This window comes from Camellia sinensis, chromosome 11, assembly GCF_055761805.1.
Source record: "Camellia sinensis isolate YWXY chromosome 11, ASM5576180v1, whole genome shotgun sequence".
Lineage (NCBI taxonomy): Eukaryota > Viridiplantae > Streptophyta > Magnoliopsida > Ericales > Theaceae > Camellia > Camellia sinensis.
In genome coordinates this window covers 166,310,491-166,382,579 of record NC_138971.1, presented here as the reverse complement: position 1 = coordinate 166,382,579, position 72,089 = coordinate 166,310,491, and the positions used below count along the sequence as shown (strand labels likewise).

General features: G+C 35.5%; 2 protein-coding genes across 6 annotated transcripts; one reads left to right on the top strand and one right to left on the bottom strand.

Moving 5' to 3' along the window:
- Positions 1-38,398: 38,398 nt before the first annotated feature.
- On the top strand, positions 38,399-41,430 carry OZS1 (C4-dicarboxylate transporter/malic acid transport protein). Its single transcript, XM_028210088.2, has 3 exons — positions 38,399-39,037; positions 39,223-40,028; positions 40,776-41,430. The coding sequence occupies exons 1-3, from the start codon at positions 38,492-38,494 to the stop codon at positions 41,143-41,145; spliced, it is 1,722 nt and encodes a 573-aa protein (XP_028065889.2). The 5' UTR covers positions 38,399-38,491; the 3' UTR covers positions 41,146-41,430.
- Positions 41,431-42,950: 1,520 nt separating this feature from the next.
- On the bottom strand, positions 42,951-58,845 carry LOC114268858 (Cell cycle regulated microtubule associated protein). Of its 5 annotated transcripts, none has more exons than XR_014344921.1 (18): positions 58,404-58,845; positions 57,166-57,315; positions 49,288-49,377; positions 48,798-48,951; positions 48,139-48,247; positions 47,316-47,366; positions 46,020-46,117; positions 45,840-45,915; positions 45,683-45,745; positions 45,446-45,532; positions 45,199-45,257; positions 44,421-44,502; positions 44,280-44,345; positions 44,118-44,180; positions 43,852-43,926; positions 43,684-43,751; positions 43,468-43,574; positions 42,951-43,378 (listed from the first exon to the last, which is right to left on the bottom strand). XR_014344921.1 is itself a non-coding variant. In XM_028210089.2 (18 exons), exons 1-18 carry the CDS (start codon positions 58,579-58,581, stop codon positions 43,360-43,362), a joined length of 1,572 nt encoding a protein of 523 aa, XP_028065890.1. In that variant the 5' UTR covers positions 58,582-58,845; the 3' UTR covers positions 42,951-43,359. The 5 variants fall into 5 exon arrangements, 3 of the variants coding, with proteins under 3 accessions (XP_028065890.1, XP_082752161.1, XP_082752162.1); XR_014344922.1 differs by having other exon boundaries at positions 43,707-43,741; XM_028210089.2 differs by having other exon boundaries at positions 43,707-43,751.
- Positions 58,846-72,089: the final 13,244 nt, after the last annotated feature.

Sequence of the window (72,089 nt, the reverse complement as noted above, 5' to 3'; positions counted from 1 at the left end):
CAAGGTAAAATACATGTTACATCTTGATCAAAAGGCTTCTTGAGCCAACATATACAAAATACAGCTAATATAAGCCAAGAAGCATGATTTTCAAGATCTGCCGACGTGCAAAACAGGGCATCGCCGACGTAAATACAAAAGTAAGGCCGACATATACACGAATCCAAAACAAGCATCCAAAACGAACTAGGCGTCGCCGCCGTCCTGCTCATCACCTACATATATATAGAGGGGTGAGTACAAAACTCAGTGAATGGTACTAAAAATAAAGGTTTGCATGAATAAGGCCGGAGTCCTTCAAAACGAAACACATCAAACTTAGCAAGGCAAGGGATGAACCGTATTCATCAATCAAATATTACAAGTATCCAAAGGTGTTTACTGACATAGGCAAAACAAGGGATGAACCGTATTCATCATACAAGTATCATAACATCGGCGAAACAAGGGATGAACCGTATTCATCATTCAATTATCATAACATCGGCGAAGCAAGGGATGAACCGTATTCATCAGTCAAGTATCATAACATCGGCGAAACAAGGGATGAACCGTATTCATCATTCAATTATCATAACATCGGCGAAGCAAGGGATGAACCGTATTCATCAGTCAAGTATCATAACATCGGCGAAACAAGGGATGAACCGTATTCATCATTCAATTATCATAACATCGGCGAAGCAAGGGATGAACCGTATTCATCAGTCAAGTATCATAACATCGGCGAAACAAGGGATGAACCGTATTCATCATTCAATTATCATAACATCGGCGAAACAAGGGATGAACCGTATTCATCATTCAAGTATCAAGGGCTGTACGATCCGTAATCGTTTGGTCAAAAGTATTGCGAAAGTTTAGAGTCCTCCAATACAAGGGACTTGTGCACTTGGTACCGCGAAAGTTTAGAGTCCTCCAGTACAAGGGACTTGTGTTACTTAGGCCCGTAGCCCGATTTAACAAGGACCGTATCCTTTTCAAAGGTGGTATCAACAAGGAGTATACTTGGCACATCAAACAAGAGCTATTTATTCATGCTAACAAAATACTTTTGTCAAAACAAGGCAAGCAAGGTTTATCAAAACAAGTATAACATAGCTTTATCAATAATACCACTCACCTAGTTCTTCAGGTGTAGATTCAAAGCAAATATCAAGGACCTACAATCACATGGCAAGTCACATTCTCAAAGCAAGCTCTATATATATACATGCAAATGATCTCGGCATTCTTGCCAGATCCAAGTCAAAGACAAAACAAAACAAGCTGGGAGCTTAAACACTGCTCCCGTTCCTCGAAAACACACTGGGTACAGTCCAGGGCTAAGCCGAGGTCCCGCTAAACAAGGTCAGGAAAAATCTGGGTTTTCCTTTGAAGAATATGAAGAACATGATCATTGAAAGATGGATGCAAGCTCACAACTTGTTACAAAAATCTGAGTTTTCATGCCAAGAGTTCAAAATATATGGACCTGGGTACCCATCAAAGAAAGGCATGCAAGAACAAACACAAAACATGATTTTCGTTCCAAACTCTTCGATCACAATGAGACTTTGTTCAAAAACACATGAAAAACCATTTTCTCTTTCCGAACCAACTTCAAAACGATGCATGACATGCAAAACAAATCCGATCATGCAATGCAACTAGATGATCAGCAAGAACAATCAAAGGAGATCAAGATTCTAACCTCAAAACTCGGATCCAACGGTTCAAACCACAAAGATCAAGCTTGGAAGACTACTCTCACTCAAGAACTCTTCTTCCTCCCTTTCTAGAGCTTCTCTCTCTAAAACAAAGATTTGAGACAAGAATGATTTGTTTCAAGGTCTGTCGGCTGCCTTAACAAACAGCTCGGACACGTGGCATAATCGGGTTGGCTCAGCTCCAAAAAGGTGATTGATAGACAAGACAGGTCTCTGACAAATCGTATGCAGTAAGCTCGGGTAAGACACATCGGCAAAGAGATGACATCGGCTCAAAACAAGGATCCAGCAACAGGATAGAAAAACATCGGCTAAGGAGGACGACACTTGACTAAGCTGTGCCACACCTTGGCCGAGGTGTGCCACATCTCGGCCTAGGCCATACCTGCCTGCGGACAAGGTTCAAGTGCGAAACATCTCGGCAAAGAATGCCCGAGGTGAAGATGGGGTTGAACAAGACCTCAAGATAGTTCTAAGTACAAAGGGGTCAAAGGCGGACTAAGCTCAAGGTGATCTCGGCTACGCACACGCACTAAGCAAGGAACAAAATCATGCAAGCAACTTAAGCAAATCAAGGCAAGATAAAACCCTCAAATTATCATGACAAGCAAGACCATGCAAGAATGTATGCAAGTATGGCAAGAGTAAGGTGAGGGTTGTTACAATTATATTGACCATTATATATCCAGCTGGTTTTGTAAGCACAAAGTAAGCTTTGGTCTGCGTGGATCAAGTCTCACGTGGGACCGATTAGCTAGATGTTGATGTTGTTTCTGCAGAAGTGATTCACGTGGGTTTTGGTGTCTTCCTGGGCCACGGTTTTGTTTTTTTTTTTAAAAAAAAAAAAACCTTCTGCTCCACTTTCTCAATCCCTTTGTTTCAACCTCAAATAGGTTTCTATCTTCCCACCTATTTGAGTTTGAAGGGGGGTTATACATATATTATAGTGACCATGGTTACACACCATGCGAACCACTCAAGCTGGTGAGCATGGTTATGCACCATGGGAACTACTCAAGCCACCTCATGGCGCACTCCCTAAGTCGCCCCCTTGGTGCACCACCAGCGTTTCTACACGGTCTGATACGACCACACAGTGTCTTCTACATCGGTCCGGCATGACCCCGTAAACTGTCCCTACACCGGTCCGGCATGACCCCATAAACTATCCCGACATTGATTCCGGTCAGCTTCTACACCGGTCCGACATGACCCCGTAAACTGTCCCGACATTGATTCCGGTCAGCTTCTACAACGGTCCGCCATGACCCCGTAAACTGTCCCGACATTGATTCCGGTCAGCTTCTACAATGGTCCGACATGACCCCGTAAACTGTCCCGACATTGATTCTGGTCAGCTTCTACAACGGTCCGCCATGACCCCGTAAACTGTCCCGACATTGATTCCGGTTAGCTTCTACATCGGTCCGGCATGACCTCGTAAACTGTCCAAACCTTATCTGCTACAACGGTCCGACACAACCATACAGTGTCTTCTCCAACGGTGTGACACGACCATACCGTGTCTTCAACAACGATTTGACACGACCATACCATGTCTCCTATCTTATTTTATTTTATTTTTCAGTTTATTTTCACGTTTTGTTACTCTCTTCAAACTCAAGTTGGTTAGTTTCTATCCTCCTTGAGTTTGAGGGGGGCTGTTAATGTATTATATATTATTAGCTGTTAGTGTTATTAGCTGTAAAGTGTCCAAGCTGTAATCATGGTGTCTTTGCTTTCGGTTACTTTTGGATGCATTGTTTGTAAACTTCTCCTTTATAAGGAGGCCCTGAACCATTGTACAAAATATAACATATATCAATATATACATACAATTTATTCTCTCTCTATCAATTTATCTTACAGTTATATTTTGTGATTGTGAATCAACACAAGACTTTTGGCTAAAAACAACCTATTTTCATCTTGTTAACTGAGTTTTCTCCAGTTGGCCGAGCTAACTAAATCATCCAATCTGGTCCATTGTAAGCCTATTTCAACAATCTAAATTGTTCATTCTGTAAATTGAAAATCTAAAAACTTGCAAGATATGAATTTGTGATTATAATTCAATTTTAAAAAATGAATATCAATCATAATTAAACAATCAATAATAAATCGGCACAATGATTTGATGTGAAAGAAATTACAATTGGAGCACCTCTAATTTCGATAAAAAATCATAGGCCAAAATCACAAAACGATCCACTAAGAAAACAAAAGAATTACACACGAGAATCCTCAATTACCTAACGAATCCACGCCCAAATTGAACCAAATCTGATATGTCTCTTCCACCATCGTCTTCACCTGCTTTGCCCAAAGTTAAATCCACAACGATGAGTCACTCCAAAATCTACTAAAACTTCAGGCTCAAGTTTCTTGAAATCCACCGATGAACACCTATTTTTTTTGTGAATGAAAGAATAAAAACAACATTTGATATTTGTCAATATGTAATTTGTTAATCAATTGATCACCTTTTATACATCAAGAAAACTCATATAAACACTCTTCAATGTAGAATGCTTTGTATTTTACTCTTCTCTGAGAATCTAGACAGGTTAAACTTTAAAAATAGCAAACGACACACTTTATACTAAGCAGAGTCATGAAGAGCACTCAAACACACAGTTTACTACTTGAGCGATGTGAGAAAGGTAGTGCTCACATATAGGCCAACCGCTCAAGCGCAACATCTACCGCTTGAGCGATAAAATTTGCTTCCCAGAAGTTCAAAACATAAACAGAGATACTAGATGAACCACTTCACCGCTCAAGCGCATAAATGACCGTTCGAGCGGTTAAACAATTTTGACTTCTTCTTGGCTTCGTACTTAGTTAGCGAAGTGATAAATAAAGAATACTCAAGTCAATATATGAAATGTCAGCACAAACTTTTCTACACGTCACAACTCAAGTTGGATTTGTATCTAAACTCTCATAACTCACAGATACAATAGAGTGAATAAGAATACACTTGAATAGAGTTTTATTCAACGAAATTGTCAATTACAAAAACCTAACAATAGAGTTTACTGAAAAGACCATTCATGTCAAAAATCATGTTAATCAGATACTGAAAGCCTCTTGATCGTAATACATTTGTTTGGAAAATAATTAATGGACAGTATGCTATTAAAAGTAGTCAATCTATTTTTTTGGACAAATATAATTCGATCAAATAATTACTGATATCTGATCAATCTAATTTTTAACAGAGTTAATCTATTTAACAGGTCTTACGAAAAATATACGATCAAATTAAACCAGTGTGGATCCACAGCGAGCGATACAACCCAATTTTAATTTTTAAATAGTTATATCTTTGAGTTGTCTAGTAGTTGGAATGGTCAATATTAAATTAATTAGTAACATGGAAGGTCCACTTTAGCATTATGTGACGATTTAGAATTGGGATTTTTTTTTAAAAAAAAAAATCTAGCCAGGTGAATATTGGCGAAGTCAATCAATACCTAGGGATTATCTAGTGTTGGAAAAATTCAACTTAAATAAAACAAAATTAAAAAAATAACATATAAAACAAGAAGAAGAAGCAAAACAGAACAAAACAAAGAAAAGATCCTTTGAGATTAACTAGTCCATGTTAATGACTTATTCACTATTTTTTAAGGCACTCAAATTATTTTGGGAACTATTTATATTAATTATTATTTTAATTTTTTATGAAAAAATGTATAGAAAAGATTTTTCAAAAAATAATTTTTTAATAGTAACCATTTAACTTTTTGACTAAAATAACTTATTGTCAAAACTTACCTCAATGAGTTTTCTTCCTAGATTATCACAACTTATTCAGTTTTTTTGAGTTATCTATACATGCCCATCTTGGCCTATATAACAGAGTTCATTATTTTTACGATGATATTTTAGAAACAAAATATGTCAATAGTATGACATATTACTCCAGAAATATCTAATAAATTTTTCTAATTTATTGTTGGGTAACACAGGTTAAGGCTTTAGTTGGATATATGTTAATGTAACTTAAGTCTTGTATCTTCGAAGTCACAAGAATTTGGAAATCAGAACACAAAATTGTTCCTTGAATAGTTTGCTTTTGCCATATTAATATGAGAGTTTTTTTTTTTTTTTTTTTTTTTTAAGGGGGTGTCAGAAATGAGATTATTATTATTATTATTATTTTTTGAGTAGTTTTCTAGGTCAACTTTTGCATACTAGATTAACTCCTTACAATCTGAACAAATCTTTCAAAATAGGTTTCACAACAATCCGTGACTTAAAGGATTTTATGTTAGTTGGGGGAATCGAATCTTAGATCTAGAGGGGCATCGAACCTTAGACGTAAGGAAAAGATGAGATGTTAGTTGTTTAGAATGTTAAATTATTATTATTATTATTATTATTAATGGCCGTTTGATATTTTTTCATAAACTCTAATCCTAAACTTCGTTCTTAGAAATGAGAAGGTACAGCCACTTTAGTTAAGGTCAAACTCTTTTTCCATTATGATAATTGTTTCATTAGATTTTTTTTTTTTATATATATATACTATTTTTATTACAATGATGCCAAAAACGCAACCAGAGAGTTACACAAAGACTAGCTCAGAAACAAATCTTTCCATGGAAATCAACGTAAATGAAAACCTAAAATCAATTTTAAAAAAATAAAACTTTTTTTTTTGAGGAAAAAAATAAAAAATAAAATTTACAATCGGAAAGACTAGGTCAGTTTTGCAAGGCTCAAACAACACAACAGTCCCTCCCGAAATCTTGTTTACTTTTTAACCACCTCTAGGCTAGTTTTTTTTTTAAATAATAAATAATAAGAGCATCTCCAATCTTGAATCAAAGTTTTCATCAAATCTGAGTAAGAAAATAATTTTTTCCTCAATCTGATACCGAGTACTCCGACGGTTGATTTTCATCAAATTTTCATAAAATCTGTGCCGGGATAACCGGTTGGTCAACCGGCCGGTCCACCGGTTAAGCCAAAAATTTTTTTTTTTTTTTGATATGTTTTTTTGAACTTTTTGAACCTTTTAGTGGTTGACCGGTTGGTCGACCGGCTGGTCGACCGATAAGGCAAAAAATTTTTTTTTTTTTTTTCAACTGTTTAACTTTTTTTTGGAACTGTTTGAACCTTTTGGTGGTCAACCGGCTGGTCTCCCCCAACAGTCATGCACAGTGTTTTGATGAAATGCGGAGTCTGTCCTCATTTTGGTGAAACGTTTGGTGAAATCTCGATTTGATATCAATTTGGTGAAACCGTTAGAACATGAAAAAGTATTTTTTCACCAAATTTTAAATTTGATGCCAAATTTAATTCAGAATTAGAGATGGTCTAAATAAATAAAATTACTATAACATTTCTGTCAGTTAAGGGAAGGTCACATTATTACAGATCACATTTCATGTTGCGGACTTTCCAAAATAATTAATGTCTAAGTTTTTTAATAATTTTTTTTTTTTTTTCAATTTTCAAAACCTTCCTCGTTTTACTATCTAAAAAAGAACCTTTGAAAATTTTGAAACAAAGAGTTTGTTCCACGTTAAGTTAGCACCAGATGGAAAGTTGGCCTAGTTTGGTAACAAGTTTTTTTTTTAGTAATTTTTTGATTTTTTAACTAAAATGTGATGTAAAAGAATTAATATATTTGGAATGATTTTTTAACTTTTTATAAAAAGATGTACAAAAAGTAGAGAGATTATTAAATCTTTGACTTTTTAATATAGGTTGTTGACTTTTTGATTTTTTTAATAACTTTTTAACTTTTTAGCTAAAAAAATTACTTGCCAAACGAGTGGCCCTGTTTGGTAGAGCTGTGGAAAAGTGATTATAACTTATAATCTAACAACTTATAACTTATAGCTGTGAACATAAGCTAATTTTTGACTTATAAATTAAGCTTCTCCTCCCCCACTCAAAAAAATAAGTTGATTTTTGACTTATAAAAAGTTATAAGCTGTATTGTTAAGGTGAACCAAACACATCAAAATAATTTAAATTAAACTAAAAATTAAAATAAACTAAAAATAAGTACTACTAAATAGGGCCAAAGTATTACATAAAAAAATTTGCTATAAAATATAAAATATAAAATTGTGGAAAAAGATACTAATGTATATGCACACTGTAAAAATAGTACATTGCCATCCAGATATATACGTGACATGAGTTAGGTAGAGTGCTTTACATAGCGATAATGTGGCAAGACATCTGAGCAGGATCCCCTCCTTAACTGTCTTACTTGATTTTTTATTTGATGGATTATTGGATCAATTTTTAGGCTTAATTTTGATGATATGAGTTGTTCATATTTTAAAATTTGTCATGTATATCATACTTGTAAAAAATTAAATTGATTAAATATTAGAAGAACTAAAAATCGTTTATTAAGAAAAATTTAATAAGTAATTTTATTATTTAATAAAACTTTTAGATCATATAATTTTTTATATCCGATCAATTTAATTTTTTATAAGTGTAATATACATAATAAATTTTAAAATGTGAACGATTTGAATTATCGAAATGAAATTTAAAAGTCAGCTCAATAGCCAATTAGGTAAGAAATTAAATAAGAAAGTCAACGGGAGGATTCTTGCTCAAGACACGTGGCTGTGATATGAGTATGTCAGGGATGACGCTACGAAGAGGGTGATGGGTCCCATCCACCCAACCTTGATTATATTTTTAAAGAAATTACAAATACGTCTTTTGAAATTTGTTTAAAATACGAATTGTCTCTTATAAATTGAAAAATTATAAATATCACTCTATTAGAATTTTTATTTATCAGGATTAATTGAAAAAGTGAAATTTCTAACTGTTCACCTATACAGTAACAAAATTATCCAAATTATTAATTAAAATAAAATTTTAACATTATTAAAAACTGTTAATTAATTTGATGATTAATAAAATGACCTATTTGTTATCAAATTATAAACCTAAAAGGCATAATGTAATTTATAGAACCACAAAGAATAATTTGTAATTTACGTAAACCTCAGGGGCGTGTTTGTAATTTATCCTATTTTTTATGATAAAATTTTTATTTGATAATTAATTCATTTTGTTAAAAAAAATAAGGGACTTATTAGAAACCAAAACCCATTTAAGAAATTAATCACTATGTTTGTTTTCAATTTTTTAAAAATATTTTTCAAAAAAATTTACTTTCTTATTTTTCGTATTATTTTGTTTTTACAAAAAAAATTAAATATTTTAAGTAATTTTTTTAATTTTTAGACACATCTAACATAAATACACTTAAAAAATATAATTTTCGTGAAAAAAATCTTTAACAAATTCACTAAACATCAAAAATAAAAAAAAATACAAAAAATCAGTATATTTTTTTAATTTCATATATTTATTAATTTTTTAAAATATTTTTTCATAAATATTTTACTTTTTAGATACATAAAGTGCATCTAAAAAAGGAACAAATGCTTAAAATCTTAAAAATATTCACTACAAATGAAAAAATACGAAAAACAAAAAACTTATTTTTCAAAAAACTAAAACCAAATACACTGAATATTTTTTTATTATTTTATTCTTCTCACCACTCAAAGCAAATGAAAGATTAATGGTTGAATGATTGTTTGATCACATAAAATAAAAAAAAATAAAAAAAAGATATGTTTAATAATATTGACAAATGAGATAATCATGTAATAATTCAAAAAAATTTATCCATATTTTTTGTTTTGTTAAAATGATAATATTTTATTAGAAGTTTATTTTATTTGAAGGTAGAGAATTTCAAATGATTATTAGCCTAAAAACATTTTAACAAAATTTGTAGAATTTAAAATTTTGAGTGACTCAATCTGGAAAATCTTATGGAGTCGCCACTGTCTCTCTATCGGCCCTGTTTGGTAGGGTTTATTTCCAACTTATTTTAATTTTTAACTTAATTTAAGTTATTTTAATGTGTTTGGTTTAGCTTAACAATATACCTTATACCTTTTTGTAAGTCAAAAATCAACTTATTCTTTGAGTGAGGAAGGAGAAGTTTAATTTATAAGTCAAAAAGCAGCTTATGTTCACAATTATAAGTTATAAGTTGTTAAACTATAAGGTATAATCACTTTCCCATAGGTTTACCAAACGGGGTCATCATCATTAAGGATGTCGCCAAACAACAAAGATTACAAACTTTAACAAATTTAGGAACCCAGATGCCACACATAAACTAAATTAAATTTCATATATGCTTTTATTGCAAATCTTAAAAGGGAGGTTGGACTACGAGTGTAATTTTATTTTTATTTTTTTTTTCATAGAAACATGTTTTTGCTTTTCATATCCAAAAAAAAAAAATTTATTTAGCAAAGGATCAAGTAAAAGTTTTTTTTGGGCGAATAGATCAAGTAAAAGTTCAATTCTTCTAAATGCATAAAATCCAATCGCCGAACAGGTCTCATTTTGTGGTTTGAATTTAATCTGTGTGTGTTGTTTTCTGACCATACTGCCAAACAGGTACTCAGCTGGAGAACACCGGCAGAATAGATTGCGCCCGAACAACCTATCACAAAAAGATAAGATTCCAACGGTGGTTCGTCCACCCGGAGGCATTCCGACGATCAAGTCAATTATCTCTCAAAGATAGTAAAAGTGCTTAACTCATTATTCAGAATACAAAAAGCGTACCTTAAACCCATAAGGGTGCCTTACTTTTATAGCCAACACTGACCTGATCTCCCTAGAAGCCTTGCTTCCCTTGGATTTTGGCCCAATGCAAATCCTAAACTCCCAGTTAGATTGGGATAAACTCCCTAAGAATCTTATCTTTATCCAAACTGAAGTCCTCTCTCATTCTAGGACTCTTGTCCCTTATCCACTTATTCCGGATTCCGGTATCTCCGCAGATAACCTTGTCCTAGCCGAGATTATCTCGGCACCATGACCAGCATACGTGGCACCTCGACTGGCACTTCGGTGTCACCTTGGCCATGTGTTGTTTATCCAAAAAATATGTCCCCACAACTGCCCCCTAGGTTCTATTATCTCGGCATCCTGAGGTGATGGAACCTATACCATTTAACCATATAGCACGTCAGCTAAACTTGCTCTATCCTTAATTACCGAGGTCATTATTCGTCGGCTCCATATGACTAAGACCTGTAATCTGTTTTCACCAATGCTTTAGAACCAATAACCAAGTTTGTTTAAGTTATTTAGCCGAGATTGTCCTCCTAGCCGAGGTCTTTGCTTTATTAAATCAAGAACTCCAAGAGTTTCAAAACGCATATGAGCTGTCACGTACAGTAATTCAACCGTTTTTGCCACGCGTCTCTTCTCCATTGAACCGTACCTGACACGCGTCATTAATTCGCAACGCACTTGCATGCGCCGTCTGACAAGCACGTCGTCCTAGGCACACTAATTGCGATTTGACGCCTCTTCGTGTATTGACAAAATCACTTCCCTCTCTCTTCGTCTTTTCACTTCACATTTTCTGATTTCTCTCCGTGCTTCAAGCTTTCTCTCTCTCTAAACCACCATTGTCACTTTTTCAAAGCTTTCTGCAACCACCTCCGTTCACCTCCACCGGCAAAGTATCCACCGTTCTGCCACTCGTACCACCAGGGTTCAACTCCGACATACCTCACACCGACATCACTTCCTTCTGGTAAGTCACCGCTTCCCCTCTTATCAACCTGTAAACTCCACTACATTATTTGCTACCATTGCCAACCCGTTCATATTCCTGATTATAAATTTGTGCGTTGAATTCAATCATGTATTTGGGCATGTTTGTCTCATGATTTTGCTTTTTCTCAATCTCTTCCTGAGTATACACACACTACTCAAATACTTGTTTATTTTGCCACTGATCTTGACCTCACACCCTTGTACACACTTTTTCACAATGTTCTTGATAGTTCATCACTATTTATGTTCTTGTTTCTGTTTTCTTGTTGTGTTCTCTAGATTTCTGCCTTCAATTCTTGTTTGTATAGACTTAGGTTTTGGGATTTGTTGTAGAACTCACAAATTTTAGGAAAAATTGAAACAAACTCCTCTTAGATCCTGAAATCCCTTGCCCCAGTTTCTGTTTTGAGTTCAAGCCAAGGTCCGTAAAACCCTAACAAACCACTCCTTTATGAAATCCAACACCTTCCCCCCCTAAGCCAACGTCATGGGTATGTGGAGGTAGAGGGTAAACACCCCCATTATGCTAGAATATTTCAAGCAGGAGTTGGTCATCCCTACTAACGTTCATCTCAGGTTGGCTGAGGAGAAGGACTCCATCATCCCCAAAGACGACTCCATGCCATTTCCAGTCGTAGCCTTCATAGAGTGTGGACTTAGGCTCCCTCTTGACATCCTCTTCCGAGAAGTCCTTCACTATTATAAACTCAACTCAATGCAATTAGCCGTTAACTCTTACAGAGTCATCAACGGTATCATTGTCTTAGCTAGCCAAGAAAATGCTAGCATAACTTTAGCCGACATCCAGTACTGCTACACCATGCGTGGCCTTAAGTTAGAAAAAAGCTACATTTACTACCTTAAGCCAAGGTCGACGGAATACAAACTCATCACCGACCTCCCTAATTCCAACAAGGGCGCTGGGGATGATTATTTCATCGTCTCGGGTAACTGGGAGTTCCTTCCAGATGATGACCTTCACCTCTATCCTTTAAGTCGTACATTGTTCAGAGAGGGAGATGGTAAGAACCAAGTGTTACTTTTACTTGCTTCTCAAGTCTTTAATACTTTGTTCCTTCTAAATGTTCTAATGACTGTTTTTTACTTACAGTTCTTCCTCAACCTCTAAAGGACTTTCGTAAAAACTTCTATCCCAGCAAGGATTTTAAGAAGCTGTTGGGTCTGCCAGTTGACTAGCGAAAAGCCCCTTTGCTGCTCAATTACATCCCGACTTACAAATCTGTACTTCCCGACATCCCAAGAAAAAGCAAGTCTCCTTCTTCAGCAACAACTCCTCAAGCTGAATCATCAAGGCTTGACCAAGGATCAACATCTGATCCAGCAGAGCAGCCATTAACTTCTGCTTCACAATTGATTCCACCTTCTCAACGCCAACGCCGACGCCGAGCTCCACTATTTGCACCAGTAGGCAGAACTCGAAACCGAAGACGCCGAAGTGCTGAGGCGTCCTCATACGATCCAGCCAACCCCCAATTGCACTTCCAATGATCCATTTCGGCACTAAGGTCACCGTTGCCATAGCCGCTGACGAGATGGGTCGTAAAAAGGCTGTAGCAGACGACCTTCTAACCGACATCCCCAACATTGTCACCATATAATCTTCACCATCGTAACCTCAGCCAAAGCCAAAGCAAAAAAGGCTGAAGAAAGCCCAAGCAAAGGCAACGGTAACTCAGATCGATTCTAAGGATACCTTGCCGATCTCAAAGACGGCCGAGGCGGAAAAAAGTACCTCTGCCGCCGAAAAGAGGCCCGCAGAGGCTGCTCCCTCTAAATCGACCCAGTCAAAGAAGCTGAGGTCAGAGTCTGCGACAACCTCGGGGTCCATGAAATCTGATGCCCCCTGGGCCCCTCCAATCACCATTGAGGACAAGCCAGTCAGAGTCAGCGACAGCGCGACTGACCTTAAAATCGGCGTTGCCCTCTCTACTGCCTTACACCTTTCAAAAGACCTTGAATGAAACGCCGAGGTCAGGAAATATGAAAACTTCGCTCTGATGTTGCAGCACTCCGTACAAGTAAGCCCCTAATACTTGGTACTTTTCATCCTCTATTTTTTCATACTTAGAGTTTTATTAACTTTGGTTCTGTCCATTTCTTCTAGGCGATCCAGTACGCCAACTCCTTCGCGATGCAGGCTTTCGACATTAAGAAGGAGTTGGTCAACAAGACCAAAGAGGTTGCTGGCTTGCTGAAGACCGTTAATAAGGCTGAGGCCAAGATGAAGACTTTGATAGATCAGGCCAATGCTGCCAGGAAAGCTCAAGATGAGGCCGAGAAGAGGGTAGGAGTTGCTGAGGCCGTTGCTAAGGTCCTTAAAGCCGAGAAGAAAGAGGCCGAAGCAAAGACCGCCGAAGCCCAAGCCGAGGTCATTGCTGCCTTGGTCATAAAAGACGCCGAGATCAAAGCGGCAAACGAGAAAGCATACGCCGAGAGGGCAGCCGACGTCCACGAGGACTACAAAAAGCAAGTGAAACAGGCATGGAACAAGGGTTTCACCCTTGGTTGGATGGCTGCCTTAAAGGAGTTGGTCATCCCCGAGGACTCAACTCTCCGAGATAACAGTCTCCTCGTCCTGTCATTCCCCCTCACTCCAAGCCAATCCGAGGATGAGGCTAAGTCCGAGGAGGATGCCGAGACCGACAAGTCTGAGAAGGCCAAAGATGTTGGGGCCAAGTCCCCAACTCTAAATGAGCAAGTCCTTGACTTGACTCAGGATGAGGAGGATGAGGTCCAAAAGACCACCTCTGAGGCTGAGGTTGAGGCTACCAACAAAAGCCTTGATGATACACTTCGCCAGATTGATGCTGAGGTAGAGGCTAACAAAAGTGCAACACCTCCAGCCAACGAAGCTAATCCCAATACTTAAGATATATCTGCTTTTCTTGTATTTTTTTCTGTTTCATTCTTAGCTGTAATACTTTGTCTCTAATCAACGTTAGCTTTGCATTTGGCCGACGTGCACTTTTGTAATTTGAACAAGTAACCCCTCTTGTAGGCCGTAGTGCTCTTTTACTTCTTTCGAATGCAAGTACAACTCCTCTTAAAATGTTTGTATGTTTGTCTTCTTTACTGTCTTGTATGATTCCATATTTGCATGTCTTCAAAGTACACCTTAACTGTGCAATTTCTACTTTGGATATACCTGTAGAATGTTTATCTCGGTCTTGTCTGCTACTTCTCTTTCAGTTATCAAAACTTCTGTCTTCCATTATTTTCCAAGTCTTGGCAACACGGTGATCTCGGCAAGTACACAGATACTTCTTTCAAAACAACTTTTGCTTAACTTCAACTTATAAATTTTTCTTAAAAATTTCAACTAGTGTTAAACCAACCTTTGTTTGTAAATTCCAACTCCCAAGTATTATTCTCCAGCTCTCTGCCCCCTAATGTGAACTTAAGTTTCACTTATGTTCACATTAAGCATCTGACTTATGACCTCGTCGCCAAAGTTTAAACAAAGACTAGCCGAGGTTCTCAACTTTGATTCCTCTATTAATCTTACCCAAATGCATTTAGTTTCAATCTGTGTTTGACTCTGCTGATATGGCAAGTCTAGGTTAATTTCAACTTAGTTCAACTCCATTATATGCAAGTATAATTCAACTCTGCCATATGATGAGTCTAAGTTATTCATCATGTTTCAATCGGAAACATCGCCAACTTAGTTCAACTCCATTATATGCAAGTATAATTCAACTCTACCATATAATAAGTGTAAGTTATTCATCATGTTTCAATCAGAAACATCGCCAACTTAGTTCAACTCTATTATATGCAAGTATAATTCAACTCTGCCATATAATAAGTCTAAGTTATTCGTCATGTTTCAACCAGAAACATCGTCAACTTAGTTCAGCTCTATTATATGCAAGTATAATTCAACTCTGCCATATAATAAGTCTAAGTCATTTATCATGTTTTAATCAGAAACATCGCCAAATGACTGGTCAATTATTTTTCACAAGTTTTGAAAAAAAAATCGAACAAAATTTTATTATTACTTCGGCTAATAACAAAAAACCTAAAAAAAACAAAAAAAAAAAATCTAATGATAGAAAAACTTCAGGTTGCAAGTATTGCAGGGTCTTGGCAACTCTTTGTTTTCACTGTCTTCAAGCCGATATGCTCAATTGCCTAAGACCGAGGTGATTCTATAAGGTCCCTCCCAGTTTGGGCCAAGCTTGCCCTCTCTGGGGTCTTTCTTGTTGCCGACGACCTTTCTCAGGACAAGGTCCCCAACTTGAAACTCTCGTGGGTTGACCTTCTTGTTGTAAGCCCTAGCAAGCTGCTGCTGGTATTCCCCCAGCTGAATTGCTGCTTTTTCCCTTCTTTCTTCTAACAGATCCAGATCTCGGGCCAGGAATGCCTCATCGGTCCTATTCTCAACTCCCTGGGTCCTGATCCCTGGGATGCCGACCTCCAGTGGGATAACTACTTCTGTACCATAAGCCATGGCGAATGGGGACTCCCTAGTTGATCTTCTCGGCGTCGTCCAATATGCCCAGAGTACACTGGGCAACTCATCTACCCACTTTCCCTTTGCTGCTTCCAGCCTCTTCTTGATCCCATCCAAGATAACCTTATTGGATGTTTCTGCTTGACCATTACTCTGAGGGAAGCTTGGAGTAGAATAATAGTTCTTAATTTTGTACTTTGCACAGAAGCTTTTGATCAGCTTGCTGTCAAATTGTGTTCCATTGTCAATTATTATTGCCCTTGGGATCCCAAACATGGTGATGATGTTCTTCCATATGAAGCTCTTCACATCAACATCTTGAATCTTTGCAAGGGGTTCAGCTTCCACCCACTTAGTGAAGTAATCAGTTGCCACTAGCAGAAACTTCCTTTGTCTAATCGCTTGAGATAGTTGTCCAACAAGATCTATGCCACATTCGGCAAATGGCCAAGGGCTGGACACTGGGTTCAGATCTGCTGCTGGTTGGTGTATCAAAGGTGCAAACCTCTGACACTTCTCACACTTTCTGACATAAGCTTCAGCATCTTTCTGCATGTAGTGCCACCAGTACCCCTGAGTAATGGCCCTATGAGCAAGTGACATGCCCCCAGTGTGGCTTCCACATACTCCTTCATGTATCTCATACAAGAAGTCTTCAACTTGTGAAAGATGCACACATCTTAGAAGGGGACCAGTAAAAGATCTTCTGTAGAAATGCCCTTTTGTTGTTAGACTGAATCTTGCCGACTTCAGTCTAATCTTGTGTGCCTCTTTATGATCATCTGGCAATTTTCCATCTCTAAGGAATATTATTATTGTATCCATCCAGCTTGGTCCCATCTCCGCACACATTGTTTCACGCTCTGTGTTCAGCGGTTCCACACTTGGACCTGATAGGTAGTCATCCATTATTGTCCTTGCCACTCCTGGTTTCATTGCACTAGCCAGGTTGGCCAAGGCATTAGCATGGTTGTTGTCATCTCGGCTAACTTGTTGCAGTCGGCAATTTTGGAACAATACTATCAGTCTACCTACCTCATTTACATAGGCCATCATCTTCTCATCTCGGGCTGCGTATTTGACTGTTATTTGGTTGACAATAAGTTAGGACTCACTGAAAACCATTACCTTGTCGGCTTCCATTGCTGCTGCTAACTTTAATCCTGCAATCAGTGCTTCATACTCTGCTTCATTGTTTGAGGCCTTAAACCCCAAATGAATGGGTTGTTCCAGCATCTTCCCATTCGGTGATACTAGCACTACTCCTGCCCCCGTTCCTTGTCAGTTTGAACGTCCATCAACAAACAAGCGGAAGGAGCCGCCGACGTAAATACTATAGGGCCTGAGTTTCTCTTCTTTCCTCTGTTCAACTATCCCCAACTGGGTTTCTCCTTGTTCACCTGGACATCGTATACTTCGGCTCAACGGAACCCGATGTACGATGGCGCCTGGTGTGAACTCAGCCACAAAGTCAGCCAAGACTTGGCCTTTGATTGCCGTTCTAAGTCTGAATTCCAAGTCATATTGGCCTAACACCACTGCCCATCTAACTATCCTGTCTGTCAGATCTCCTTGTTGCAATAGGGACTTCAAAGGATGCTCAGTTAACACCACAATCTTATGGGCTTGAAAGTAATGATTTAGCTTCTTGGAGGCCATTACTAGAGCTAGTGTCAACTTTTCCAAGGGCAGGTATCTGGCCTTTGCATCTGCTAGGGTTTTACTCATGTAGTAAACTGCCCTCTGTTCTCCCTTTTCTTCTCTGATTACTATTGCACTTACTGTATGTTCTGAAACCGCCAAGTATAAGAACAGCTCCTCTCCAGGTACTGGATTTGAGAAAACTGGAGCGGTGGTCAAGTATTTATTCAAGTTGGCCAAGGCGACTTCACACTCTTCTGTCCACAAGAAGTCCGTAGCTTTCTTTACTAAACTAAAGAAAGGCTTGCATTTGTCAGAACTTCTACTTATGAATCTATTTAGGGCTGCAGCCCTTCCAGTCAACATCTACACCTGTTTTGCTGACGTTGGCCTCTTTAACTCTAGGATGGCCTTGATTTGATCCGGGCTTGCCTTAATGCCATTTCTGGTGACCAAGTATCTAGGAACTTTCCTGACCCAACTCCAAATGCGCACGTCAATGCATTGAGTCGAAGCCGAAATGTCCTTAAGATATCAAAGACTGTCTTTAGGTCGGCCAGATGATCCTCAGGTTCCTTGGTCTTCACGACCATGTCATCAATGTATACCTCCACTGTTTTTCTTATTAGATGCCTGAACATCTTAGTCACCAATCTCTAGGAAGTTGCTCCTGTATTTTTCAGCCCAAAAGGCATCACTCTGTAGCAATACAGCCCTTTTGGGGTGATAAATGCAGTCTTCTCCTCATCTGAGGGGTACATGACTATCTGATGGTACCCTCTATAAGCGTCCAGGAAGTTCATCCTCCCATGCCCTAAAGTGGCATTCACCAATTGATCAATCTTGGGCAGTGGAAAACTGTCTTTGGGACAAACCTTGTTTAGGCTAGTAAAGTCCACGCAGACCCTCAACTTCCCATTCTTTTTCTTCACTACAATTGTGTTTAATAACCATGTCAGGTAGTTTACCTCTCGAATGGCTCTGGCCTCCAAAATTTTACCCACTTCCTCTTCTACTGCCTTAATATGCATCAATGTTGGCCTCCTTGCTCACTGGATGACAAGTTTGGCCGACCTGTCCATATTTAGTTTATGGCAAGTGACTTCGGGATCAATGCCAGGCATCTCGTATGGTATCCAGGCAAACACTTCAAGATTTGCTCTCAAGAATGCCTCCAATTCCTTTTCCTCCTCCTCGGCCAAACCTGAGCCGAGAAGAAAGAAGCGCTCTTCATCCCCTTGCTGGACCAAGATCTTCTTCAGGGCTTCCTCACTTTTCTCAGTTGGTTCTTTGCCGACGTCCTCAAGGACCTCCATGTCCTCATCTTCAACCTCTGCTACTTCTGTTTCTCATATGTTGTAGGTGGATTTCATTGCTGCCATGGAGCAATTCTTTGCCTGTACCTGATCTCCTCTGACCTCCTCAATTCCATGTTCTGTTGGGAACCGCAATAGCTGGTGCAATGTTGTGGGAACAACCCCCATTGCATGCAGTCATGGCTTTCCCAGGATAGCATTGTAAGAGGAGGGGGTGTCAATTATTGTGAACTGAGTTTTGACCTTCTTGGTGCCAGCCTGCACCTCAAAACTTACTGCTTCCAGGGTCCACATCAGCGTTCCATTAAACCCGACCATTAGACCATTGGATTGTTCCAAATCATCTTAGTGAAGTCCAAGCTCCTTGTAACACCTGACATACATGATATCACAAGAGCTGCCTGGTCGATCAGTATTCGCTTTACTTGGCACTCTCCAATCTGGAGGGGTATTACCAAGGCATCGTTGTGTGAATGTTGTACCATCTCTAGGTCATCTTCAGTAAATGACACTACTGGTCCCTAGCACCCGTCTGTCCTAGGTCTCTTCTATTGGACCTGATACACATGTTGCAAGTGTTTTACCTCCTGAGTTTCCCCACGTATCTCGTTCTCATTCACCTTCGAGTGAATTACATTGATCACTCGAGGTTCGCCTACTTGCGGTTGTGGTGTTGGAGGAGGTGGTGCTGCCGGTGCTTAAGGCAGTCTCATTTGCTCTTCCCTTGTCTTGGTCTCATCTACCAGGTTCCTTAGATGACCTTGTCTTACCAGGTCTTCCAGATGTGCCTTTACGGCTCTGCACCCCTGAGTTAGATGTCCATCCTCATTGTGGTAGGCACAGTGTTTCCCCAGACTTCTTCCCATAAATTCACCAGGAATCTTCTCTGGTGCTCTATAATAGGGCTAATTCTGTATTCTTTCCAAGACTTTGTAAACCAGAATTCGGAATATAGTGGTGACTGCTTGTGCAGCCCTCAGTCCTATCTCTTGCTTATTGTATCCGCCATTACCTCGGCCTCGCTTTAGCAGTCGTTTCTCTTCTCTTGTTTTGTTGCTTTTGTCCCCGGCGTATCTTCTTCGGCCTTGGCATACTTTTCTATCCTGGCCATCAGTTCCTCCATACTTTTTCGTAGTGTTTTTGCCAGTGATTTTTGAAGCAGACAATCATCTTTCAGGCCGTTCTTAAAAAATACGACCGCCACCTTCTGGTTGCACCTTGGTATTCAGTTGAACACCTCGTAATATCTTTTAGCATAGGCCCTAAGGCTTTCATCCTCGCCAATTCTTAGAGCCATCAGGGAGTCCACTCTCAATGGTTGTAGTTTGTTTGTCACAAACCTGGTCACAAACATCTAGGCCAGGCCTTTCCAGCTTTTCACAGTTTCTTTCAGCAACTTGTGAAATCAGTCTGATGCGATTTCCCCAAATGATGAGGGAAATACTTTGCAGAACAACGGCTCGTTCCCATTGTACAGTGCCAATGAGTTCAGGTACAAGCCGACGTGAAAGTTAGGGTCCGACTTACTGTCGTATATCTGGAATCTCGACGTGTGAAACCTCTTTGGGGATTCGAATTTATCCAATTCTACCGAGAACGACGTTCTCGGCTTGACCAGAGAGGTTACCTTAGCATCTTGTCGCTTCCTCTGGAAGTTATCCTTCAGACCCTCCTTGGTCCGTCCAAGAGCTCAGCTATCAACGGATTTTAGCCTCTTTGGTGCGCTACTTCCAGTGTCATTATGAGTCCTTTTGGACCTCCCCTCATTGGTCATGTCGAAACATAGCTCCTTCCCTTGAACATGCCGGTGTCCTTTGGTGTAGGTTTCTTTGGTTCGACGTATCTTCTGGGACTCTCCTCTCATCAATTCTCCATACCCGACCTCCCGTGAAAACTGGTGAGAATGCTCATTGGCCCTATCGTGCTGAGGGACTGCAGGAATCAGCGTATCTTGTAACGGAAACGGTAGCTGCATGACGTTGTTCTGCATCATAAAATTGACGACCGATTGTAGGTCCACCTATTTGTTCGTCATTCCCTTCATCTCGTCATCTCTCCGCAGGCATCTGTCTTTCCATACCTGGAGGTCATCCTCGTTATAATACCCGCCTCGGTCTGACTTTTTTGGTACGTTGCCCTCTTGGCCGACGTTTTTCTCTCTGGGATTCTGATCCCGAGTTTCCTCGTTACAATTATCCTCCTCCACGTTAGGGTCAATGTGTTTACCACTACCAGCAGGGATTTCGTCCCCAACCTTTTCTTTCTGTCCATCGTTGGCCATATATTCTCCTTTCTTTCCCACAAACGGCGTCAAATTATGTGTGCTATTTTCTGACCACATTGCCAAACAGGTACTCAGCTGGAAAACACCGGCAGAATAGATTGTGTCCGAACGACCTGTCACAAAAAGATAAGATTCCGGTGGTGGTTCATCCACCCAGGGGCACTCCGACGATCAAGTCAATTATCTTTCAAAGATAGCAAAAGTGCTTAACTCACCATTCATAATACAATAAGCGTACCTTTGACCCATGAGGGTGCCTTACTTTTATAGCCAACACTGACCTGATCCCCCTTGAAGCTTTGCTTTCCTTGGACTCTGGCCCAATGCAAATCATGGACTCCCAGTTAGATTGGGATAAACTGCCTAAGAGTCTTATCTTTATTCAAACTGAAGTTCTCTCTCATTCTAAGATTCTTGTCCCTTATCTACTTATCCTAGATTCCGGTATCTCCGCAGATAACCTCAGTCTAGCTGAGATTATCTCGGCACCATAACCAGCACACGTGGCACCTCGGCTAGCACTTCAGTGCCACCTTGACTATGTGTTGTTTATCCAAAAAATATGTCCCCACAAAATCTATACATAAACTCCATAATACACCATTTAAATCTTAGCATTCATTTGCATTCTTGATCATTTTCGTGTTACAATTATCCGGCTAGTTAGACTTTTCGATACTTTATTATTAGACCAACGGAAAATAAATGATAAAATCACATTGTAAAGGAAAAAGGTCTTAAACTCACAATTTAAATTCTTAAATTCACTCACAATTATGGAAGACCCTATTTGGTTGAGTACTATTTGGATGAGTATGTAATAAATAAATAAAAATTAACACTTATCATGTCACATCATGTGGGTTAAAAAAATAAAAATATAATAATAATAATAATAATAATAATTAAATCTCAAATATTTTTCTTTAAAAAGGGTTATAAAATATTTATAGCAAAGTAACGGGCTTCCCGAACTTGTCTAGCAAGGTTTATTTTGAAAAGTGGCTTTTTTTTTTTAAGTTTCATTTGAAAATATATTATTTTAGTAATTTTTAATTTTTTATGAAAAAATATACAGAAAAGTAGAGTAATGTGATAACTTATAATGATTTTTTAACTTTTTAGTTAAAATATAATGTTGCCAAACGAGGCCTAACATTGTTTGAAAAAATATGTTAAAAAATAGAAAGATAATGTGATTCAAAATAAATCAACGACAATGCTACGTAACTCAAATTTTGTGGCTCAAAAGTGGCTCAAATGGCCAAAACGGTCATTTTGACCATTTTTGAGCCACAAAATTTGAGTTACGAGACACTTCCATAAATCAATAAATTGATTTTTTTTACCTTTCCAAAAGAGGCCCAAGTTTCAAACTGTAATGGAGTTTGGTTTATTTATTTCTTCGGCAAATATTGAACAGCCCACTAATCAAAACCGATCACCTAGAGCTTACTAGCTTAAACTCTATACTGATTTCTGTTTCGGTTATTTGTTTTCATTTTTCTGAAAAACACGTAAAATTCATTTGGTGAATTTTTTTTTTTAATCTAATTTTCAAAAAAAATTCACAACCCACTTTCTAAGGACTGTCAAAAAAAAATTTTGTTTTCGAAATTTATTTTGGCAAAAAAATGAAAACATTTTTCAAACTTTTTAATTTTTATTTCTAAAAATCCAAAAACAAAAACGAAGGAAACAAAATTGCAAATCAATCGACCATTTAATCTCACGAGCCAATCTTGATCACCTCTAACCAAGGCATGCTCGAATAATTTGGTAATGGCAGAGCTAAAATTTTAGTCTATTAAAACACATTATTGCACCAAGTCAATTTGGAATTTAAAATTTATTTTGGTAAAAAAAAATCAATTATTAATATTTCAAAACAACTCCAATATCATATATATCACTACAATAAAATCATCTTAACACTCAAATTTATAAAAACTTTTAAGTAATTTGAATTGAAAAAAAAAAATGTCAATTAAATACCGAGTTTTGCTACATCCTCTTATTTCATCCTCCTCAATTACACCTCTAATGAGATGGCAAACAATCTTAAAAGGAGGGAGAAGAGTTTGAAAAAAATTGATTGGTTGATATTGTTTGCCAACTCATTAGAGCTGTAATAGGGAGTGATGAAATGAAGGAATGGGGCATTTCTCTTAAATATCCAAAAGAGTTAATTATTTAAAAGTTCCATTTACAAATATTATGGTAGCTCAAGTTTTATCTAAGATTTTTTGAACCTATAAGTCCTATTTAGTATAACAGAGAATATTATCAGATTTTTTCAATTTTTAAAACTAAGAACTTTATCAATTTTGCATAATAATGTTCTAGATATTTATTTCATTAACGGATGAAAAGAATAGAATATGGGATTAAACGTTTTTGCCCTTCCACTTATTAGTTTGATTTAACTATCCAATAAAACCGATAATAATATTAGTTTTTTTCAATTTTAAAATTAAGAACATTATCAATTTTTTTATTTTTAAAGTTTTTTTTTTTTTCAATTTTGCATATTAATATTCCATCATCATACTCCTTTATAGGCAAAATTTTCAGTTTTGTACAAAAAAAATAATTTAGTTTTTTTAATTTTTTTTTTAAAAATATTCAGTGTGTTTGGTTTCAGTTTTTTGAAAATTGAGTTTTTTTATTTTTTGTATTTTTTTATTTTTAGTGAATATTTTTAAATTTAAGCATTTTTTTTTTACTTTTTTAGATGTACCTTACTTAAATGTATCTAAATAGTAAATTATTTTGTGAAAAATATTTTTAAAAAATTAATGAATACACAAGGATACGAAAAATGTTTTGAATACACAAAGATACACAAAGATTTTTTTTCACAAATATTATAATTTCTAAGTGTATTTATGTTAGGTGTGTCTAAAAATTAAAAAAAAATGCTTAAAATATTTTAAAAATTTAGTGAAAACACAAAAATACGGAAAACGAAAAAGTAAAATTTTCTAAAATGTGAATTTCGAAAACTGGAAACAAACATAGTGTAGTATTTTTTTATTTTATTTTTACACATAATTTTGTTTTTAGTTTTTTTTTTTTTGAAAGTTTATATTTTAAAGCTTTGAAAATCAAAATAAATGTCAAATCATCATATTTATTTATAGATAATCATAAATGATGAACAATCATTGTTTGAAAGCAATTCCGACTATTAAAAATTTATTGGAATTTGAAAGTGTAAAAAATTTTAATTAAGACTTAATGAAGTATAAATTTATAAATTACGATTTATATATAAATGCCCATAAAAAAAATATTTTCTTAAATTTATTTGTGAATTAAATAAGGAGTTAATTTATCTCCATATTCTAATTAATGGCCTGTTGAGTTTGTTGGATCAAGAATGACAAAATGTAAAATGTGATAAATATAATCGTAGAGGGAAAAAAAATTTAAAATGTTTTCTGTGTGGGTGATTTTTTGATCACACTGCCCGCCTAGTATTCAGTTGGAAAAACACTGGCAGAATAGATGGCCTCTAGCTAACCTGCAATAGAAAGAGAAGTCTCCGGCAGTGGTTCAACCACCCGGGGGTACTCCGACGATCAAGTCAGTATATCTCTCAAAGATAAATTAAGTGCTAAACACACAACCTTGAGTATCAAAAGCATACCTTAGACCCATGGGAGTGCCTCTCTTTTATAGCCAACATAAACCTAGTCCTAATAGAAGCCTAACTTCTATGGACTCAGGATTACTACTAATCTTGGACTCCCAGTAAGATTAGGATAATCTCTCTAAGAGTCTTATCTTAATACAAACTGAAGTCTTCTCTTATTCTAGGACTCTTGTCCCTTATCCAGGTTAAGTTCCCTTTTCATTCTAAGACTCTTGTCCCTTATCCACTTATTTTGGAATTCGATATCTTCGGAGATAACCCCGGCCTTGCCGAGATCACCTCGGCGTCACGACCAACACACATGGCACCTCGGCTGATATGTCGGCATCACCTTGCCACGTGTTGGTACTTCAGAAAATATATCCCCACAACTGCCCCCTAGGTTCTATTACCTCGGCATTCTGAGGTGATGGAACCTACACTGTTCGTTCATCTGTGCCCCTCTGTCTGAGATCAAACTCGCTGACCTCAAAGTTCCCTGGACTTTACTGTCCACTTCTATCAAGTATCAAGCTTCATGCTTCATGCTTTCCAGGCTACTTGAGATCACACCTAATAGCCGAGGTTCTTGTTCCATTAATTCGTAAACTCCAAGAGCTTTGCAACTGCTCCACTTACACTCTATGGTGAGCTCTCGATTTCCAGTCATCTATTTGACTCCGGCGATTTTCATATCGGCGTTCATTTCACTTGGTAGGTTCATAAACTCTTTTATTAAGCTCAATCTTTCATAACTTTTTTGATTTACTTTGAATCTGTTTATTTGCCATCCGTGGCCTTCTGTTCTCGTCTGTCTTCAAGTTTTTGATTTCTTATTGCTAAAATCCCTGGAACTGTTCTTGTCATATCATGTCTGGTTCATTACTTCCTTGTTCTTCATATACTTACTTAGTGCCTGTGTTCGTGGCTTTATTCTTTCAACTTTGTCATCTTCTTGACTCTGTTTTTTCTCTTCTTGTTTTTTTTTTTTTTTTGTTGTATTTCCGGATTCTTGTTTCTGTTTTCTGCATAGTCTTAGAACTACGTCCCTTCTTGAAATTGTTGCCGAGATAATGGTAGAGAAGCTCTCCCAGCTGACTGCCAATGCTGAACCACCGTCAACTGTTGTAGTAGATTAGTCCGACGTTCTTACCCTAGTCCCTAGTTCTTAGGGTCTTCATCTTTGTACTTTTGTTTTCTTTGCATATGTAACCTTTTTTGCTTCTGAAAAATGTCTGTTGTTGGCTGATGTTAACATTCCTTGCTCCTTGATTATCATTCCTTCTTCCACTGTATTTGATAGCCATGTCGGGTAATTGACTTCTCGGATGGCCCTGGGCTCCAGAAGTCTGTCTACTTCTTCCTCTACTGCTTCAACGTGCATCAACGTCGGTCCTCTTGCTCATTGGATTACAGGTTTGGCTGACCTGTCGACGTTCAGTTGGTGGCAAGTGACCTCGGGGTCAATGCCAGGTATTTCGTAAGGTGTCCAAGCAAATACCTCAATGTTTGCTATAAAAAAAAGCTTTCAATTCTCTTTCTTCTTCTTCAGCTAAGCCTGAGCCGAGAAGAAAGAAGCATTCTTCAGCCCCCTCCTGGACGAGGATTTTCAGTGCCTCTTCTCTCCTCTCGGCTAGCTCCTTGCCGACATCATCTAGGACCTCTATGTCCTCGTTTTCAATCTCTGCCTTCTCTAATTCTCGAATGCTGTAGGTGGATTTCATTGCTGCCATGGAGCAATTCTCCGCCTGCAGTTGATCCCCTCTGACTTCTTCAACCCCATGTTCTGTTGGGAACCTCAGTAGTTGATGCAATGTTGAGGGAATTGCCCCCATTGCATGCAACCATGATCTTCCCAAGATTTGTAAGGAGATGGAGTGTCGATGATGGTGAATTCTGTTGTGATCTTTCTGGTGCCAGCCTGTATCTCCAAGCTTACTGCTCTTAGTGCCCACGTCGACGTTCCTTTGAACCCAACCATTGGGCCATTGAGTTGCTCCATATCGTTTGGATGAAGGTCGAGCTCCTTGTAACATCGGACATACATGATGTCACAAGAGCTTCCTTGGTCAATCATGATGTGTTTCACTTGGCACTCCTCAACCTGGAGAGATACTACCAAAGCATCATTATGCGGGTGCTGGACCATCTCGAGGTTGGCTTCGGTAAAAGACATTACTGGTCCCAAGCACTCATCTGCCCGATGTCTCTTGTCCCCGATTTGGTAGACATGTTGCAGGTGCTTTACCTTCTGAGTCTCCCCCTTAATTTCATTTTCGTTGACCCTCGAGTGAATTACATTAATTACCCAAGGTCTTTCTACCTGAGGTTGTTGTGCTGGGGGAGGCGGAGCTACAGGCACCTGAGGCAGTTTTGCCTGTTCTTCCCTTGTTCTGGTCTCATCGACGAGGTCCCTTCAGATCGCCTTTCCTCATCAGATCTTCTAAGTGTGCTCTTAGTGTTTCAGCAGACCTGAGTCATATGTCCGCCTTCAATATGCACCTTTAACTGTGCAATCTCCTCGCGGTGTAACACCTTGGTTGTACCCATTAATCAGTTTATCTCGATTTTTGACCTAATACTTGAAAAATATTTATCATAACATTTCCCCAAGTGTTATTTATAACTTGATACTTCACTTTTAGCAAGACTTCTGTCTTCAAACTTCTTCCAAGTCTTGGCAATATGGTAATCTTGGCAAGTATGTAGATACTTCTTTCAACATAACCTTGATTTAACTTGTAAATTTTTGCTCGTAAAATTTCAACAAGTATTTAACCATAGTTTTCAATCTTGTAAACTCTTCTCAAGTTTCAACAAGTGTTTTGAGCATCTTCTCGTTTTAACCTAACTTGTAAACTTTTCTCAAGTTTCAACATCATCTCGGTTTAACTTTGGTTAAGCATTATCTCAGTTTAACTTCGGTTAAACATTATCTCGGCTTAACTTTGGTTAAGCATCATCTCAGTTTAACTTCAATTAAACATTCATCTCGGCTTAACTTCGGTTAAGTATCATCTCCGGCTTAACTTCGGTTAAGCATCATCTCGGCTTAACTTCGGTTAAGCATCATCTCGGTTTAACCAACTTGTAAATTGTTGCAAATTTCAACAAGCAGTAAAACATCATATCGGTTTAACCAACTTGTAAATTGTCTACAAATTTCAACAAGTGTTAAACAATGATCTCGGCTTAACTTAACTTGTAAATTGTCCACAAATTTCAACAAGTGTTAAACAATGATCTCGGCTTAACTTAACTTGTAAATTGTCCACAAATTTCAACAAGTGTTAAGCAATACTTTTCGGTTTAACTTGTAAATTGTTACAAATTTCAACAAGTGTTAAACAATGATCTCGGCTTAACTTAACTTGTAAATTGTCCACAAATTTCAACAAGTGTTAAGCAATACTTTTCGGTTTAACCAACTTGTAAATTGTCCACAAATTTCAACAAGTGTTAAATAATGATCTCGGCTTAACTTAACTTGTAAATTGTCCACAAATTTCAACAAGTGTTAAGCAATGATCTCGGCTTAACTTAACTTGTAAATTGTCCACAAATTTCAACAAGTGTTAAGCAATACTTTTCGGTTTAACCAACTTGTAAATTGTCCACAAATTTCAACAAGTGTTAAATAATGATCTCGGCTTAACTTAACTTGTAAATGTCCACAAATTTCAACAAGTGTTAAATAATGATCTCGGCTTAACTTAACTTGTAAATTGTCCACAAATTTCAACAAGTGTTAAGCAATACTTTTCGGTTTAACCAACTTGTAAATTGTCCACAAATTTTAACAAGTGTTAAACAATGATCTCGACTTAACTTAACTTGTAAATTGTCCACAAATTTCAACAAATGTTAAGCAATACTTTTCGGTTTAACCAACTTGTAAATTGCTACAAATTTCAATAAGCGGTAAACATCATATCGGTTTAACCAACTTGTAAATTGCTACAAATTTCAACAAGTGGTAAACACATTCTTCTTCTCTACGCCCCCAGTGTGAACTTAAAATCTACTTGGGTTCTCATCATACATGTAGCTTCGACCTTGTCGCCGAGGTTGAATTCAAGCCGAGGTTGTCGGCCTTGGTTTCTCTATTTGGCTCCAACCTGAGTTTGATTTTCGGCCTCGCATCGGCGAGCCGTTTCTCTTTTCTTGTTCCGACGCCTTTGTTCCCGGCATGTCCTCCTCGGCCCTAGCATACTTCTCAATTCTGGCCAACTTTAGTCTGATCTTGTGTGTTTCCTTTTTATCTTCTGGGATCTGAGATCTGCTCATTGTGCTCTTCTCTTCTCGGACTCAGGTGCCGAGATCTTATCTTCTGGAATCTTGGATCTGCTCACTCAGGTTGAGCGCTTCTTTTCTTGGACCTACTCATCTAGGCCGAGATCATGTCTTCTAGGAACTGGGATCCGAGTTTTGCTCACTCAAGTTGAGCTCTTCTATACTTGAATGTTATCTCCTTGAGAGTGCTCATGCCCCCTGTCTTTGCATCCCTTCTGGAAGGGTCTTCGTTCCTCCGCAGGTATCTATCCTTCCATACCTGGAGGTCATTTTCGTTGTAGTATCCGCTTCGATTTGTTGTCTTTGGTACGTCACTTTCCTAGCCGGCGTCTTTTACTCCGTGACTCTGGTCACGAGTTTCTGTGTTGCGGTCGTCTCCTTCAACGTCGAGATCGATAGGTTTTCCACTCCCAACAGGAGCGTTGTCTCTAATCTGATCCTGTTCTCCGTCATTGGCCATCTATTCTTCTTTCTTTCCCACAGATGGCGCCAAATTGTGTGTGTGATTTTCTGATCACACTGCCCGCCTAGTAATCAGCTGGAAAAGCACTGGCAGAATAGATGGCCTCTAGCTAACCTGCAATAGAAAGATAAGTCTCCGGCGGTGGTTCAACCACCCGGGGGCACTCCGACTATCAAGTCAGTATATCTCTCAAAGATAAATTAAGTGCTAAACTCACAAGCTTGAGTATCAAAAGCATACCTTAGACCCATGGGAATGCATCTCTTTTATAGCCAACATAAACCTAGTCCTAATAGAAGCCTAACTTCTATGGACTCAGGATTATTACTAATCTTGGACTCCCAGTAAAATTAGGATAATCTCTCTAAGAGTCTTATCTTAATACAAACTGAAGCCTTCTCTTATTCTAGGACTCTTGTCCCTTATCCAGGTTAAGTTCCCTTTTTATTCTAAGACTCTTGTCCCTTATCCACTTATCTCAGAATCCGATAACTTCGGAGATAACCTCGGCCTTGCCGAGATCACCTCGGCGTCACGACCAGCACACGTGGCACCTCGGCTGACACGTCGGTGTCACCTTGCCACGTGTTGGTACTTCAGAAAATATATCCCCACATTTTCAAAATCATAATTTCAAAAAATATATCTGAATAAAGCTATATGAACAAATTGTGTGGTATAATTTTAGAGATTTTAGGTTTTTATAATTTATATAATGGGTGGGTTCACAATTTTAAAATGGTAATGTCATAATATATATTAACTAGTGCATACATGTACCTAATGACACAGTGTAAATAATATTGATACACATATTCTACAAAAACCAATTAACATAAATTACTAATATTAGTATCACATCCTTTACAAAAAAATCAATTCAAAATGATAATAATTTCACTACTACAAAAATCAATTATAATAAATCAATTCAAGAAGACAATAATTTCACTGTAATATAAAACTCCACACATAAGACTTCCGCCACCATCTACGGCAACACCACCGTCGGCCTTGACTTCAGCAGATATCGTACGATAGCTGTTCGTTTAAGTTAAAATATAATTTATCAAATTCATTGCTAAAAGTTTAAGTTAAAATATTAATTCGTATTTGAAATTTTTATTGAACTTTTTATAGAATTTCACCGTATAAAAAAAAATATAGAATTTAAAATAGTGACTAATATAGTATTGAACAAATGTGTGTTAACCCATTTTTAGAATTTTAAAATATGGTTGAATTGAGTCATATATAAACTTAGTGTATTTATCAAAATATAAATTTTTTTTTGATTAAAACAAAATTAAAATAAATTTTTTTTGAGTCATATGTATTTAAATATTTTTTTTTGATTAAAAGACAAAATAAGTTAAAATAATATCAAATTCATAATTATTTTACATTTTTTTCTCATATATATCATATCTAATTATAAAAAAATTCAACAATTTTGCTAAACATAATTATTTTAACCTACTAAACTAACCAAAAATTAAAATAACTTACTAAATTAACCAACCTCCAATGCACCTTTTATAATTCTGCGTGGCTTTATTATTTTTTTTAGAGACCACACTCCTATTGCTAATTACACTAATATTTTCCAATTATTTATTGTGTCTCAGATTGGTCTCTTTTCCTGGCTCACTCTCTCTTTTTAATTAGAGACTACGCATATTTTTAATATAAATAAAAAAAATATATGTTAAAAAAACTCTATAATTATTTATTTAAATTAAAAAAAAACTCTTTTTTTTTAATTTAGATTAAACATAATTATTCAATCTCTCTCCCACTAACATAATTATTTAGTGCTTGTTTGGGTTAACCTAAAAAAATGTAATTTTTTTGCATGCATACACTTATTTGAATCATATCTATCAACATCTCATTTTTACTTTTTTAAACACTTTATCTACTTTTCTACACATTTTTTTTAATAAAAAATCAAAAATTACACTTATTTAAAACATCACAAAACATCCCTTAATCTATCTCTCACCTCTTGTCTCCCACTCATTCTCTCTCCATCTTCCCCTACTCATTCTCTTTCTACGTGTTATCTCTTCCCCACTTGCAGACTCTCTATCTCTACATCTTCCCTACTCACTCTCTCTCTCTCTCTCTCTCTCTATAACGTCTCTCTTTCTCATTTCCTCCTCTCATCCTCTCTCATCTCTTAACAAACACTATGTCTCCTCTCAGAGCTCAAATAACAAACTTTTTATTTCTTTTGTTCGATCTTCCTCTTCAATGGTAGTGCACAGTCACAGAGCAGAGGCGACAATTAATCCCTTGCTTTGTTCATGCTTTCTCTATTTTTTTTTCACTCTATTTTATCCTAAATTTGTGATTTGATTTTGTTAAATCATAAGAAATCAACACCCATTTCAAAAGCTTTTTCAAAACCATAAAAAATCAACACTCATTTTCCATTTAGGAATTAAATCATTTCATAAATTAAACTGAAAATAAAAACAGATTTCTAAAATTAAAACTCATTTTATGAAGATCAAGTATTATTTCAGACCTAAAACTTTTTAAAAGATTAAATCCAAATCCATAAGCTACATAAAAAATAAAAAATCTATATAAATAAAGAACAAATAGAACACACACACACACACACACACAAAAACACCCAAAAACATCAATTTAAGGATTAGAAACACAGAACTCACATGTTGTCCATCAATTCCCCACTTATTCTCTCTCCTCCATCTTCCACCACTCATTCTCTTTCATCTATGAGATACATCTGCTCTACGAATTTGACAACGTCTGTAACCATAAAGAGAAGACGTTCGTTTCCGTCGCCGGCAGTCAACATTGCTGCGAAGAGAGCTCCGATTTCAATTCCAGCAACAATGCGGGAATAAGAATCGCTAGTTTTAGCTCAGATCTGATCCTCTAAGTGTATCAAGGTGGCTCTAGCGAGAATAATAGTTGTTACGCCTCCATCGATGCTAAGAATCCACGTCCCTCGCAGTGAAAGAACCACTTCTGCTCAAGCTTTGAAAAGATCTCCAGCCTCACTTAACTAAGTTCCATCAAAGAGAAGAAATCGATCGCTTAATGTATCGTTTGATTAAGTGAATTTTGAAAGAGGACTCTCTGTGAAAAAGTAGCACGTCACGCTTTCTTGCTGAGAAGCATTAATGGAGTACGAACGCTTGAATCTCAGTCTCTCTCTCTCTCTCTCTCTCTCTCTAAAACAGTCACACATCACAGTGGATATGATTTCTCTCTCTCCAAGTCAGCGTGATAATGTGTAGGGAAAGAAGGGAAAGTTAAAAAGGCAGGAAGGAGAGTGGGGAGCTCTCTAGAAACGTTGGCAGTAGCCTGATGTCTATCCATCCATGGTGAAGGTGATGATGAGCGGTGGCAGTGGTGATAAGCAGCAGCGGTGGAGATGATTGGAGAAAATGGAGTTGTGCGGTGGCGATGATTGGAGGAGGTGATGAGTAGCACCACGGCTGGGTCGCAAGAGAGTCGTCGGAAAGAGATGTATCAGTGTCGAAAAAAGATGTACCAGTGTTAAGGTGGGAAGTAAGGTAGAGAGAGAGTGAGGAAGAGTGGGTGTTTTGAAATTTGAAAATTGGGAATGAAACTGAAAGAGACAAAGAGATGAGAGTTTATAGAGAGTTTGATGAGCATGGGAGTGAAGCTCAAAGAAAAAGAAAAGAGAGTTTATAGGGAGAGTTCGATAAGCGTGGGTCTCTTTTCTGTAAGGAGTGGATGTGTGTGTTTTGAAATTTGAAATTTGGAAAAGTGAGGTGCGACAGATGATGATGGGTAGTTTCAAAGTTTGTGGCTCTTGGGCGAGAAGTTCAGGTAGAGTGAGAGAGAAGGTTTTCATCTCTACCGTCCATCTTTCAAGCAGAAATGAATCATGACAGTTAAAATGTCCTAGTAGGACAATTGTCTCTAGGATAAATTCAAAAGTCCTAGTTTGGCATGTCCAAAAAAAGATAAAAAGTCAAAAAGTTACTCAAAAAGTTAAAAAGTTATCACTATTTATCAAAAAAATATTAAAAAATTAATTTTACATACAAAATTACAAGACAGATCTGACCGGTTCAGATTTGTGCCTGCATTTTTTAAGAAAAATAGGACAGTTAGGGTGCAATTTTAACACACTGCTGTTCGGCTTGTGGAGGCCCATCACGGGTTCCATTTTGATAATCTGAACCGTTCAATGTGTAAAACTCGTCGAGTACTGTATATTTATAAAAAATAACATTGGTCGGATATCGCTAACTACATGATCAAATCAGTTTTGTATAAAAAAATAGATGGTGTTATAGTTAACGATTACAAAAAACTAATCTGATAAGATAGCTATCAATATCCGATCAACGTAATTTTTTACAAGTATATAGTACTCGACGAGTTCTACACATTAAACGGTTCAGATTATCAAAACGGGACTCGTGATAGCCCCCACGAGCCGAGCAAAACACCATCCATTGTAATACCCAAAAAGTAGCCAATCATTTCTTAGCATCAATTCATGCACAGGTAGTACGGCTGTACACCTCACACTCCTAATCTTCTTCTACACACTAATTTATACAATTTTTTAATACATATTTTTTCAAAAAAAGTTAACCCAAACAACCATTTTTTTTCTCAACTTTTTAGTCCAAAAAGTCAAAAATAAGTATACTTTTTGACTTTTTGGACTAAAAAGTTAAGGAAAAAAAGATAATTGTTTAGGTTACTTTTTTAACTTTTTATGAAAAAATGTGTATTAAAAAATTGTATAAATTAGTGTGTAGGAAAAGATTAGGAGTGTGAGTTGTACAGCCATACTATCTGCGTAGCGGAAGTGATGCTAAGAAATGATTGGCTACTTTTCAAGCATTGCACTAGACGGTGCTGTTCGGTCCGTGGGGGCCATCATGGCTCCCGTTTTGATAATCTGAACCATTCAATGTGTAGAACTCGTCGAGTACTATATACCTGTAAAAAATCACGTTGATTGGATATCGATAGCTATCTGATCAGATTAGTTTTTTTTCAACCGTTAATTACAACACCATCTATTTTTTTATACAAAACTGATTTGATCATATAGTTAGCGATATCTGATCAATGTGATTTTTTACAGACATATAATACTCGACGAGTTCTACACATTGAACGGTTTACATTATCAAAACGGGACCCGTGATGGGCCCTTATGGGCCAAACAGCAGTGTGTTAAAATTACACCCAACTGTGCAATTTTTCTTAAAAAACGCAGCCACAGATCTGAACCAGTCAGATCTGTCTTGTAATTTTGTATGTAAAATTAATTTTTTAATATTTTTTTTTTTTGAATGGTAATAATTTTTTAAATTTTTGAGTAACTTTTTGACTTTTTAATTTTTTTTTGACATGCCAAACTAGCACCACTAAATATATATAGGTACTGTTTGGTGCAACTTATTATAAGCTAAAAGTCGATAATCAGAAAGCAGAAACCAAAAACACCTCTTCCCAACTTCTAAATAATCAGCTTTTCTCAGCTTATTTAAACTATTTCTATTTAAAAAACTATAAGTAGAAGTTCTACCAAACAATCTGACACAAATTTTTTAAATTAAAATAATTTATAAACACCCCTTATAATCCACACCAAACACCCCATAATTTCATAAAAGTTAAGGTTTCATAAAAGTTAAGGAAGGATACGTAACATTTATTGCTTAAAAAAGTCTTGAAATGACCTTAATACACACCAAGTGACTCATCAATTTTCTCTCAATTACCTAATAAAAATAACTTATAATATATATCACTAAAAAAAAAAATTTATTACATCATATGTTTAAAGGTAAAGTACCAATAAATTTTAAAATATAATTTTGTAAACGGTTTAATTCTTTCTATTTTCTTATGAATGCAAAGTTCTCATTAAAATAAAAATTACACAAAAAGGTAATTACTTACACCTTTAGATTTAATTTTTAAGGGATAAAAGTAATTTCTCCAAATGTAAAATTACATATTTTGACAATCCACACTATAGAAGTTTTGGATTTTTTCTCTTTCTAAAATAAATCGTATATCATGAATAAGAACGTAACACTCCAATAATGTAATACACTAAAAAACTCATTAGTTTACTTTTTCCAAACGTAACATTCCAATCAATATAATCTCAAACATAACACTCTAATGTAACACACATAAAAACATTAAAAAATTACTTAGTGTACCTTTTCTAAACATAACACTCACAGTTTGAAATTATATATTTATCCAAAGCTTACTAAAAAAAATTTGCACTCCTTTTGGAATGATTTGAAAAATCCCATACCCTTTTGAAATTGTTTGAAGAATCTTACATCTTTTTTATGGTGTTACATTAGAATATTACGTTTGAAAAAAGTACACTAAGAAATTTTTGTGTGTGTTACATTGGAGTGTTACACTAATGAGTTTTTTTGGAGTGTTACGTTTGGAAAAAGTATAATAAATAATTTTTTTTGAGTGTTACAAGTACTGCATTTGAGTGTTACATTAGAGTGTTACAGATTAAAATTATACATTTGCTCAAACCTTATTAAGAAGTTTTTGTACTCTTTTTAAAATATATAAAGAATCTCATATCCTTTTAGAATGTTTAAAAAATCTCACATCTTTTTAAAGGCCTTGTTTGTCATAATTTAAAAAAGTCAAAAAGTCACTATCTTATTTAAGTCACATCATCTTAGTTAAGTCACATCACTTCAAATCCAACTCATATTTCATAAAAAATCAAAAAGTGCACTTATTTAGATCATCCCAAACTAAATATTTAAAGAATCTCATATTTCAAGTTATTTTTGTACTCTTTTTGAAATGTTTAAAAACTCTTACATTTTAAGTCATTCCAAATAAAAAAGATTTACATAGAAAAATTCACTCCAAATTTAATTATCATAGATAGTGTATCTTACCTTTCTAAAACAAAAGAAAAAATAAGAAAATATAATAAAAATAAAGAACATAATCGTAAATTTAATTTTTAAATAATAAATTAAATCTATGTTTTTCAAATCAATAAGATTAATTGGTTTATAAAAAAAAAAAAAAAAAAAACTCTTGAAACTAATTGAATCACTATTTTTCAAAATGAAATTTATAGGTGAATTTTTCTATTTTAAATATTATATAAATAATATAACATAATACTCATGAAATTATTAAATAATTAGCTCCTTTTACTTTGTTGCTTTCGTACCATTCACTTTTTACCACTTTCCAAGCCTTTGAAATGCTGAAAGCTAACATCGCATGGCCACAATCTGCTTTCTCCCACCAAGTTGGAATTTTTTTTATTTTTCATTTTTTATAATTCACGATATTTCCCTCCCAAGCTCAACTGAACCTGAGTTATCTCGAAATTAGATAACTGCAAACTAATTTTTGGAGAAGTTAACAAGCTAACAAATCTTCAATAACTATTTAAAAAACTCAAACTGGAGACCTTAGGCGCCGTTGGATAGAGTTTTAAAATTATGATTTGAAAATAGAGTTATATTTTGAGTTTGTGAGTTTTGAAATTATGATTTAAAAAGAAAAAATTTATTTAGTTATGAATTTTAAAAAGAATTTTGAATTGAGATTTGAATTTTTTATGTGACATATGAAATAAGAAAAATTGTTTGGTTATGAGTTTTAAAAAGAGTTTTCAAAATTACATACCAAATACAAAATTCAAAACTCATAATTAAACTCTTTTTAAAGTTCAATTCAAAAAAATAATTTGTTATTTTATTCTAAAAAATAATTTTTACATTTAAAAGATATCGAAAACAAATATATATATATTTTTTTCAAATAACAGGTAGCGATCGGCAATTGCAAAAAAAAAAAATAGTACTATTTTGGTCAACCGGCTGGATGTCCGAGCGGACAACCGGATAGACTAAAAATTCAGAAATTGTCTACTTTACCAAACATGTACAAAAGAGAGGGTATGTACGAAAATTTGAGAGCTTTGGCTTGGAAAGAGCTCTGTCAAACGTGAAAGAGATGTGTATTTTGAAATGTGTGGTGGAATTAATTTTTAAACACACCATCCAAACAGAAATTTCACATAAAGAGATGAAATTATGATTAGAGCGCTGCATCAAAAATGACCTTTAAGTTTTATTCTAATTTTTACCGCCTGACTAACCACTTTAACTCCTGAACCAATTAAGATTCATCAATGACCACAAATTGTTTGATTTTCTATCTCACGAGAAGCCCCTCTAAACCCCAACTTTACTGAAGATAAAGCATTGGTTCTCATTTCATCTACCAAACAAACAAACAACCACCATCCACCAAAAGCCAACTCTTCTTCTTCTTCTTCTTTTTTCATCTTCTCGTGATCCTCCAATTTTATGTCTCTCACACACACACGCACACTACGCATAAAAAAAAATATGAAAATATGTCATTTATATATTTTTTTATCACCGATTTATATCGTGCACATTTTTAATTGTGGATGTCATTTTGATCAACTTTAATTATATATATATATATATATATTCTATAAATCATGATTTAATTTTTAATATTTTAGGACTTAGATTGTTGTATTATTATTATATGTGGTTTGTAGTATTAAAGATTTGATTTGTAAATGTTTTTTTTTAATATTAATTTTAATTTATTTAGTAGAAATAATAAATAATATCACCCTAAATAATTCTAACTTTGATGTGTGCATACCCACAAAGGCGAGAGTGGGAAAATTTCACTCGAAGCAGGGTGGGGCAGGGGACGGGACGGGACCTTAAAAAAAAAACTCGTCTCGTCCCATCCCTACTCCTAATTAATTCCTTAAATTGACAATCACAATTAAAAAAATAATAGTAGTGAATAATATCCCATTATGTATTTAAAAAAAAAAAAAAACTGATGATATATATATAGAAGTACTAAAATAAAATATCATGCAAACCATATGAAAGACCTAAAGACAAACAATAGAACAAAGGATTCACTTGGGTTACTTGGATCAATTAAGCAGAAACAAAAACATGGACAGTAAAAGAGCAACTTCTCATTCAAGTCCTCTCGACAATCATTTTGTGGACATCCATGAAGTCTTCCCCGAAGAAGAAGAAGAAGAAGAACGAGAACAAGGAGTGAAAAAAATGGCTGACAAACCTGAGAAGCGCTCGAGCAGGCCCGTCAAGACTCGAGAATCAAAGAAACAACAACAACACAGAAGCTTTAGCCGCCAAGTCTCACTAGAGACCGGCTTTTCAGTGCTCAACAGAGAGTCCAAAGCAGCTAAAGATGAAAGAAGATTGCTTTCAAGAAGTGGAAATAGTTTTGGAGGGTTTGGTTCCGTGAATAGGGTTAGTGGTGAGGCAATTAGGAGGACAGATTTCAGCATATTTAGGACGAAATCGACTCTCGGGAAGCAGCACTCGCTGTTGCCTACAAGGAAGGAGAGTGAAATGGAGAATCAGAGAAACGAGGGGTATGGATCTGGAGGGGTTGATGAATCTGTAAATAAGAGTGTCCCTGCTGGAAGGTACTTTGCTGCTCTTAGAGGACCTGAACTTGATCAAGTCAAGGTAATCTAACTTACAATCTGAATTCTTATGCACACACAAGAATTCAAGATTTAAATAGTTAATCCCAAAATTAAAGTTTACATCCACAATTGTTGCGCTTTCACTGTGATCATAAAAAATTACGCCCCCACTACTCCAGACCTCTATCATATGCCACATCTAATGTGCCCCTAATTTGTGTGCAGGACTTTGAGGACATCCTCCTCCCCAAAGATGAGAAATGGCCCTTCCTCCTCCGATTCCCCATCGGCTGCTTCGGTATCTGCCTCGGCCTCAGTAGCCAAGCCATCCTCTGGGGAGCCCTGGCGACCAGCCCGGTAACCATATCTCTCCACATCACCCCCTGCATCAACCTCGCTCTCTGGCTACTCGCCCTCTTAGTCCTCACCTTCGTCTCCACCACCTACATCCTAAAATGCATCTTCTACTTCGAAGCCGTCAAGAGAGAGTACTTTCACCCTGTCCGAGTCAACTTCTTCTTCGCCCCGTGGATCGTCCTCATGTTCTTAGCCCTTTCCACTCCCCCTTTAATCTCCTCCTCCCCTCTCCACCCTGCCATTTGGTGCACCTTCATGGCTCCTCTTTTCTTTCTCAAGCTCAAAATCTACGGCCAGTGGCTCTCCGGGGGGAAGAGGCGACTATGCAAGGTGGCGAACCCCTCTTCTCATCTCTCTGTGGTAGGGAACTTTGTGGGCGCGATTTTGGCAGCCAAGGTGGGGTGGAAAGAGCCTGCTAAGTTCTTGTGGGCAGTCGGGTTTGCGCATTACCTTGTGTTGTTTGTGACATTGTATCAGAGGTTGCCGACGAGTGAAGCGTTGCCTAAAGAGTTGCACCCTGTGTATTCTATGTTCATTGCAGCTCCGTCTGCGGCGAGCATTGCTTGGGAGACTATCTATGGAGAGTTTGATGGGTTGTCAAGGACTTGCTACTTCATTGCATTGTTCCTCTATGTTTCTCTGGTTGTGAGAATCAACTTCTTCAGGGGTTTCAGGTATGCTCTATCTCTGGCTGTGTAGTTTATCTGATTTTGAGCTTTCAATTAGTTTTTAGAGCTTTTGAGGCAATCTTGAAAGAGAGGCAATCGAATTGGTTGGTGGGTGTGTTAGTTTTTTTATTATATTTTATCTCTTCGACTATCAAAATTGTTTCAGTTTCTTCCTTCCAAAAGAGGCTTTCATACGATTTTTAGTAATTGAGTGGCCTAAATATATAATTTTAAAGTTAAAAAGAGTAAGATGTTATTCAGTGGTAATTGAAAAAAATAAAAGGATAATTAATTCAAAAAATAATTCTACATACACATTAAATTATAGAAAAGTACTAAAAAAATAGACATCTCAGCCCGATAGCATCCACCTCTATTGAAAATAATAAAGATATCAACAAATGAGTTTAGCTCTAGTAGGCCTCATAATACTTGCACATACATTCTTGATACTTTAATGTATTTTAATTCTGTATTTGTAAGCTTACTCCTGTAAGTACACAAGCAATACCATGCAAAAAAACTCAAAAATTACTCCGAAAATAAATGTGTGGACTATGTTTTGGGTTTTTTTTTTTTTTTCATTTTTTTTCTTTTTTTTATTTTATTTTATACTGTTTGATGAGCTCATTGGCCAACACCCCGCTCTCACAAACCAACAGGCCAAGCTGAGCTTCAAGTCCTTAGCCCCACCCCAAGCCTAGCTGAAGCCTCGTTTAGGCCCTGGTTAATCAACAGTACTATTTTGTGCAGGTTTTCAGTTGCATGGTGGTCTTACACCTTCCCCATGACCACTGCATCACTGGCGACCATCAAGTACGCAGAGCATGTACCTTCAAACATAACCAAAGGCCTCGCTCTCACCCTCTCATTCATGTCCACAACAATGGTGTCCGTCTTGCTTGTTTCTACCCTCCTCCATGCCTTCGTTTGGCACACGCTATTCCCGAATGACCTCGCCATTGCCATAACCAAGAAAAGACATGTGAAGGAGAAGAAGCCAACCAAAAGAGCCTATGATATACGGCGCTGGACAAAGTCTCCTCTCTCCCTTGTTTCATCCATAACCAAACATAATTCAAAGAACAAGGACTCTGATGGACAGAAAGAAGTTGAGGATTGAATCATCTGTTAGGCAAAACCTTGCAGCCAAAATAGAAGCACTCTAAATTGTACCATAATTCTCAGCACCTTCAAAAAAAAAAAAAAGGCAAAAAGTGTCGGACAAATAAAATTTCACCATGTATCTCAATCCCCCTCGTGGCTTTGTAATTAGTTACTATCTGACACTTTCCAGATAAGTTAGGAAAGGATCTTCCTACAAATTGTAAAATAAAAATCCAATTTCCATTCTCTTCATTATAAAGAAGTTATGTGGTAGGTCCAACCTATCATGTAGTTGTGTCCTCATCTTATAACAAGATGACAAATCATTTTATCTAAAATAATTGAAAAGGTGCACCACATATGATATAAGCGTCTTTGTATGGTGCCATTTCTAAACCTAAAGAAAATAATCCAACTTGTCTAAAGTTCATTTTCATCCTCCTGCTTCACTTCCCTAGCAAGATATCACGGATGCCAAAAATTGACCAATCATAACCAAATTACATCCCCTGAATAAATTTTATAACCAAAACTAAAGGACAAATTATATTAACAGTCCCCATAGTTTGAGACTTGTGTCACTTTAGTCCCCGATTTTTTAATTGTGACGCATTTGATCATAAATTTGATATATTGTTCCAAATAAGGACAATTGGAGATACCATTGCTCAATTTCAAGGGTAGAATCGTCATTTTGATAAAATATAAACTAATTTGATAAAAATAAATACCAAAAAAATATTTTTGAATTTTTAAAAATTATTTCTATCCATAAAAAATAAAATTATGTAAAATTGATAAATCTTTTAAACATTTATTTATTTATTTTTACTAAATTAATTTTTACTATGTGTTGGGATAATAATCATGTAATAAGTGATGGTTAGGCTTGTGTAATCGATATATTTAATATATGAAATATTTTTAATTTTTAATTTTTTGATTTAATGAATTAGTTTAATAATAATATCAAAGTTTGTCGTCATATTTGACTTTTAAAAAGATAAAAACTAATAGAATGAAAATAAAAACAATCACCCATTACATGATCATCATCCAAACATAAAATAAAAATTAATTTGGTAAAAAAAAATGTCTAAAAAATTTATCAATTTTACATAATTTTATCGTTAGTGAGTAGAAATAATTTTTATAAATTCAAAAATATTTTTTTGATATTTATTTTTGTCAAATTAATTTATATTTTATCAAATTGACGACTTTGTCCTTAAAATTGAGCAATAATATCTTCAATTATCCTTATTTGAAACAAAATTTAAAATCAAACGTATCACAATTAAAAAATGAGGGATCAAAATGACACAACCCAACATATGATATAGGCGTCCTTGCATGGTACCATTCCAAGACCTAAAGAAAATAATCCAACTTATCTAAACTTTGTTTTCATCCTCGTGCTTCATTTCCCTACCAAGATATCACGGATGCCAGAAATTAACCAATCATAACCCAATTACATTTCTGACCGCCGTAAGAAAGATATAAATTTTGTAACCAAATATTTACATATAGGAACTGTTTTGTAATGTAAATGTAGGAACTGTTTCCATGTTTGATTGAGTTGATGTATTTAAGGTCACCCATTTTATAATGTAAATACATAAAATGCTTGCTCATACCCTAATATTTATATCCACTAGTTAAACAAAATAAAAGTGTCAAAAGTTGTTTTTAGTACCAATGCGACTTTGAAGGATGCACACGAATATTCCTCAAATGAGAAACAGTTATATGTCATCATGTTACCCAACAAACAAACAGAGAGAGAGAGTAGAAGAAAATGGCTTGAAGAGAAAGCAATTGTAAGGGCTGTACAACACTAGCCTTCACATTTTATTGACTGAGAGGCCTACAGTATAGAAACATATCAGACGTTTGTGTGTGAGATCCATGTATCGAAAAAGATGATTTTTAAGCTAAGGTGTGGACTTTGGGCTCTCGTATACAGGCAAAGGACCTTACATTTAAAAAATAAAAAAACTTCTATGTACTTACTACCCATGGCGAGGAAATTGTTCTCAGTTGCCTCAACGGTCAACCCAAATGCTCTCAGCAAAGTAAAGAGATTGTTGTTAAGCGGATGAAACCTCCCCCAAATTCCAACTCAACATTCAACATTCTGTCAATCTTGCACCAAACGGCATATCCTTGAAGCCCGATGCCCACAGCTAGTGCTAATACCATTTAATAAAATTTAACCCTCTTCTACTCAACGAATACCCAAACTCCTGTAGCAATATCAACATTAACATTTACAACATCAATAAGACAGAAACAAATTAAAGAAAACATCAATTTGTTCATCCATGATATGAACCTGCTTATGCCAGACACAGGGCCAACCTCAGTGATCCCTCCATCACTCCCACACTGGATCTGAGTTCCTCCAAACCTGGGTGGTTTTTCTTTCACTAAATGGTTTATCTGCATAAGGAATTTATGAATGGTGAGATTAAAGGCTGATTCATCAAAAACAGAAAGATATTAATAAAAATTTTAAAACAAAAAATAAAAAATAAAAACCAAGTAATACTTCGTGGAAGATTAAATACTGACATCATGCTCTTGTTGGAAGGAGCCCAATCTATTCTCTTTTGAACCCTTGTACCAAAATACAAATAAATATGAGAGACTAGATTATTCGAGATTTAAATCTGAGGATACATCATACTTTTCAAGAATAACAAGGAACAAGCAGAACCTTTGAAGGAACACAACTAGGCCGAGGCAATTTTAGGTGAGATCCAGCACTCGGTTGGAGTTCAGTCAGAGAAAGCTAGCATTAACCAAGGGAGATGAGTCATCAAAACATTTATTATTACAAAACTAATAATTGCAATTATAAAAGTAGCAGTAGTCATTCACAAAAACAGTTCGCAACTTAGAACTGTTGCTCACCGTTGTTAACAAAAATGAAAAAAAGGAGGCAACACTAGAACTCAAACATATATATACTTCTAAATTTACCTTGTTAAAAAGATCAACTGGTGGATTATGCTGACCCCTCTTTTCTGTATGGAAATTAAATTCCTGTAAAAAAATCAAAAGATGACATAATGAAATAATTATATTTTAAATTATCAATCTCAAAATATTGATCAGAAATCATAGAATCATCTATAGAACTACCATTGGTACAGTAGTTTCCTTCTTGCTATTTCGGAAAACTCCAATATCTCCTTTACTTGAAAATATCTGCATTTAAACACAAAACAGATTGAATTTTGGAAAATGCATTGACACATTTCACAAATATCTTGAATATAATACCTTCTTGTTAAGGGGGCGAGCTTTAAAATTATGAATAAATTCACATCCCTCCTCCTGCGTTGGAGCATTGGCAAAATTTGGCCTGACAAAGAGAGAAGCACATAACGAACAAGTAAAGTACTGTCATCTCATTTGAAACACAATGACGAATGGTAATTGAGCAATTTTCCCTAAGAATTGGATTAATGAGTCATCTCTTATTTAATTAGCTGTTCTCTGAGCTAATTTTCCCTGAGCTACTACAAGTGATCACCATAGCAAAATAACCATTTGAATAATTGTGATCAAAACATACGCACCAAAGTTTCAACTTAAAAAGGAACAAAACAAACACAAATAGATACTACGACTAAAGCTCATTTAAATGCATTAATAATGACACATCTTCCAATGTTTGAAAGGGAGAAACAGTTTGCAAACCAAAACAAAAAGAAGGGATCACACACAAAAATCACAAAGTAGAAAGAAGATTCTATAGAACAGAGAACAAAAGATGGAATGCCAACAACAGCCACCCACATTAACACTATCTTTTAGCTACCCCCATCCCATCCATGTGAGTAGTTAAACCCATAGTACAAAAATAATTTATCACATGTACGGAAGGCAAAAGACTACCACCAACAAACTGGAGAATTAAATTATCCATCCTCTTTCATAGAAAGGAGCACTGAAATAAATCAAATAAATTAAAGTCTGATGAGATAAACAGAACTACAGGACAAGATAGCCATTTACATGATAAAGTTTGAAGTAGTAATAAAGATAATAGTATTACCTTCGGGATTCTCCATTTGCATTTTCTGCAATTGCATTAGTACTAGGTTTGTGCAACACCTGGAACCAACAGAACACAATTGCAGAACAGTTACACAAGGAATTCTTTGGAAATGGGATGCATCCTTCTTAGGCACAAGAGTCACAGTCAAGGACACAATATATTAATTGTGTCAGAGTATACTTAAGTATCCATTAAATTTAATCACAATTTTTTTTTTTTTTTTTGGGTAAATTCAATCACAAGCCTTATCAGTATCACTGCAAGAAACCGAGGATGACGAAACTGCAGATGTATGTTGCATGGCCCTCTCCAGCGTCTTCAGGTGAAATTCCTGAGAAGGAACATGATGAAGGAATATTTTAGCCACACAAAGTGGCAAGAGATTTTATTTGCACAAGATATGGTCCAAACTTAGACTCAAAACAATGATATTTGTACATGCACAGATGCACAAGCAGTACACATGAGTTTGAGCACGCACTTGAAACTCTGGCAATCGAGGAGTGCTTCTTTTGGGGAGTAACGATGACGGAGCCTCAAAAATCTGTAAGTTTTATAAGCATAACATCTAAGTGAAATACAAACAGCATAGTGAACCCTTGATAAATATGCAATTTTCATTAACCATAGCAACGAACCTTTCTGTTCAGTGGAAGTGCTTTGAATTTACGAATGGTTGATGCTGCACGTTCAGGTTCAGTAGTAGATTTTGGCCTGAAATTAACATCAAATGTGCATCCATCAGCCTGTTGGATGAAACTATGTCCACTACAACAAGGCATGATTAGAACAGCAACAGTAATTTGCATAAACCTAACCTCATCCTTTGTGCCCTGTGTGCTGTTTCAAGGTCAGGCTGTCTAGGTATAGTAAGCCTCAGCTTAGCATGGGCCAAGTTTCCATCAGTAGGTCCATCCTGAAAATCCATCCAAAGAATTATTTCCAAAACTCCAACAAATCTAAAATGACTTCTTCAATAAACTGCCATACTGTGAAGCCCCCAGTTCTGCCCTTTCCCTGTCAAATTCCCCAATAGTAAAAAAGGACAGGGACCTCAACAATTTTAGTATCTAATCATTGACCAATTTTGCCTTTTCACCATGCTAACCACATATAAATTGAACATACATCATAAGATAAGTCGATGGAACCCACATGGGGAACTTATTGCCAACCCAATTATCTTTTGCATTGACCTATCTGCAGGGATCATAAAAAAAATATCATGAAGATGATCATGAAATATTCTCCACCTTTAGATTACACATGCAATAAAACGCCACACATTAATCAAAGGATGAAAAATTTTCATGATACATTTCATGTTTTTTTTTCATGACCCCTAATAAATAACTAGGTCGACAAGTTTTGTTAAACTTATACGAACAGAAAATGGAGACCTAGAAAATTCAAGTTCAAATCAGACAACCATGCCATTCTAATAAATCTTACAGCTACAAACAAAAAACATACAGCCACCACAAGGTAGAAATTAATGAACTCCATTGAGGAATCCATTACCAACTAAAAATATTTTCCATATAAATTTCAATAATCTTAAAGGAAGCTTTTGCTTACTTGAGTTAGTTCAATAGAGGGTTATGAATTCCAATAATCTTAAAGGAATCATTTGCTCACTTGAGTTGGTTTAATAGAGGGTATTGCACCCAGACCCAGAGCAAGAACTACCCAAACCCAGATTGACTTGAAAATGGAAAGGATAAAAAACAAATCTATGCTCATTAATAAAGTTGTCTTTTAGTATTGGAGCATTTGAAAACCTTTTATGTTTCATCAAACAACATTGGCAAGGACATTTTGTTTCAAAAGCTACTAGTTCAGAATGGTAAATTATAAAAGTAAAACCTCCTGCGCTTTAGAGACAAGTTTGACAATTAAGGGTTGACCTATACATATCCAAAAAAAGAAAAGGGTTTGTCACATTCAACTTGGATATTCTAGTAATTACAATATAAAGGAGAAAAAACAGCAACTGAAAATAAGGCAAGAACTATAAACGTTATGCATATATGGTGTTTAGTTGGTAAACATGTAGGACAAAAATGAAATATGAACTGAAAGGCCAGTCATGCTTCCAACAGGGGGTAACATACCCTTTTAGGCGCCTTGTGAACCAAATTACTCTGATGCTTTGTCTCAGCATCCTGTTATGCAGAACAACTGATATTCTTCAGGATAGAAGAAAAGAATTCTACAACAAAAAATTCTTTTGATGATTTTACCAACCTAGTCACTAAATTAAACAGGAATACTGGTGGGGAAGGGAGGGGATGTGTGCATGTGTGTAAAATGACAATACACAACCCAAAATTTAATAGAAAACATCTATTAAAACAAGATACATGCCCCACATACTGCATAATCACAATTAAATAAGACCTCAAAGAATTGCTAGAAATAACTAGATGTATTCGCATCCAAGTAATGAAGCATTGATTCGCATAATTATCCCTCTATTCACATTACTAGATGTATTCAAAATCATCTAAAAAGGAAATATTGAGTGACAAACATTTTGGGACATCACTAAATAGAGAGAGGACTTAAAATTTGGGACCAAGGGAGTAAAAAACTACAATTGTAATAATCCTATGAATACAAGATACATTTACAAAAATGAAATTTAGCTCATGAATCAAAAACAGACAAGTCTGGATGATAATTATCCACGTCATATGTCATGGAACAAACACAAAACGTATGGACATTTTCAGCAATAGTGTCCAGTTTGTAATAAATGTTTAGTGACTGAAATTGCAAGCACATATTTGAAATCACAAGAATTATGCTTTTAAAGAAGAATAACAACCAAAGAATTTAATATAGTTAGCAGATGTAATTTCCATGACCTGGTTGCTAAATAACTTATCTACGCAAGTAAAAAATAAAAACAAAAAAACAATAACCAATTTGGACCTTCCGCAAGTGGCCTCCCTCAAGCTTTTGTCTCTTAGCAGCCTGACACTCGATCCCTAAAGGATTATTTGAGCTTCTCTCATTGTTTTCAACCAAAAGCTTCAGAACCCTAACACTCAAAAGTAATCATATCATTAGAACAAGAAAATGCTAGAAAGAAATGCAGGTGATTATGTTGCCACATATTCAAGAAACTATTTTGAATACAGTAAAATGCAGATTTAGAGGGAAATGCTGTATTTTCACCGGAAAAGGTCCCAATACATAAAATTTGTCAGTGTTCAAGCTTTTTGCTGTGATGAAACTAACCAGAGGAAAGAAAACAAAAACATTTCAAAGTGGAAAAGATTAACAATATTTAAAATTAAAAATTAAAAAAAGAAGACACTCGCTAGACAAGAAAATACAATTAAAGCAAAAAACATTTCAAAAAATAATTCAAAGAAAAAAAAAAACAATATTGGGAAGGAGGAAAAAAAGAAGGCTACCAGCTGGTATAGAAAATACAATAAAGAGAATAAAAAATAAAAAATAAATAAAAAAAGAACTGCAAAGCTTTAATTGTTGGACAAAAAGGTTGAACCAATATCCTGAAACCACAAAAAGAAATTGTATAATGGTGTTGCTGAAGAAAAGCATGTTTCTTTTTTGATAATCACCTTGAACCACCAACTTGGCGTGGTTGATTTTGCTTGGCCAGCTGACTTGCTGTGGGTTTCATCAGAGTTGAGGTCCTCGGAAAAGATGGCTTGACAACAGACTTAGTTTCAGCTCTTGAATTATCTTTTGTCATGTGGTTATAAAATATTAATTCTACAAAGAAACACATGAGGACACATGATTAGAGAAAAGTGGAACCAAATTAAAGATATTTGATCACAAAGTGGCACTAGCACATGCAACTGTTAATCCCATCTGAAAAGTTAAGTAAAAAGTGGAGCAAGGAAAAAAGGAAACCCAAAAAGCATAAATTGAGTTTAGGAACTGAAATTTTAAACAATCCAAAAGAAATAGCCTCAATATTAAATTATAAAAAATAAAAATTAGGGTTTAAGTCTAAACAATAGGGTTTTGGAGAAACCCAGCGCCACATCCAGAACAAGCACCAGTAGTGCTACTAAATAGAATCAAGGAAGAAACTCAAAACACCTGTGGGTAATTGTTGGGGTTGATTCTGAAATTTGTGCAGACTGTCACTCTGTAACGTTGTCAAAATTCCACCATTCATTCCTTCAGAGTCTTATCAGATAAAAAACAGATAACATCAGTATAATATTACTGCTAGACATTTATCATGTATCTAGACAAATAGACTAAGAAGTTCATTAAATAATACTGCAATAGTAATATGTTAAAGGAGCAAATATTACAATGCCACCTTAGGAATGCATAAACGCACTGATGAAAGCTGCAAAGCCAAATGAGATGAAATAAGGAGGGAAAAGAAGAAAAGGAATAAAAGCAAAGAATGAGGTCTATGAAAGTAAAAAATATATAAGTAAATACAAAAACAGGCATTTTTGTAGCCCAACAGTTTGGAAGCAAAAATAAGCAAAATGGAAGGGGGATGAGTACAGATATCTGACCAATTAGGCAACTTTTTGCTCCCAAATTCGTGCAGGAGGCTTTGGCTTAGGAGGTTTGATATTTTGAATTAGGAATGGCAACAGGGCGGGGCGGGGCCGGGGATCACCCTCCTCGTCCCCGATCCCCGATGGTGAAAATTACCACGTCCCTGGCCCCGATCCCCAACGGGTAGGGGTGTTCGCGGATCGGTTTTGTACGGTTTGCGGTTCGGTTTTGACCCGCCCGCATCTATGCGGTTTGGGAAAAAGTCAACCCGCAACCGCCCGCAGTGCGGTTTGCAGTTTGTGCGGATAGGGTTTGCAAATGTGCGGGCGGTTGCGGGCGGTTTGCGGTTTACACTTTTCTCTTTAAAAATTAATTTTCAAGTTTTTTTTTTCCCAGCGAATTTAGGCATCAGATTCATTTTATATATTTGTGATAATAATTTTTTGAAAAGTTTACAAATAAAAATTGAATATCAATGCATTAAATGAAAGTATCCAAAACAAAGAGACTCTACACTAGCATTTTTGCCATGAAAAAAATGTATATCAATGCATTAAAGGTTGTACTCAATTAGAATTGCCAGTTCAGTAATCAATAATCAAACTATAAGTTCCATCGACTATTAGAAGGAAAATTTTATTTGGAAAAAGTGGATGAATCACCAATGAAAATCATATAAGAAACCAAGTTTAGGACTTGATAATTCTACGGCATTAAGAAAGTTGAGAAATACTTAAAAATAAGGATCCTAGTGTCATAGAGAATATAATGGTGCTCCTGTAAAAGTTACAAAGTTGGTATATAAAAAATAATAATAATAATAATAATTAAAGTGGGGGCGGTTTTTGCGGGTTGCGGGTTTAAACCGCGACCCGCCCGCAATACGTAAATTTGTCATATTTCAAACCGCATCCGCCCGCATTATGTTTGCGAAACCGCCCATTTATATGCGGGTTGGGCGGATTGGGCGGTTTGAGCGGTTCGGATAAACCGTTGCCCACCCCTACCAACGGGGGACCTATCATCGTCCCCGCCCCCGTCCCCTAACGGGTTTCCAGGCCAAAAAAAAAAATGGAAAAAAAAAGAAAAACAAAATAGCAGCAACAATGAATATATGTTAGATCTGAGATGAACAACAATAATAATCTAGCAATGATCCTCTGTTTCTTCTTCGTCAACAACAACAACATCAACAACAACCATATCAACAATCAACAACAATAATGAGATGATATATATACCTATATACATACAAGTTAATCTATATTTATATATGTTAAAATCCACCTACTCTCCACCTACTTCACCCACTTAAACCTACTCCACTAAACCTAACCCACTACACCACTACCACCTCACCTACTCCACTAAACCTAACCCACTACACCACTACCACCTCCACTTCACCTACTCCTTACCTACTACACACTCACCCTCTTCTATATATAGGAATCATGAATCATTGTAATAGATATCAATATAAATCAATCAATAATACAATTCTCTATTTCTCTTTATACATTAAATTTCTACATGGTATCAGAGCAAGGTTAAGCACTTAGTATTTTTCGTTTCACCGGCGGGCGGCAACCTCGCCTTGGCCGCCCGCCGGACCTCAACCTATTCCGCTTATTTTCTACACATACCTTCCCATCACTGCCTAAATCCTCTCTCTTGAGGCCAATGTGAATTCCTCTTCTTCATAATCTGCACTAACTGTGGCATCTTTTCCTGGGGCAAACTCTGCAACCCAACACTCAATCTATGCTTCTCCTCCATGCTCATTTGCCTCTTGTTAGGATCCTTCGCCTTCGGCTTTGGTTTGGGCTTCGCCACAGCCTTGAGCTTCACTGCAGCTTTCAGCTTCACGACAGCCTTCGGTTTCACAGCAGCTTTTGGCTTCGCAGCTGGCTTGGCCTTTGCCGCTGGCTTGGGCTTCACAGCGGCTTTAGCTTTTGGCGCAGCAGCTTTTGTCTTAGCCGGAGCCTTCTTTTCCTTTTTCGCTTTTACAGCCTTCGGCTTTGCAGCAGCCTTCGGCTTTGCTTCCCTCTGGTGGCTCCCCAGGTTCCACCTGAGCTGCATGATTCATTTATAGCTGCAATTGATAAGGGAAGTATTAGAACAATGCCCAATAGAAGTATGCCAGCTGCTCCTTACCCTACTCCTGGAGCACTATTAATAGGTGATGCTTTCAACATGCGTCATCCTTTAACTGGTGGAGGAATGACTGGAGCCCTGTATAAGGTGTTTTGTGCATCTCCTGATCAAGCAAGGAAGGAAATGCGTGAAGCATGTTTTGATTATTTGAGCCTTGGAGGTGTGTGTTCAACAGGACCAGTGGCTTTACTCTCTGGTCTAAATCCTAGCCCATTGAGCTTGATACTCCATTTCTTTGCTATAGCCATATATGGTGTTGGCCGTCTCTTGCTACCATTTCCTTCCCCTAAGCGCCTGTGGATAGCAGCTAGATTATTTTTGGGTGCATCGGCTATCATTTTTCCCCTCTTTCTCTCACATGGGCTTGTCCCCTCTCTCTCCTCCGTTTGATTTCAAAATCCATTATTTTTATTTATTTTCTCCAAACCACTTTCCTTATTTCCCCCATCTTTCATTTTGATTTCAAATATATTTTTATTATTTCTTTCTTTATTTTTCTTTCACATTATTTTTTAATCTTTTTCAAATTCCATTCATACCATATAGCTTTGCACACCAAACCATCTTTTATTCATCTCAGGGATCAACCCCGATCACAATTTTAACAAAAAAAAAAAAAAAAAAAAAAAAACAACCACAACAACACAAATCACAACACCACAAGATTTGTTTTCTTTTCTGCAGACGGCCACCCACCGACCTCACTTTTTCGCCTATTCCGCAGGTTTTTTCTTCTTGCCTCCGTCCTGGGCGGCCCTTGACGGTGTTGCCTCCGTGTTTCCCACTCCACTGGGCACGATCACTCCACCCTGCTCCTCCACTACAGCATATGGCGGACCTCCAAATCGGAACATAACGGTGGCCTTCCGCTTCAGCTCCTTCTTTTCCGCCTTTAGCACACTTATCTCTGCTCGCGCATCCTTATACATGCGTTGGAGCAGAGCCAGTTGGGCGTTTAACTGCTGCACCTCATTTGTCCTACTCTGCAGCCGGTGCGACAAGTTTGTGACCGCAGTCATAGTTTCAACACAGGACTTCAATGTATACTGATTAGCTTCAATATCCGTTTGCACTGCCATTTTTTGCTCCACCGACCGCATCGGAAAGTTCAACGGAGCAAAACCAGAGGTGTTTGGTTGAGGTTCACAGGCCACCGCACCAGTTATCTCTCTTGTTGACTCGTTGAGGTCGGGAAAGAGAGTGAGCAGACCACGAGAAGAAGAGGCTATGTTCTGGGTAGCTGAACGGGAAGAAGAAGCCATGTTTTTTGGGTTGCTAAGTGTTTCAGAGAAGGGTTGGTTACAGAATGTTACAGAGAACGAAGAGGTTTCAACTGGTTTGTTATGCTTCCAAGCCTCAGACTTCGCTTTGGTTTATAAAGACAGAGACGACGAGGCCGACACGCGCTCTGTCAATCACGTGCCTCGCCGCGTCTCCGGCTCACCTTTTGATGCCTCGACGCTTTCTGTCGGGCACGACTTTTGATGAAGTGGGCGCGCCTTTTGAGGGCGCAACTTTTGATGGCACGCTTTTTTATGGATTGGGCACGCATTTTGATGGCACGTCTTTTTATGGATTGGGCACGCCTTTTGATGGCACGCCTTTTGAAAGATTGGGCACACCTTTTGAGGGTGCTACTTTTTAGGGGTCCGACAAGACTCTGTAAACTGTCCCGACATTGATTCCGGTTAGCTCCTTCAAGGATCCGACAAGACTCTGTAAACTGTCCCGACATTGATTCCGGTTAGCTCCTTCAAGGGTCCGACAAGACTCTGTAAACTGTCCCGACATTGATTCCGGTTAGCTCCTTCATGGGTCCGACAAGACTCTGTAAACTGTCCCGACATTGATTCCGGTTAGTTTTTACAAGGGTCCAGCAAGACTCCGTAAACTGTCACAACAACTGTCACAACATTGTCTGCTACAACGGTCCGACATGACCCCATAAACTGTCTTCTACATCGGTCCGACACGAGCCAGTGTCTTCTACATCGGTCTGCCATAACCATACAGTCTTCTACAACGGTCTGACACGACCATACAGTGTCTCCTATCCATTTTTTATTTTTCAGATTATTTTCTTGTTTTGTTACTCTCTCCAAACTCAAGTTGGTTAGTTCCTATCCCCCTTGAGTTTGCGGGGGGCTGTTAAAATCCACCTACTCTCCACCTACTTCACCCACTTAAATCTACTCCACTAAACCTAACCCACTACACCACTACCACCTCACCTACTCCACTAAACCTAACCCACTACACCACTACCACCTCCACTTCACCTACTCCTTACCTACTACACACTCACCCTCTTCTATATATAGGAATCATGAATCATTGTAATAGATATCAATATAAATCAATCAATAATACAATTCTCTATTTCTCTTTATACATTAAATTTCTACAATATATATTGAAAAATCAATGAGATGATACATATATATATATATATATATATATAAATAAAATTGAAGATCTGAAACACAGAGGTGGTCATGGATTGAAGACCAGAGGGTTGAAAAAAAGATCTGCAAAAAAAAATTAAAATAAAATAAAAGAAATAATTCATCAAAGGAGAGTAGGTGACCAAAATACATTCTGCATATATATATATATATCATACACACTGCAGCAACCAAACAATCTCTCTCTCTCTCTCTCTCTCTCTCCCCATCTCCAAACCCTAACTCGGTCGATGCTCTTCCAACACTCTCCTTCGTCGCTGCTCCTCCGTTGCTCTCCTCCGTCGTTGCTTCGTTGTCCTCTGTCGCATGATCCAGATCCATAGCTCATTGAACAAAGCTCAGATCTCAGCTTAGATCGTTGCAGATCTCGAGTCGGCGATGATGATCGTTGCAGATCGACGGTGATGGGAGGAGGGAGAGGACAGCGGCGGAGGGAAGGAGTCGGCGATGACAAAAGGAGGAAGAAGACAGCGAAGGGAGGAAGGGAGGGAGTCGGCGGTGGTGGGAGGGTTTCAGAGAGAGAGAGAGACCGTGTGAGAGAAGATTGAGAGGCATGTGTGTGTGAGAGAGTGTAAGAGGTTTGGTTTATATATATATATAGAGGGTAAAATGGTAATTTTATTTCAGGGATAAACCGGGGCGGGGGGCGGGCCGGGTACGGGGCTTGGACACTTATTCCCGTCTCCGGCCCGAAATTGATCGGGGATTGATTTTTCAATACCATCCCCGTCCCGTCGAGGGTATTTTTCGGGAAAAAACCGCACAAATTGGGGTCGGGGAGTCGGGTCCCCGTCGGTCCGAGTTTAAATTGTCATCCCTATTTTGAATCAATGTAAGTGGTTGTGGGTGTTTGCTTGTGAAAGAGAACTTAGGCAGTTACTTCGAAGTGTGGTAGTGATAGGAAAACTGCTCTGCTAGTGAGGTCACCATGTCCTATGGCATCGATTTGTTGAGAGGGATTAGGAAGGGAAAGGGTGGATTCTCAAAGCATGTCCAATTTTGTAGTATTGGGAATGTGAGAAGTTAAGGCTCTAGGATGATGTGTGGCGTGGGAGCTCCATACTACGGGTTCCCTTCCTTATTTTAGGTCATGTTTGGTTTGGTTACCGGATAGGATAAGTGGGAGATAGGTCTATCCTTGGGACAAGGGGAGAGATTAGGGTGTGTTTGGTTTGTGTTTGTAGAGTAGTTTTTGAGATAAAAAAGTACAAAAACTTGTTTGGTTTGCCTTTTTCTAAATATTCTCTCTAAAATAACTTTGATTTTTTTTTGTAGAGTAATTTTTAAGATAAAAAGTATAAAAACTTGTTTGGTTTGTCTTTTTTCAAATATTCTCTCTAAAATAACTTTGGTTTTTTTTGTAGAGTAGTTTTTGAAATAAAAAAGTACAAAAACTTGTTTTTTTTTTTTCGGTCTCCCACGATATCCCCAGGTTTTTTGGACCCAGGACTAATCCGCCGAGAAAGCTACCAGGCGCAAATGCGGGATCCTTTCCCAAGGGGTTTGCTGCATCCACAAAGGCTCGAACTCGAGACCTTTGGCTAAGCAACCCAAGTCCCTTTCCACTTGGACCATTCCCCATTGGTCCAAGTATAAAAACTTGTTTGGTTTGCCTTTTTGTAGAGTAGTTTTTGAGATAAAAAGTACAAAAACTTATTTGGTTTGCCTTTTTGTAAAGTAATTTTTGAGATAAAAGTACAAAAAAAAGTCTAGTTTGCCTTTTTTGCAAACATGTTTCAAAAGTAATCCTGGAAATTGAATAACCAAACACATTTTGAGAGTTTTTTTGGGAAAATCTGTTTGGTTTGATTACTCTTAAAAAAGTGTTTGTAGAGTATATTTCAAAAAAATTTCTCCCAAAATCAAACCAAACAATGTTTAGGTCTCCCATGGGATAACGAGGATTTTGGAGGAAAATGTATACTATCCCATTCCATGTTTGAGAGGCACCAAATTGGGGTGGCATTATTATATGCTTAATAATTTCATCCATAAAATTTTATCCTTATTTGTGTATGCAGACACTGTCCGGTCATCAAATTCTGCGACCAATATGGGACAAATGGGTCCCATTCCCATAGAGATGACTAATCCAATCCCCCTTCACTAGTCCGGCAACCAAATGTGAAAATTTTGGGGATTTTTCAGAGCATGGTCTCTCAAAGGTGGTTGAGATAGAGATCTTTTGCGAAAGAAGGGTTGAGGCAAGATGGACAAAATTGCAAGGAGCACTAACATGTCTGGGAACTTCCATGCTAATTTTTCCGTAAGGAGCTAATTAGTTTAAGAGGGGTAAATGTTTCACCTTGTTACCATTACAAGTTTGCTAAGGAAATGTAGACATTTCTACAAAAGATGTTCAATGTTTAGTGGATTCTCCCACAAGCAGTGGCAGGCATATTTCTTAGTTGCACAGGGTGCAATATGAGAAAATTAGGAGGAAGCTTTGGCCAACAACCCTTTTTTTGCTAGATGTGTGGTATCTGCGGAGAAAAGAACCATTGCTTGTTTGGCAACACAGAAAGAATGCTTTTATCAGTTGTCATAGAGTTGAATGATGGAAGGGTTAACCAACCCTCCCTTAAATAGATTTTTGGATTTTTAGATGCTACAGAATTCATCGATATCTATTAAAATAAATTTGTTTTTACTTGTCACAAAAATAGAAAACAAAAACAAATAATACATATTTCAATTTTTCTTTTTTCTTTTTTTTTGGGGGGGGGGGGATCAATTCCAAGAATACTATATACTTGGGGATACAATACTGCTAAAATATTAAGGCTCAAGAAGAGAATATAATGTGAAGTTATTAGTAGACGCTAAACCATACCTCTGTCTTTCAAACCCACTACAGAAAAGTCTTGGCCCAACCCAACATCACTGTAGGGCAAAGTTGCGTTCACCACATCTTTAGACTTTGGGGAGATATTAACAGTTTTCTGCAGGATGTCCTCTCTCAATAATAACTTTGTTACAAAAGCTGAAATTAAAAAATCTGATAAGAACTTAAGTATGAAAAAGGAGAATTTGAACTTCACGGTAACAAAATTGAAAGACAAAACATAGAAAAACAACAGCAAAACAATTGAAAAAAACTACAAAAAAGGAAATTAGATATCCCATTTTAGCAGTATAAAAGGAAATGCAAAACCAATGTAAGTCCTCTTAACAGAAAAATTTCATGGTTTAAAAAAACAAATAAATAAGGCTCATCATCTATAGATGGAGAACGCTAATAGAAGCTCAGATAACTTAATACATCCTCCCCTCGGGAGCAGCACACCTCAAGACTTTATCCTTTCAACACCCCCTCAAGACTTCACTTTGCGGGCTCCACATAGCCAATGAAAGTGTTCCAAAAGCATTCATCTCGTAGGCCCCGCAGAGAAGAACATATATGCAAAAAATTAGCCTATTGAACATCAATAAGCATACTAATTTTGTTTTATAAAATAGATGATTTTAATTTAAAATCCTATTTACCATCCATTTCATAAAACAAAACACACGATTAGTTAATATGTCTAGCGATATCCAATCAAATTAAATTTTTTCATATATATTCTTCTCCTACGAGATCAATGCTTCGGATCACCGTCATGAGCCCAAAGAACCCACAAAATAAAGTCTTGAGAGGGTATACAGAGAATGTAGTCTTTAGGGGAGCTTCTCCCCCTTCCCTTTGTGGTTTGGTAAGAGAATCTATTTACAGCTTTATTTCCCCACTGTTATAGTAAAAAAAAAAAAAAACAGAGCCTTGGGTTGCTCTTTTGGCAGAAACCACTAGTAATTTCCAATTATGGTGTAATTTTTATAACATATGAAGCTCTTCAAACCTCAAATTAATCAACAATAACGCAAAAGCACGAAAAAAATAAATAAATTCAAAGATTTAGAAATAATACATAGAGTCAGCATCAGCAGATAATAAGATCATAAGAAAAACGAAAGACCAGTATTCATTGAATTTACAAGATTTGCAACAACAAATAATGCTCCAATCAATCGGCAAACAAACAAGAAACAAGTATGGCTGAGTGTAGAGAGAGAAAGAAAGAGAAAACTCACGAGAAGGTGGATAGGTTCCTGCAGATTCGAACCAGAGCTCGGCCTCACGAGCCTCAGCGCTCGACTCTTCACGCGTGAAATCGAAGCATCGAGCGGCGTCGAACTCGTAGTCTAGGTCTATTTCCACCGCTGTGAATGTCAGCTCCATCGAATCCTCCATTTCTTCATCCATCTCCATCTCTCTCCTCTCTCTCTCTCTCTCTCTCTCTCTCTCTCTCTCTTCTGTATGTATAAACACAATGCCGAACTCTCTCTCTCTCTCTCTCGAATCGCTGATTTCGCTATTGAAACCGCTTAAGAAAGCCCTAATAAATCTGAAGGAGAAGTGTATACAACATATAGAAACGAGAGTGAATTTTTTAGAGAGAGAAAGAGGTGTTTATAGCGCCGAGGCTTTGGAAGGATCCGAAATTTGAAAAAGATGGGTAAATGGGTCAGAAATATTATAATAATCTGGTGATAGCATTATATAATTTTTGATGACGAAATTGCCCCTGGGTTTTAATATAATGGCAAGGTTGGGTACCGTGGGTTTTTGAAATTTGGAACGTGAGTGGAGGTGAGATTGGTAATTTTATTTGGCTAGGAGGTTATTGGGGTTTGAGCTCTGGTTTGTGGTGTTGAAAACCTGTCGAGGAAGCCCTTGAAATTTCGGCGCGGCTTGAAGTTTGGCCTTGTGAATTTGTTAAAATTGCGAGAAAGCCCCTAACGGTTTTATTCGGTTGTCAGCCTATGAAAGGCTAAAAGAACGGGCCCACCTCTGCAAATTCAAAAGGCGATGTAAATTTATTTTTATTTTTATTTTTATTTTTTATACAAATTCAAAACCCCTTTGTGTTTGCTTTTTAAGTAAAACACCCTCTTTTTTTTTGCTTTTTTTCTTTTTTTTTTTTGGTTTTCGTGAAAACATTTCTCAATTAGGGTTAGTGGAGTCTAAAAAAAAAAAAATAGTCAACACAAATTGATTTTTCAAATTTACTTTGATTTTCCAAAATTATGGGGCTATTTGGGAAGGAAAAAAAAATGTTAGCCTTTAGTTTTTAATCTATTTTAAGTCATATTTTTTTTTTTTTTTTTTACACATAAAAAGATAAAAAAAATTCAAAAAATCAATTTTTAATTAACTTTTCAAATCGCTCTTATATTTAGATGCGTTTTCTTTTGTTTTAATTAATTTTTTATATTTTAATCATTTTTTTTTTACTTTTTCAATGCATCTAAATTAAGTGCATCTAATAAATAAATTGACTTATATGAAGAAAAAAATCACTAAAAACAAATAAATTTACTTATTAAAAACAATTTTTGAAAAATCAAGCCAAACAGAATTAGTTAATTTATACGATAAAATTTAAAGATTGGATTGACAGATTAACTTAGGTGGATTACGTGATAACATTGAAAGGTCAATTAACATACAGTTTAAAAATTATCAATTCGCTTGCAATTCAATCCGACTTATATGTGTTTACATGAAATTATCTTTTACTTGTCCACACACAATCACTCTTTAATCTAATATCATTAAACAAATGACACTTACCTCTGATTTTTACTGTATATTTTTATTTATTTGATTAATTTATGAGTTTGGATTTAAAATTAATAATAAATTTTTTACTTGATATATGAAGAAAAAAAAAAGTATAATCGTATAGCAATTTGACAATTGCACAGCGTTGCTAGGATGTAATTTTTATACTATTCATTATAAAAATTATTAATTTTTATAACTTTAACTATTAATTTTAGCTAATGATCTAACTCAGCCCCAGCCTTAAATTGACGTCTTAATAATAAGTTAGGGTGAAAGCCAATTTTTGTTTTGCTCAAAGTCATGAGCCAAACAAGGTAAACTCACAGAGTACACATGTGAGGTGGTGTACAAAACTACATTGTCCATCAATTTTGACACAGACTCCCTTCACAAAATTGGCAATCTTTAATTTGCACTTTTTAATGCAATTTGAAATGTGATACCCAAGACACTGTCCTCCCAATAAGGAAAAAAGGATAAGGTTGATTTACCATTTCACTGTTTTTCTCTAGCAATTACTTGAAATAATGTCCTTGCTTGACTCATGCCTGTTGAATAGGACAGAGAGACCTTATTAGAAAATGTTGAAATTAATGAGTGTCCAGATCATTGTACAACTTAATGTAAATTGTCATTAATTTCATAACAGTCAGTCTGCTGAGACAGCTTACAGTACACAAAAATTTAATGTGTGGATCCTATGTCAGTTGTTAGTCAGATAAATTTTTTTGTGGGTTAAAAATTAATTTATTGATTTAAAAATTTCATTTTACTAAAAAAAAATTATTTAAAAAACAAAATTTGCGTCAAAAAGTCTAATTAGTCACTTTGAGACGTCGTTATTTTCACACATTAACAGTACTTCATTAAATTAAATTTTAAATCTCGCCTTACTAACACGCCTATGTCTAACTTTAAAAATTCACTACAATAAGCTAAAAAAGTTAGTAACACGACAAACAAATTATCCTTTTAACATTAGCATTTTATTAATTTTGTTATAACTAATAAACTAGTTTTTGACAAAATGGTAGTGATCAAATCAAGGTGGAACAGTATTAGTTATTATACAAGGTGTTGTTGGACACACGTTAAATATATAAAAAAAAGAGTGTACATATTTTATTATATTAATTTTCATGTAGAATGTGTAGGACTTTTAAATTTTTTAACATGTGCATTAAAAACACACATTTACAAGATTCATTAGTGATGGTGATTGTGACACAATGACGGTGTTTGGGAAGCTTGGCCACGGGCTATTTTAGCCTCAATTGTAAAAAAAAGTCTTTTACACCCTAAAATTCATTGATTTAAAAAATATATATATATATATATATATATAGGGCGCAGTCTACACTGTCAACGTGACAATGTAGGCACAAAGATTGATAGCCCAATTATTTCAAAGAGTAAATGATAATTTTGCCCCTTCAAACTTATTTTGAAAAAAATGAGATTAGGGACAAATTTGTCATTTCAATCTCAAACATCATTTCAAACACATTTTTTAATACACAACCCAAATAAAAATTCATCCTATCTTCCTAAACACAAAAACTAAGATAGCCTACTAAAATAGTCAAAAAGCTTAAAAAAAATCACTTCCTAAACACCCACAATATAATTAAAATTGAGATCAACTTATCACTAAAATTTATCATACTTAAACCATCTCTAGCTACTCTTTAAATTTTTACACAAATTTAAGTAAAAGTTTCATTTTGTATGAATCCCCAAAAGCAAATACTAGTTTTTACTCGAATTCATTTTAAACATCCTCATCACTTCCCAAAAGTAGAAGTTTAGTAAAGACATAAAGCTTGAAAAAAAGCAAATATAATTGTTGGTAATTTAAATCATGATTTGTGCACCCCTCATTTGAGTAAAAAATGTTGGTAAAATTAAATTGTGTATCAGTTTGAGTCAAGATTTGAATGTTAATAAAATGTGGTCTAAATTTGAATCAAGATTTGAATAAAAATAAAGATGTCCTTATATTCTTTATATGGCACCAATATGATTGTCGCTACACTGTAAATAATTATTTACCCAAAAAAAAAAAAAAGATACACTGTAAATAATTATCTCATTATCAATACTTCTATTTTAAATCATAAATGTATAATTGTCTATGGCCCAGTCAAAAAATGTTGCATTACTTAGTCGAGTACCATTGAATGTAAATGCTCATTAATTTCCAGGTACTCTTAGTAAAGGCTCAAAATAAAATATAATTCTAACATCTATATTGTTTTTTTTTTAAAAAAAAATCAGTATGTTAATTTATAATTTTTTTATATAAAATAAATCATTAATTATATCTTAACAACTATTCGAAGGACGCTAAGCCTCCGTTTGGGAAGTGGGTTGGCTTTTTGGCTTTTTGGCTTTTTTGGCTATTTTAGCCTGGGCTTAAAAGCTTGGTTTGGGAAGGGCTTTTTGGCTTTTTGACTTTTTCGAGTTTTTTTGTGAGAGAAGAATGTAATGATTATGGGTTGGATGTGATGTTTTGTTTATTATGGCTAAAATAGCCTATTTTGTCTTTTGTGACTAAAATAGCCAAAAAAGCCCAAGAACCAACTTGCCAAACAGAGGCTAATTAACATTGTCATTGACATTTGCCAAAGTAATTTTTCGCTCACCTTGAGGTCATGTGAGACGCACAGTTATATGTACCGAGAGATTAGTCAGGATAAACAAGTACATGTCAAAGTATGTAATGGTAGCTCCAAAATTAAACAAACTCCTAAGCTTGTGACCCTTTTTAAAAATAAGTAATGTTATATAAATTAATAAATTATACATATATATATATATATATATTATTGATATGACACTTGTCACATTATTAAAATAGATCATGTTTTAAATTTTTTTTTTTAATTTTTTTATTGTATGACACATCAATTAATAAGAAAACTTAATAAATTTGAAATTAAAGATCTATGCACACATGTTTTTGGAAAACTAATTAATCTTATTAAAAATGTTCCATGCCGTTCACACGAAGGCAATCCATTCTTAAATTTCATATTAATACAATAACTTATCATAACAGACTTCCTATTTTATTTTATAAAAAAAGAAGATAAATTACACTAGCCTCATCTAAAAATTGAAAAAATTAACATAATTATTTTTAATTTTTAATTCGCATAACATTTAACCCTCTTTTCATTAATAATTTATTTTATTTTATTTATATTTGTATTTGTATTTTTATATCATCTATATTATTTTCAGTCATTTTATTCTTAGTAAAAGAATGATCAATGTAATTACACCAAAATTATGAAACTTTCTATATTTTTTTCAAATCTCAATGTTAATGTAATTTACCCATACAGATATTATTAACATGTGGCCTTAGATCTTCTAATAAGAAAGTTTAAAATGATTATATTTTTATTTTATTTATTACACGCACTCTTATATAAAATGTATAGCTTTAATAAACTTATATATAAAATTCTAAATGAGTCGAGCCAAGTTTTTGAAATGTTCGAGCTCAATTTCCTGAGAATTACTTTAGCTCAAGGCTCATTAAATAGTTGAAAAACATAAATCAAGCTCGAGCTTGAGTTTACTAAATCAAATCAAATCTTAAATCCCATTAAATAGAATCGGTTATATGAATTTTTTCTAAATTAGTTTGCATATTAAGAAGAGAAGAAGAAGAAAAAAAAAAACAAAAAAAAAAAAACTTATAAGCAAGATGTAAAAAAACAATCATATTAATAATAAATTTCATCAATAAATTTACATAAGCAATAAACATAATCATAGAGATAGAATAAATTAATAAAAATATATTTAATATATTATTAAAAAAATAATTTAGAGAAAATTGGTGATCAATCCAATTTAGAGGGTGTCTAAGGCATTAGGTCCAGTATATTTTTTTTTTTTATTGGTGAGAGGTCCACTATTTGTAAAATAATTTGGTGAGAAATTCTTTTATTCGTTTTAAATGATATTTTGTTTCCAATTGTATTCCTTAATTTATCTGTTGACTTTTTTTTACTATCTTTTTAAATTATTTTCTACCTGTTCAAAATTTTCATCTATCTGTTCAAATTATTTTCAATTTGTTCAAATTTTTTTGTCTACCTGTTCAAATTTTTTTTTTTTGTGTGTGTAAATTTTTTATCTGTACAAATTTTCTAACCAATTTTATCTGTATAGTTTTTTATATCTATATAATTTTTTCCTTTATCTGTTTAAATATCTATCCAAATTTCACTATTTGTTCAATTTTTACGCTTATTTGTTCAAATATCTGTCACAGATCATCACCAAACCAAATTTATTTATGTCCAAAATTCTTTTTAATTTGTTAAAATAACAATTCAACAAGCAGTCATAGATCATCACCAGCTTAAATCAACAACACAATAGATGTTGGAAAATTTATAAAGAGGTAGTTGTGAATTGAAATAGACTCCATTTTGAATGAAAGGGTGTAACCTTTCATGGTGTCTTTTTGTTTTAAAGAAAGGGTCAAACCTCCATTTGAATGAAATGGTGCAAACCTTTCATGATGTCTCTTTATTTTAAAGAAATAGGTATGTCCCTTCTTCATACCTTTTCTATTCAAATTGAATAGGTGCCAACAAAACCTATATAAAGGCAGCCCCATTCCAATTTTGATTGATCCGAAAAATTCAGTCTGAAATTCTTGTTTCTTTGCTGTCCATTTTCTTTTAGTGCATTATTCTTTATATAAAATATTAGGAATAAATTTCAGAGAGTTATAGAACACAAGGTTCTAGTTCGCCGGACAAATTTGTTTGAAGTGCTTCTACAAATTTGTGAAAATCATTGTATCCTGCGAGATAGACGCCACTAAACCGTAAGCACCGTAGCAGGGCGAATCTGTCTTAAGGATAGAGTGTCACACACTCGACTTGGTCTTAATTTTAATTCGATTCGATAAATAAATCCGGTATGTTATTTATTTATTTTGTTTGATTTTATTTCAAGTTATTTTATTTACACAGAAGATTGATCCAACAATCTTAAGACAGATTCGAATTATTCTGTTTACAGAATTTTTCGTTTGTTTCCCTTTTTTCATTCTTTGTAAATAATTTCGGAAGAAAATTATTTTCTGTGGATTTACAAAATAATATTCTGGTTGGAAAAATAAATAGTGATTATATGCTATTTGACAAATAGTAGTAATATACTGTCTCTTTTCTTTGACAACAACTAGTAGTACGATACTGGTGTCATTAACAATTCAGAATATATTTTTGTGGAATTTTTCAGAAATTAATTTTGGGTTTTAGAAATTATTTTCTGAGTTTTCATTACTTATAGAAATTAATTTTCTGTATGGAATTAATTTGGTTGAATAAAATTTTATTTTATTTCCAAATTAATTGAAAAATAAAAGTTATTTTCTTATTTCTTTTATTTTACAGAATTTAATTTCTTGTGTGGAATTAATTTGGTTAAATAAAATTTTATTTCATTTCCAAATTAATTGAAAAATAAAAGTTATAGTTTTTATTTCTTTTATTTTACAGAATTTATTTTTCTGTGTGGAATTAATTTGTTTAAATAAAATTATATTTTATTTTCAAATTAATTGAAAAATAAAAGTTACATTCTTGTTTCTTTTATTTTTACAGAATTTAATTCTGTGAATTTGGTTTAATTTTCTGTGTAGTGAAAATTTTAATTATAAATTTGTTTTATAAATTAGAATTGATGGCTACTGAAACAAATGCCCAAGCAAGTACTACTGTGGTGGCTGCAATTACACCAACCCCCTCTCCTGTGATGACAGTACCAATAAATCATGGAGAGAAGCCAGAGAAGTTCTCAGGAACTGACTTTAAAAGATGACAACAGAAAATGTTGTTCTATCTTACAACTCTGAACCTGGCTCATTTTCTCCGTGAAGATGCTCCTATCCCGAAAGAGGATGAAATCGACCGACAAGTGGTTGCTGCGGCTGATGCTTGGAAACATGCCGATTTCCTTTGCCGGAACTACGTCTTGAACGGACTTGACAACACATTATACAACGTCTACAGTCCAATCAAGACAGCAAAGGAACTTTGGGAATCGTTAGAGAAAAAGTACAAAACGGAAGATGCCGGCTTAAAGAAATTTGTGGTTGGCAGATTCTTGGATTTTGTAATGGTTGATTCAAAAACTGTGATCAGCCAAGCTCAAGATTTCCAACTCATTCTGCTTGACATTCACGCAGAAGACATGTCTCTCAGTGAATCCTTCCAAGTTGCAGCCTTAATTGAAAGAAGTACGAAACTACTTGAATTAATTCATAGTGACATTTGTGATTTTAAATCAATTCAAACTAGAGGTGGGAAAAAGTATTTTATCACTTTTATAGATGACTATACTAGATATAGTTATGTTTATTTAATTCGAACTAAGGATGAAACTTTGAAAACTTTCATTCAATATGGGGGTGTTTGGGAAGAAAAAAAATAGCCTAGTTTAGGCTAAAAATCACAAAAAGACAAAATAGACTAAAATAGCTAATCAGACAAAATATCACATCAAACCCATAATCATTTCACTTTTTTTCTCACAAACATCACATCCAACCATAAAAAAATCTAATCATCTTCCCAAATACAAAAATTTTAGCCTACTAAAATAGCCAAAAACTAAAATAGCCACTTCCCAAACGAGGCCTATAAGAATGAAGTTGAAAATCAACTTGGTAAGAAAACCAAAAAATTTAGAAGTAATAGAAGTGGTGAATATGAATCACCTTTTGGTGAGTTTTGTAAAGAACATGAAATAATTTATCAAACCACCGCTCCTTACTCACCTCGGCAAAATGGAATTGCTGAAAGAAAAAATAGGACTTTAAAAGAAATGATAAATGTCATGTTAATCAGTTCAGGATTACCTCAGAACTTATGGGGGGAAGCAATACTTTCTGCTAATTATATTTTAAATAAAGTACCTCGAAAGAAAGTGAATCAAACACCTTATGAAATGTGGCATGGTAGAATACCATCCTACAAATACTTAAAAGTGTGGGGGTGTTTGGCTAAAGTGGATATTCCTAGTCTTAAAAAGACTAAGATAGGTCCTAAGACCATTGATTGCATTTTCATTGGTTATGCCAAGAATAGTAGTGCATATCGGTTTTTGATTCATAAATCAGAACATTTCAAAATGCATGTAAATACTATTATTGAGTCTCGAAATGCATCATTCTTTGAACATGTATTTCCAAATAAAACTGGACAAGAGACTAGTAATAATAAGAGATCTTTCGATACTATTACTAGTAATGATCAAGAACATGATCAAGAGCAAGAGTTAGACCAAAATGAGGAAGAAGAACCTAGGCGTAGTAAACGTGCTAGAACCTCAAAATCTTTTGGTCCAGATTTTCTAACATTTTTGTTAGAAAATGAGCCTTTAACTTTTAAAGAGGCTATGTCCAGTCCTGAAGCTCTTTTATGGAAAGAAGCTGTCAATAGTGAAGTTGAATCCATCTTGCAAAATCACACTTGGGAATTAGTGGACTTGCCACCAGGTTGTAAACCTCTTAGGTACAAGTGGATTTTCAAAAGAAAATTGAAAGCGGATGGATCAATTGACAAATAAAAGGCAAGACTTGTGGTCAAAGGGTTTAGACAAAAAAGGTCTTGATTACTTTGACACATACTCACCGGTTACTAAAATAACATCCATTAGAATGCTAATTGCCATTGCATCTCTGTACAATTTAGAAATTCATCAAATGGATGTAAAAATCGCTTTCTTAAATGGTGAGTTAAATGAAGAAATTTACATGAAACAACCAGGAGGGTTTTCTGTTTCAGGAAAAGAAAAGAAAGTGTGTAAATTGGTTAAATCATTATACGGTTTAAAACAAGAGCCAAAGCAATGGCATGAGAAATTTGACAAGGCAATGATGTCAAATGGATTTAAAATTAATGAGTGTGACAAATGTGTTTATATTAAAAACACAGATAAAGGTTACGTCGTTGTATGTCTTCATGTAGATGATATGCTCACCATTGGTAGTAATAATGACATGATTAAAACTACCAAGAAAATGTTGAATAAACATTTTGACATGAAGGACATGGGCATTGCTGATGTAATACTTGGTATGAAAATTACCAAAACATCAGAAGGATATGCTTTGTCACAATCTCATTACATTGAGAAAATACTTGACAAATTCAGCAAAGATGATGATCATCTTGTAAGAACACCTGTAGATATTAATTTGTATCTTTCTAAGAATGTACAGGAAAGTATTTCCCAATTAGAGTATGCCCAAATTATTGGAAGCTTAATGTACTTGATGAACTGCACTCGCCCAGATATAACTTATGCAGTAAGTAAATTAAATAGATATACGAGTAATCCGGGAGTAGAATACTGGAAAGCAATTATAAAGGTTCTTAGATATCTCCGATTTACTCGTAACATTGGGCTTAATTATACTAGATATCCAGCAGTACTTGAAGGATACTGTGATGCAAATTGGATATCGGATACAAGAGACTCAAAGTCCACTAGTGGGTATGTCTTTACTCTTAGTGGGGCGGCTGTATCTTGAAAAACTTCCAAACAAACTTGTATTGCTAGGTCTACTATGGAATCTGAATTTATAGCTTTAGACAAAGCAGAGGAAGAGGCAGAATGGCTTCGCCACTTCCTTGAAAATATTCCAATATGGCCAAAACCGGTGCCTGCTATATGCATACATTATGATAGTCAATCAACAATTGGTAGAGCACAGGGTCATATGTATAACGGTAAGTCTCGACACATTTGTCGTCGACATAATACCGTAAGACAACTACTCTCTAATGGAATTATGTCCATAGAATATGTTAAGTCTAAAGACAACATAGCGGATCCACTAACCAAAGGGTTAGCAAGAGAGTTAGTTGAGAATTTATCGAGGGGAATGGGACTAAAGCCTATTAAATAAGAGTTACCACAACGGCAACTCAACCTAGTTGACTGGAGATCCCAAGATCTAGGTTCAAAGGAACAACCGAGTTGTGAATAGCTCAAAAGGATCACTGGGGAGTTTATCTCCTACCCATGTCTTTGATGAAATAGTGATGTCTGCAGCGGTTTAGGTTAAGTAATACTTTTAATGATTCTTATATCTAGGTAAACCTAGTGGAGTGTGGCAGGATACTTTTCATAAGAATCACCTATATGAGTGTGAACTGGGCCGGTTCTATAAGATTTGTGAACGGCTACAAGTCTTTAGAGCACTCATGAAAGACCAGGTTGTTCAGGGCCAAAATGAACACAATAATGAGAACTAAACTGTGTCTAGAGATATACTGTGTGAGTTCTATTGTCTTGGTTTACACAAACGGCTGAACAGTTCAAGACATCATGTTCACTGGTTAGCTAGTAAATCCGATAGTATCTCACAAGGGAAGGTTCAAAGTCAAAAGCTACCTATCCTTTGCAGAATATTTTCAATTTCTGTACTCTCTGTATTTACATCATGTTGTTGCATTTTCTCTCTGTCAATTTCATTCATGTGGAGGATTGTTGGAAAATTTATAAAGAGGTAGTTGTGAATTGAAATAGACTTCAGTGTAACCTTTCATGGTGTCTTTTTGTTTTAAAGGAAGGGTCAAACCTCCATTTGAATGAAATGGTGCAAACCTTTCATGGTGTCTCTTTATTTTAAAGGAACAGGTATGTCCCTTCTTCATACATTTTCTATTCAAATTGAATAGGTGCCAACAAAACTTCTATAAAGGCAACCCCATTCCAATTTTGATTGATCCGAAAAATTCAGTCTGAAATTCTTGTCTCTTTGCTGTCCATTTTCTTTTAGTGCATTATTCTTTATATAAAATATTAGGAATAAATTTCAGAGAGTTATAGAACACAAGGTTCTAGTTCGCCGAACAAATTTGTTTGAAGTGCTTCTACAAATTTGTGAAGATCATTGTATCTTGGGAGATAGACGCCACTCAACCGTAAGCACCGTAGCGGGGTGAATCTGTTTTAAGGACAGAGTGTCACACACTCGACTTGGTTTTAATTTTAATTCGATTCGATAAATAAATCTGGTATGTTGTTTATTTATTTTATTTGATTTTATTTCAAGTTATTTTATTTACACAGAAGATTAATCCAACAATAGATAGATCAACAACAACAACCAACCTAAAGCTCTCTCTCTCTCTCTCTCACACACACACATACACACACACACATACACACACACACACACAGAGATAGATAGATGCACTGATATATCGAAAAGATGACAAAAAAAACACAAATAGATCAACAAAGACAGATACATCTTGAATCTGAAAGTTCCATCGCAAGCTCGGCTCGAAAGCGATAATGGTCCGATGAATGATGATTTGTACATCGAATGGCTTGACGATGATGATTCAGATCTTCGAAACTTGAAATATGGATCTGGAAGCAACGGATTTGGATCTCACGGTGGTTTTGATAGAGAGAGAAGGCAGGGAGAAAATATCCGGCAGTGGAGGCGGCGGAGTCTATTGCGGTTACGGATGAATACGCTAGGGCTTCACGATCTGCGAGAGAGAAAGAAAGAGACGCCCGTTAGGCTTTCATTGCCAACACTAACGTCTTTCACGACGACAGCTCGACGCCGGTGTTCTTCACAAGCGGCATTCTTCAAGACGACGGCGCGATGACAGATATGGTTTCTGCGGTGCTGGTGCCGGTGGCAGAGGAGGAGATCTGCAGAGTGGATAACGGTGGCAGATGAGGAGATCGGCGGAGTGGATGACGACAACGCCGACGTGTTGGTGGTGGAATAGGAGATTGTCATCAAAAAACAACATAAGTGGAGAGTTGAATTAGATTTCTAAAAATAAAAATAGTAATATTATCCCAATAAAAAATACAACTAGTATAGGAATATATGAAGCTAATTAACAGTTAATGATCAAGCTCAAGATGAACTTAAGGCCCTGCTTGTTTCACTGGATATAAAATGAAAGATATAATATGATGTGAGATTTAGTCGGGATATATAATGAATAGGATATAGGTATTGGATAATATATCTCTCAATTCATGTTTGTTGACTTGATATATAAGATTAGATATATATTATCCATGTTTGTTTTATAAAATATATTGTGAGTTATAAACAAGTAATTTCTAAGATTGCCCTCATAATATTATATTATATTATATTATATTCAAAATTTATATTAAATTAAATTCAATAATATTATATTATATTATATTAAATTCAAATTTTGTATTAAACTAAATTAAATAATATTATATTATACTAAATTAAATTCAATAATATTATATTATATTATATTCAATAATATTAAATTAAATTCAATAATCGTATTATATTAAATTCAAAATTTGTATTAAATTATATTATATTAAATTCAAAATTTTATATTAAATTATATTATATTAAATTAAATTCAATAATATTATATTATATTATATTTAAAATTTTATTAAGTTATATTAAATTAAATTCAATAATATTTATGTTATATAAAATTCAATAATATTAAATTAAATTCAATAATTATATTATATTAAATTCAAAAAATATATTAAATTATATTACGTTAGATAGATAAAAGGGTAAATTGGACTTTTTAAATCATATTCCAACCAAGGGGATATGATATAATGGGGGTGGTGGTATTGTATATCCTCCACTTTTGGGGGATATACAATCCCATGAGATATTATATCCTCTTTGAAAAAAAATTGCAAACATGAAATATGTGAACCCCACAAGATATAATATCCAATCCCACCCTTTATATCCTGGAATAAAACAGGGCCTAATAGTGGGGAAGCTAACAGTTAAAGCAATGAAAGATTTTTTGGATAAACAGATTTTGATTTATATGACTTAGTAGAAAATTTAGCTAACACAATTGATAGGGGTTAAGATATGTGCTAGCTAAGTAAAGAGGCTTTATGGGAAAAAATTCTCTGCAAACAAATTTTCAAGAGTAATCAAATTAAACAAATTTTTCTAAAAAAAAATTTAAAATTTTATTTGGTTACCTACTTTCCAAAATCACACTCTCTCTCATACACATTAAATCAATCACTTTTTTTAAAACTCTCTTCCCAAAATAATTTTCCAAAACTATTTATGAAAAAAGGCAAACCAAACA

Bases quoted from the DNA above. Each gene is read 5' to 3' on its own strand.
- OZS1 (XM_028210088.2), top strand. From the start codon at position 38,492: ATGGACAGTAAAAGAGCAACTTCTCATTCAAGTCCTCTCGACAATCAT. The intron at 39,038-39,222 runs GTAATCTAACTT...ATTTGTGTGCAG, and splicing joins CTGAACTTGATCAAGTCAAG to GACTTTGAGGACATCCTCCT. The intron at 40,029-40,775 runs GTATGCTCTATC...TATTTTGTGCAG, and splicing joins AACTTCTTCAGGGGTTTCAG to GTTTTCAGTTGCATGGTGGT.
- LOC114268858 (XM_028210089.2), bottom strand. From the start codon at position 58,581: ATGGAGATGGATGAAGAAATGGAGGATTCGATGGAGCTGACATTCACA. The intron at 48,952-49,287 runs GTGTTTTGAGTT...GTTTCTTTGTAG, and splicing joins ACCCCAACAATTACCCACAG to AATTAATATTTTATAACCAC. The intron at 44,181-44,279 runs GTAGTTCTATAG...ATTTTTTTACAG, and splicing joins AGGAAACTACTGTACCAATG to GAATTTAATTTCCATACAGA.